The following is a 72,089-nucleotide window of genomic DNA, read 5'->3' on the forward strand; positions in this document are numbered from 1 at the left end:
TATTGGATAAAAAAACAGGTCTATTTAAGTGCATAGATACTCAGATGAAAGAGGGCAAATCTCAGATTGTTTTTTCTCCTCCTACCCTGCATCCGGTCCATCTGGGCCATTTGCCTTACTAGTTGCAGAAATCAGCAGTACAGACATCAGTGTGTTCTTTTGAAAGCTAGGAAAATGGCTTGGCAAGCTTAATGTTACCTTCTGTTTAAACAATTTTATTTGTTCTTAGTTTTTTTTACCACCTTAAAAGTGTTAGTGAGTACTGGATCTTGTGAAAGGTCCTTTTAGAGTTGGACTACTCTATTTAACCTTCCATACTTTTTTTTTTTTTCCTTTGCCTCTATATTCTAGTCATCAAGAAGGTCTGTTTCCACACACTGACTGCCTCTCTGCTCAGTTCCTTTTTTTCTCTTTGTATTTTTATCTAGTCAGTTTTAGTTAATCTCTAACTTTTTCCACCATCTGTTACCATTCACATGCTCTCTTTTGACAATTTCTTTTAATGTCCTGTTTTGTCTGATTCTGCCATTTGCATTTGTAGTTTCTTTAGGCTTTCCTTTCGCTTTTGGATTTGTGTTGATAACACAAAAATGGGAAAAAAGTATTTGTTAATTATATGTAGAAAAATGAGAGATGTTAAATATTGTATGTCATTAGAAATAGTCTCATTTCATAAATGTCTTTCACGATGATGCTTTGTTGCTAGAAAGTACCTCATGCTCTTTTTCTTTGCATTGCTGTTGCCATAGTATTCCTATTGGTACTATGGCACAAATCACAGACAACGTACAGCTATTGCTATAGAAATAGGTTGCTTTAAGAATAACACTTTCCCCATGGCATAAGATGTTCCACTGTATATCTAAGCAGGAAACTTGAGTCATGTTGGATTTTTTTTTCTCAAAGGTCTATCTATGGCTCTAGAACAGTTTTCAAAGGTTGAAAACTGTTCCTAGAATTGTTTAGAAAACCAGGCAAAGACCATTTAAAAATAGTGTGTTCTACAGAAGTTCAAGAATTGTAAGTCATTGTTGGTTGTTATTTCTACTTTGAGACCAGTTAAAACTCCTAACTCTACCTATTATGTGTCTTTACCCAGGAAAATCTATTGCAGTAGAAGACATTACAAAAAGTCATGTTAACAATTATCTAACATGGTTTATAATAATAGTGTTCTATTATTTCCAGGTTTTAATATCTTTTTTAATGGGACACAAAAATATTTTTAATAGAATGGTTCAAACTTTGTTACATTTAAAAAAAAAAAAAACCTAAATAAAAATGTGTGTAGTGATGTAATGCTAAGTTCCACCCTGCAGTTTTCCTGTCTAACCTCTTTGTGTTCTGCCCTTGTTATTTTATAATCCCTAGAAACTCCATTGCAATTATAACTGGGGTTATAGGAGTTTTTATCAGGTGTTTTTAATATAAGTTATCTACTGTTACTATCGCAATTTTCAGAATTGATTTGGAAAAGGTTTACATAAACTCTTTAGGCTATTCGATTTGTTTACTCATTCTCAAATTGCTTTGTAAAACTTGATAAATAAAACATACTTTTCTTTTGAGTGTGACTAAAATTCCTAGTTTATTCAAAACCAGAGAGAGGGGAGGGTCTAGCGTTAGTAACCTTGTTAATAATAAATAGATTTTTATAGTAAGATTATTTATTTGGAAGATATATGCATGACTATAGAATATTTTTATATTATAGGCAATCCTTACATCAATGTTGTTACAGAAGAATTTGGGATAGAGACTGGAATGTGTGTTATATTTATGGTAGGGGTTTTTTCTATTATTTCCTCTTGTCAGAAATGGAACTGTAAGTTTAAAAATATTACTCTGTAAACATCAGGATGTGAAGTTTTTTCCTGTTTTGTTATTTTTTCAGTTTAAGTTCTCTTAGTGAAGAAAAGGTGGTAGAATAGTGCTTTCTGGTATGCATGGAACATGCAACCATTTTGAAATTTTGTTTTGAGGTGAACACTTACATATAAACTCTTAATTGTAATTCATACATTTTTATTGTGGTTTTGCTTGGTAACAATGTAAATATATTTATTTTAATAATAATGGGTACAAAAATGTACTTTCCTGAAATAAGAGCTTTCTGAAGATTGAATGTACATGGGCAATTACTTTAGTGAGGTGACCGTTGCTGGAGATGTATTTACAGAAATTAAAGACAGTTGATAAATAAAATCATAGTAGTCAAACTAATATACTTATACAGTATCACCATGGTTCTTTGATTAAACTCGTGCTGCTACCGTAGTGTTACTGTTAGTGATAATCAGTATCTGCTGATGACTTCCTTGTTTACTTATTTAGAGTTTGGTTTTATAATGGACTGTGGCTGTTTATACTGTACTGTTTCTTCACTCCTGAATGTTGGTTTAGTCTTGTATTGTGCCTTATACTGAATTAGCAGAGTACTTCAAATAAATCAGTGAATTATGAAAATAGTGTAGTTAACTATGCCACATAAACTGCGTATCCAGTTCTTGCCCATGTCAGCAATTGCATTCAGGTTAATTGAATTACTCCAGTGAGAAATGCCTTTTTTCATAAGTGAAGACTTGCAGGATTGGATTTTTATTTCACGTTGCTCCTTTTGTATAACCATAAAGCCAGAAAAAGGTTTACAGTTAAATCATGCTGACGTGGAAAGATACATCTTGCAGATCTGGTTGGAATGTTCTTTATCTGTTACTTATTCTCAATCAAAAGCAGGTTGCAGAGTTGAAATGGAATAGCAGTATTAGGTGTTCCTAATCTGTTTCACTGCAAAGTCAAATATTTTAATTTAAAATGTCCTGAAAGTGGTACTTCCGAAAGGCAGTAACTAACGGGTGAAGACAATTAAACTCGGTCTGCAGGAGTGAATCAATCTGTGCTATGACAGGGAGAACAGAATCAGAAAAGGCAGGATAAAAGTACATTTTTACCTGCACAATGAAAAGAATGTAAATGAGTAGTACAGGTATATTTGAAACAGATGCTGAGTTGCTAGGAACTAAAACTTCATTAATTAACAAAATAATTTTAGGCGGAGCTCTTGAACATCTACCTTACAGAAATGCTATCCTAGTTTCTGCCCTTCCAGAATTTAGGATAATTATGTGAAGTTTAGACAAAGCAGCATATTCTATACAAGGAGTTCAATAGCGTGTTTTTTTTCTAAAAGTTCTCAGCTGAAGACTGTGGGTACGTAGATGCTTGCACGTACCTATAAGTCATCCCATTCTACTTCTGTCTTTCTTGAGGTTGTTAATAATCTCGAGAATATATTGTTATTCAAAATTAGGTTGAAAGCTGCAAAACTCTTTTTCTTCAGGCCAGAACAAACCTGTATATCACCTTAAAGGTATTGGTATCTCATAGTATTTAGTTCATATATGTACAGACATCACCAGATTTAAAATTACTTGAGATCTCTTATGGTTCATTCTCCAGGAGATGTATTAAATATTGTCACATACGAAATGGGAAATTATCGCTGCATAGTCTATCTCTTCTTCCCCCCCCCCCCCCCCCCCAAATCAAAGAGAGCAAAAGAAATCTCAACTGTCTTAGAAACTAATGGCAGGATTTCAAATGGAGAGAGATTATCTGGCAATATGCTGGGCATTTGGGGAACTAAGAGTTACAATTTTACCTTTCCTGCCAGGAAAAATCTTTCTGCTTTAGTTATACATCGAAAACTTCTGATGTTTTGCTGTTCTCCTTTTGTGTTGGGATTTGTGTGATCCTCTTTAGACACATAGCCCAAATTTCAGTGAATTGAATACTAGTGTTTATGTTTACTTCCAAAGATCAAATCAGATCTGATCTTGGAAAAAAAAAAAGGGACTGCTGTATTACTGTCCCTGTGTGAAACAACTTTCCACCTGTTGTTGACTGAAGTTCACCAGACTCCATCTAGATAATAGACATCACACCTAGGGAGGAATAAACCCATACACTGGTACAGGTTAGGGGATTGACCTGCTGGAAAGCAGTTCTGCAGAGAAGGACCTGGGAGTCTGGAGGACAAGTTGGCCATGAACCGGCAATGTGCCCTTGTGTTCAAGAAAACCACTGTTATCCTGGGGTGCATTAAAAAGAGCATGGCCAGCAGGTCAAGGGAAGTCATCGCCCCCCTCTACTCTGCCCTAGTGAGGCCACATCTGGAGTACAGTGTCCAGTTCTGGACTTCTCAGTTGAAGAAAGAGAAGGAACTACTGGAGGGATTCCAGCAGAGGGCTACAAAGATAATCAAGAGAATGCAGCACCTCTTTTATGAGGAAAGGCTGAGACACCTGGATTTGTTTAGCTTGGAGAAGACTGAGAGGCGATCTTATCAATGCTTATAAATAGCTAAGGGGTGGGTGTCAAGAAAATGGGGCCAGATTGTTTTCAGTGGTGCCCGGTGACAGGACAAGGGGTAACAGACACTGACTAGAACACAAGAAATTCCATTTGAACATGAGGAAAAACTTATTTACTTTGAGGATGACAGAGCACTGGAACAGGCTGCCTAGAGAAGTTGTGGAGTCTCCTTCTCTGGAGATACTCAAAACCCGCCGAGGATGCAATCCTGTGCAACTGGCTGTGGGGCAGGGAGGTTGGATTAGATGGTCTCCAGAGGTCCATTCCAACCCCTACCATTCTGTGATTCGGTGATAACACTTTCTTGGCAGTTCAAGTTCCTGTATTAAAGATAGCCAGATGTCTTTGCTGTTAAATGTTATACAATTTTGTCAGTGCAAAACTTAGGGGGAAATTAAGACAAGTGTTGTTGGTTTCCCATCTCCGAGCAAGAGGTATAAAAAGATGTGGTTCTCAGCAGATGGTTACTTTCTAACTTCTTATTTTTTTATTTGGAAACAAAAAAAAAAATAGGGACAATGTGGCAGAGGGTTCAAAGGAAGTGGTTTTCTTAAGGAGCAAAGGAAACTTGTGCTGGAAATAGGTATTTTTGTATTTATTTGTTGATTCACTGATTCAGTTATAAGATTCTTACCGTGGTGTTTAGTAAACAGTTTAAAGTAAAAAATTGTGCAAGAAATTTTACATATTTTATTAAGGATTAAGTCAAATATTACTTTACTAATCAGGTTTTCAAACAGTTCAGTTTATTTGCTATAGGAAGGCACTCTTTTCATGTCTCCATCACTTTAAGAACACAACATTCTGTAAATTCTTAAGAATTTTTCTTTCTCTCTCTTCCTTTTTCCAGCTACTATTGGTGTTCTACACGAATATCCGTAAGTCATTCTGGAGATGGACTTGCTGTCTGGAACCTACCTCTTGGCAGTCTTATTAGCCTGTATTGTATTTCAATCTGGCGCACAGGAGAAGAATTACACCGTGCGGGAAGAACTGCCTGAAAATGTCCTCATTGGCAATTTGCTCAAGGATCTTAACCTAACGCTCCACCCAGATGTGCCCCTTTCCTCACCGCTACAGTTCAAGCTTGTGTATAAGACTGGTGATGTACCATTAGTACGGGTGGAGGAGAACACTGGTGAGATATTCACAACCGCAAACCGCATAGACCGAGAGAAACTGTGCTCTGGCATCTTTAGTGAGAATCGCTGCTTTTATGAGGTGGAGGTTGCTGTTTTGCCTGATGAAGTTTTCAGACTGGTCAAGATCAGATTCCTAATAGAGGATATTAATGACAATGCCCCCCTCTTCCCTTCAACAGTTATTAACATCTCTATCCCTGAAAACACGGCAATTAATTCTCGCTATTCTGTCCCATCTGCCATCGATCCAGACATCGGTGTGAATGGTATTCAACATTATGAACTCCTTAAGGTGGGTTTTGTCCATTCTTCTATGTTATTGTCTATCTTACTGTTTTCCCACAAATGTTGCCAGTCCTCATCAACCCATTAGAAATACAAAGCTGCATACCACAGTAGTAGTACACTGCAGATACCTGTCTGGAAAAGTTAATCTATCCCTGTGAGTGTATTCTAGTGGATCATATCTTCGCTTTGTGGAAAGCCGTTTATGTATGTGTATGTCTATCTGTGTAACAGTATGATGAAACGTGTGTCTTTGTGAACACCAGTACTCAAGACTGTTTGTACACTTTCGCTAGCAGTCTTCTTGGACCATTAAAGGTGTGCTCTTAGTGCCATCAACGTGACAGCGCCAAATGCAACAATATTTTGCATTGGGTTTATGTCTCCCACTTGCATGACTGCTAGATTTGAGCAGCAGAACTTAGCCCAGAAGCTTACGTGATGTGATGCTCATCTCTATGAGCTGTTCCAGAATGCAAAAGAGTTTATTTGTCAAAGCAGCTTTGTAATGTTTGGGTGGGCATAATGTCTAGGCAGGAGAAAGTCCCAGATATGCATGAATATAAGTCCCAGGGGCCTTGTAAGAGCAGATAATTCATTTTCTTGTTTGTTTCACCTTTTCCAGCAAATGACAGGAGAACTGCAATTGGGGAACAAAAGAATAACATGTAAACATGTGGTGTGTAAGAGCGTGATTGCTAAATAAAGGATTGCTTTCATTTGAGTTTACTTAAGTAGAGAGTTTAGAGCAAGAAGGGAACTTATCCTAGAACTGTTGTGTTTTTATGTGTGAAGCTGAAAATGTCTTCACTTTCCTGGATTTGGAATAGGGAACTATTGGGTAGTTTGTACTCAGCAACCAAGCTGACACTCTTATTACTGACTGGAAGAGTATAAATTATATAGGCCATACTTGATTGGCTCAACAGCTAATACTCACTGATATCAATACTTAATAGCAATTTAACAAAAACAAAGCACTGCTATATTTTTGCTTTTTACAATTGTTTACAACCTGAAGTAGTTATGGCAGTGTGGGTACTAATTAGGGACAAAGACATAAAAATGTCTTTCAGAAAACACTTCTGGTTAGTGGTTTAAAAAAACCAAAACAAACAAACAACAACAACAAAAAAAAAAACACAGCAAAACCAAAACAAAACGCATAGGTCTCTGTGTAGCCTAGGAATTTATTTAAAACTTTTCAAGAACTTACTACAAAGTTTGAGGTCTTTGTAGTAAGCTCTTTGAAACTTTTAAATTCCTATGTTATACTGAGAGCAGACAAATCTATGTGTGTAGTTGTGTGGTTTTTTTTTTTTCAGATCGCTAACCAGAAGCATATAGAAGGATGCAGTCTTTCATTTGGCATTTTAAATGAGTATCTGGGGAATGAATAACAGTATATTAAATAAGCGTGCTTAAAAAAAAAATAAAATCCAGTGCTACAGACAAAATGTGGCAAAATAGAATAGAGAAATGTTGAAATGTTAGTTAATATATCTGAGAGAAATGTGCTGTTATTCTAGAAAAAGAACAAAAATAGAAACCGGCAAAATCTGGAGTCCCTGGAATTGAGTGAGCAACAGTTCAGATCACCACAATAGCAGTCTTGTTTTGTGAGTTTATTTTTGGACTGTGTGTTCAGAAACAGAATGTAACAGATCAGCAGAATGATTGCATATTTGTATCACGCAAGTGGGAGCTCATTTAAAATACAAGCTACAGCTCTGTACCAAAAGTAGTACAGGGCATAAGGCCTTGTCTAAAGATCTAATGTGAGATGGCATGGTCTGCCGTAGAGCCAGGTTTCACCAAGAGAAGTGCAAATAAGTTAAAAAATAAAATAATTGGTATTTGAAGTAGGGGAAACAAAAAAGAAAACCAGCTTTCATGTTCATTCAAGTGTCTCTGAATACTTCCTTTTGCCACATAAGGGACAGAAAAGTGATGCAAATGAACATACATTGATATGGACTGAAAGTTCTGAATTCTTGTGGTATACATGGCTGCAACCAGAATAACTGGTAAAATCATTGCACTGTGAGTAGGTCTCCTGAATGAATTAATTGCATTTTGCTGTTGCATGCTGCTTGTTCAGGCATGCAAGAGAGATACTTTTTGAGTTATGGATCCACTGCCTTTAAATAAGCCAGCAATTTCTCATACCTTGGAAAGTATCTGTAAAACCAAGATACAGTTTATGACAGCCAGACACTGCTTGGAATAGTAATGTCCAGATGTTATTCCATTGGTAGTTTTTACAATGTTAATACCAAAAGTGATTGTGTAAGAAGAGGGAGAAAAAAGTAGTAGAAATAAAGGATTCTGGTGAGCAGGGAATGTAGCATATACAAAGATCCATCTGTCACTGGGGAATAATGGGGAGATGAAAAAGGAAGGAAGAGTGATGGTGCCTGAGAAGTCTTTTCTGGGTGACACTGAAATACTAGGAGGGAGGGTAACAGGCACACAAGGGTGATGTTGCTTGCCTTGTCTCCCAAAATGCTCTTCTCATGTGCTTTATCCTGTGCTGGGTTTTGGCGTATGCTTTGAATATACTTATGTATTCTGGCTTCTGATGCATGTTGACCTTTTCTTTCCTTTTATAACCAGTATACAGGAAAGTGTGGAAACAGCAGCACATAGAACTGTCTTGCCTTCTGAACAGGATGAGTCTAGCAGGGCTGAAATGACAGTGTTGTGGGGAATTTTTGGAAGCACCAGAAATGAAGATGATGGGCAGGGCAGTATATTTGGAGGATGGCAAAGGAGTGGGAGATAAGATATTCAAGTCATTTTGTAGAAGCACAAAGGCTGATGCTTTAGTACAAATGCAGCAACAGTGAAATGTGTTGCTCTATATTTTAGAGAAAGTAATAGCAAATTGACAAGCTGTGCAATGAAGAGGCAGTTCTTCAGTTACATTTCATGTTTTAAAAAAGTTTAGCTAAAATGTGCTTATTGTCTGTGTGAAGCCAGGCTTATTTTGCCAGAAGATTGATTAGATTTTTATTCTAAAAAAGAATCAGCTTCTCACTACAAAGTCAGCTGAAGGTTTTAAACACATTTTCAGCAACTCTGTATCTAATTTGGAGAGGTAACATTCATATGTTAAACTATTTCCTCACTTTGTTACACTTAGCTTACTGCCCCTCTCAAAGTATGGGAAAAAATTTCCTTGTAATTGTTCTATTCAGTTTCTTTTGCAAAGGAGATAATTAATGATAAAGTCTTTTAAATATATGGCAGACTTTCATGTTACTTTAATCTCCTGCCTCTTTCTAAAAATCGTTTTAAAATAGAAGAAAACAAAATATCATAAAGGTATTCTTGTGTTTTGGCTTCAGCACTTCTTGGAGGTTTCATAACACGGGATTTGATTTCTTTAATACAAGAGAGTGCTCTAATTAACACACAAATTAGCATTTGGGTATTTTTTGTCTGCCTGCTTTTTCTCAAAATGTACCTTAATAGAAAATAACTTCTTTATATGTAGGTGATTCATGGTACTGTAACTTCAAAACTTTCTGTGTGTCTGTGATTCAATTATATGCTGTCTGAAATGCATGAACTCTAAAAAGACAACAATTTTATGTCACCTCTGCATTGCTTCTTGTAAGACTTACTTAGAAGTTATGTGGAGGATAAGTTTGAAGAGACATTCTAAGGAGTTGCAACAGCCAATGTAATAGCAGTAATAATTGACCAAGAGTTGCTCTGATAGAAGTTTACAACTACAGAGTTACTTAAAACTAGTGATGCTTTGACATTACGTGAAGTTCTTCCCTCTTCCCCCTGCCAAAAATGGGTTTCCAGGAAACGGTAATACAAGGCATCTTGTTGTTTCCCATATAAATTGTGCATAGCATTATAAAAGATCGTGTTTCTCTGCTGAGATGCCCAAAGCTGACCATGGGTAGGACGACAATACGGATTCAAATGGCAAACGGTAATCGGTGTTAATTATGAACAAGGCTAGGGAGGACACCTTAAGTAGATATGATTAAAAAATAAAAGAAAAAGCATTTAAAATGAGAAATAGCTCCAAATCCGGATTAGGCAGAAAGATGGCATGACACTGATAGTAGGAGGTGGTAGAAGGGGCAGGTAAGGCAGATAATGAAGTAGTTCAGAGGAAGAAATGGCCGTATGGAAAAACAATGGTTTTGTCTCATTTGACATAGCTGCTTAAAGTATAAACTGGGAATGGTAGGGAAAAAGAGAGATGGGCATTCATGAAAAGAAGTAGTGTGTTAAAACAGCAGAATGCAAGAGCAAATTTTAAATTGAAATGTTAATAGGCACCAATTTCTCATTTAGGATTAATCTCCAAACACTGCTGTTGGGGTTTAACCCTGGTAGGCTACAGGTCTTTGTTCACATCTTCAGGGCATTCACATTGCTTCTATACTGATGTAAAATGCACGTTGTATCTGGCAATACCATCACAGTGTTAAAAATAGTTACATGCTGTTGTTGATTATGCTATTTCTGTACATTTACATTTGAATTAAAGGCAAGCTAATATTTAGTATAATCTGATTAATATTCTTGGAATTCACAGGTATCACAGGTTTTGGCTTTGAGTTAGTGTGGTGCATTTTTGTTCACTTAGATGTTAAAAAGGGGAGCTGTTTCAGAGCAGGATTTGAATAGAATTCCAGCTTGGAGCACTGTAATGGAGAGTCACATGCATACTTCCAAAAGGATTCATATAAGTGCATGTCTTAAATCAAATTCTTATTGAGTACTTAGTATTTCTTGTCAACTTCGTATACCATATACAGGAGATGTTGCATAGGTGCAGCAATACCGTTAGCACTGGACTAGAATGAAAGCGTAACTCTGCTCTTACAGGAGCAGAGCATTTTTTTTTTTACTGTGAGCTAATCCTGTGTGCTAATAAATTGCTGTTTTAATTTGTTGCGGTTTGGGGGGAAATTGGATTGGTGTTACTGTTATAGTTCCATTACTGTTACCTATTACAGTATTTTTCTTGTATTTACTTATCAGAAGTAGCTGGTGCATTTCTTCTAGAGTAATATAATAATCTTTTTGTAGCTGTCAGTTCATACCTCTGTAATCTGACAAAATACATTCTTACTTAGTCTCACAACACGTCAGTCTTGGCTCTGATGAGGAGAGTTACCTCTTGCTACTGTAGATCATCTCTGTGAAGTCTTTCAGTAGAAGCTTTTCTGTTCTTTCTGATACAGTTTATCATTTCTGTGACCAATGGAGATCACAGATCTTCATCATATTTCAAGCCTGCTCTTGCGATTTTTCTTGTGAAAATCAAGAATGGAAGGAGATGTGTATTATATAAAATTAAAGGTAGGAAGGTAGTTAAATCAAAACTATAGAGTGAGACTAAATTTGTAGTTAAATCAGAACCAGAAAGATTAATGAAATCCATTGTTGATAATTGTATCATAAGCAGTGATACAAATTTGATAGTCAAACACACTAACAGTGGAGGAGGACAAATGAAACTTTTATATGGCCTGTTTGTGTTTTAATGTTGCACCAATACTGAGGGGTTCAGTACATAGAGAGAAAGGACAAAAGCATGGTTAGCATCCCTGCATACTCAGTACACCATGACACAGACATACATTTTCTTAATGCAGGTGTTCACCAGATCATCTTCACTGTCCCAAGCATCAGCTGCTTGAACCTCTCATTTTTATCCTTTTTTATGCAGATACCCTCATTTTACTCTCAAACCATGCTTGAATTGAGGGAGCATCCCACAGCTAATCATATTGAAATGAATGTGAATGATTCTTCTGTGTGTAGGCTTCAGCAGCATGAGGGGACAATGAAGTGGTATATTGGACCTATTTAAATAGGTCACAGAAAACAGAAAGCCGGGGGTGGTTGTTAGCAACATCTGCCTTTTGTGAAAGAACTGCCAAAATAGAGCTTTTCCTATGTGTAAAAAGGCACTTATTATTATTGTCAGGTCTTACTGAATATTGCAGTTAGACACTAATAAAATTAGGTAAATTCCAACATAATTACTCTGTTGTTAGCAAAAATCCTTTGTAAATTTATGGTAACCTACTAGTAGCAAATTATTTTTGCTCTTTATAATTTTTTATTAACAACTCTTTCTAGTAATTGTGCAAGGGACATATGACGGAATTGTAAAAGATGGCTATTCAAGATCCCAAGAATTTTCATTTTGCAAACTTAAATATAGTCAGGAAAAGACTTTCAGATAGGATTTTTTTTTTTTTACTTCCTGATAAGACAATGACAATAACTTTTCAGAATTTCTTTCTTGTCATTGGGGAAAAAAAAAGAAGATAATTCGAGTTTCACTGACACTAAAACAAAAATCCATTATATGCATATTGATGTCCCAGGTAATAACAGTACTTAGGTACTTGAACCCAAAATTGAGAAATAACGGTTTTGTTAAAACAAGTCCTAGAGTTGACAGTGCTTTTATGTACAAGGTAAGAATAATATGCGTGTTAAAGTTTTTCAGTGTTGGTTTTTTTTTCATTGCTTTTTTTTCCCCTTTCGCTGACATGTAGCTTATACTAAGATTTTGAGTTTCTACTTGGATGGGGAGGTGGCTTGTTTTGCTTACTTCACAGTTCCTTAATTGAATTAGCATAGGGATTTCATTCAGCATAACTTTGCAGGACAGGTTAACTTCCATTTTCATTGTCATAGCTCATATGGATTATACTTCATATATTTGTGGAACTGTACTGTGTCTTCTTTCCCATTTCATGTGCCAGCAAAAATGGGGAAGGTAATGGATTTAGGGAGGTCAAAAATAGATTTAGGTATTTTTTTTTGCCCTGGAGTTGCACTCCAGTCAAGCTCTAAGGTCATTCTCTAGTGCCTGTAATTAAATAAATATGGAGAGTTGGACATGTTGCCTTTCTAAGGTAACTTTTAGCTGCCCTTTAAAGAGAGAGGTTTTCTAGGACAGACAGGCTGCCTTCTGAATGGTGCCAAGTGCTTTTTTCCTAAGTCCACAGTGGCAGTGGGGAATTGGTCAGGACTGAAACATCTTTCCTTTTCTCTGTTACTGTTAGAAGTTCAGTGCTTAATGTTATAGCTTCAGTTTTTTCATGTGGGTAGTTCCCTCTCCTTATTTTTTCCACTGAGATGTGGATAATTACCATCGGAAGTGACAAGAAATTCAACAGTCCCTTGAAGATTTACAAATAACGACTTGTTGAGATGGCCAGCTTCATAAAAGGATGTTGTTCATGAAATGTATCTTATTTCCTTGAATATATGTTTGTAGAGGTTGAAGTGCCAGTGCTGATTTCTGTTAAATCTTGATGCATCTACCTTCTAAGTAATTTAGGATTTTATTTGTTCTGTTTTATTCTGATGAAGTAGTAATGTGCTGCACAACAGGCCTGGATTTAAAAGTTAATATTCAGCTGTAGGGAGGTTTAGCTGTTGGTAAAAAGGCTAAATTCTTTGAAAGATTGAGCCTTGCAGAGTCTAAAACTATTTCAGGAATACATAGGACTTCCCACTGAAGATGTAGTTTAGTTGATGTTGTCCATAGTACCTTTGTGTAGAGTTTCTGATGCTGCCTCTGTAAAGCTCTGGTTGGGGAAAGAGACTTTTTGTTCCAGAAACCTGAGATGAGTTGGTTTCAGGTAAAGTAATAACTTTGACACAACAGTTTGAGTTAACTTCATAAGTAAGTGTCCTTTCCTCTAGAAATCAGTTATTGAAAAGTAGATATATTTTCAGAAGTTAATGATTTTCCTTTTACTCAGGCTTTTACTCACCTTTTACTCAGGTGCAATTAGGCCTGTTAATAGCTTTGTTTCTGAACTTGTTTTATGCAACAGTCCCCTCCACCTACTTTTCTGTCTTGTTTTTAAATGTGCGTGTGCCAACCTAACTTACTCTGCACAACTTTTACCCCAGTACCTTCCCATAAAAGAAACCTGTAGTGAGCCTATCCAATGAAGATCTAGGTGTATGAAATAAGTATTTGATAAATGCTTAACATGACTTGGGACCGGATATAGTTAGGAAACCCCTTATCTTGCTCTTGAAAGAAGAAAGGGAAAAAATTGTTAGTATTGCAAATTGTAAAAGTTCTTCATTAATTCTTGTTACCAGTTTCCTTATGATATAAGAGAGTTGTTGAAGTAGTAAGGAATAGTTCAAATGAATGGAATAGAGAGTTTACCCAGCTTTCAGTTTAGGTGAAGAGTAATTGGCTCCCTACTGCCATTTTTCTTGTCTAGATCAGGTGATTTTTGGGTCGTGGATAACATGACATGAGCTGAAATAAGCTATAAAATGAGATACAGAAACTACAGAGGTGCTTATGAGTTCTAAGTGAAATCCTAAAATCATGAGAAGATCCCCTGCAAATATATGAGAAGGGCAATAACTTCCATTTTGATCTTATTTTCTATTAGCAATTACAGGAGAAGTTGGAAGGTGGACTGGGAGAGAAATTATAAATATTTGTAGGTAGAATTGTTGTCCCTTACATTTGTTCCTTGGACATCTGATGAAATATATTTGTGTCTCGCTGGTTTTCAATTATTTCACTTCAAGAACATAAGGAATTAACCCAACTCTTTGCTTTACCCAGCTCCCTTACCTCAAAATCTTTTTACATCATCTTGGTATCATTTTCATTTTTTTATGATGTAGTTAAACATCCGCTTTCCTATGAAGTCCCCCTTTCCTTTTTTCTTACTATCTGAAATACCGAAGTATATAGTCCTAATGAGAAGGTTTTGTAGTAGAATAAAAGTATTGCTCAGCAGTAATTCGTCTGCAGAGATCTGGACAGATAAGTGGTCATCTATGAACATTGTTTTGAAAAAGTCACTGGGTCTTATTTTTAAAGGGGAAAATACTGATTTGCGTTCTTAAAGCTGTGAATTAGGTCTCTAAGTAGATAAAACTCTACTACTGACTGGTGGTAGTGAGTCAAGAGTCGAGGTAATTGCTTCTTGTTGGTTGATACAAGGCTCCTTTAGGGTGGTTTATGGCATTATTTCTGTGAAACTGTCAGGTTCCATTATCCTGACATCCCTTTGGGGGATTGACTGAAGACTGGAGGAGAAAGTCTTGCTTCCAGGCATGGTAAGTTCAGTGAGTTAGGGTGAGGGACAAGTTGGTGTATCTTTTTGCATTCAAGGCTGTGATTTTCACACTAGCTGTCATGAAACAGCAATATATAACTTAGCATGTCTCTGTGTGGGAAGGATGATAGACTCAAGCTGGCAGGCACAAAATCTGTCAAATGGTGATCTTCACTTCATCTCTCTCCTATGAATATTATCTTTTGCTGGTGTCCAGGCAGATCAGTATGCTAGTTAACATAGATGTGATAATGCTTTCTGAGCATAATAGACTAAGGATTTGTTTACATAGTCCTCTTGAAATATATAGACAACACTTTGAAATTAACATTTTCTGAATAAATGTATCAGTGCTTTTAAGGAGTAAATGCTTTTATCAATTATAAAAGCAGCTCCTGATTGCTGTTTAAGCCGTACGTACAGTTTTTAAAATCAGAAAAAATTGAGACCTTTATATAGAAATGAATGCCAGATTTCCCACTGAAGTGCTCAGGTGAAGAGGATGACATCAGTGCATGCTTTCCTAATGTATAAAGATGCTCTTGATGCCTTACAGTGTAATGAAAAGTGCAAGGATAGAGAAGAGTGACGAATTCAACAGATCTCCACTAAGTTTTCATGACTTGATGATGAAGATTTTCAGGCAACTCTCAAGAATTTCAGGGGCCTCAGATTTCATCATGTGTTCCTCTTTGCCATTGTTTTTATACTTCCTAACCTGTGTGTTCCAACACGGTAGCAGTTGTTTGCTCACTTGTAATTATGGAGCTCTAAGACAGTAAGTTGTTCACGATTTTTTAAAAATGGTAACACATTCATGTTGTGCCACATCGGGTCTGGGAATCCCATGCGGTCATCAGCTGCCATTTCATAGATGTCTTATCTGTCTTTCCTACTGCATTTACTAGTAGGTTCTTAAACAGATAAATGTTTAATACATTGTTGCTGGAATAGTATTTTTAACTGTTTCATCGATAGCAGGTTTTTTTCTTTTTGAGCTACCCAATACAGCTAGCAGGACACACACTGATCTTGCAGCCATCCAATGAGTGATGTATAAGCCTGTTCTTGACTCTGTGATAAGTCACCTGATTTGTCTCTTTCCTGTTCTGTTGAAAATGCATCTGTCCCACCTGCTTTGCATAAATTGGGTCCTCCCAAATACTTGGGGATCAAATAATGACCTCCAGCTTTCTGACTGTTATCTCTCCCCAGATCTGATAAGAGAGAACAGTGCCAAAAAATTACCTCTTCTGGGAAATTTCTCAGATGCAGTAGAAGAAATAATTGTGGCTTAGACTATATATATAAACAACAATTTTTTAATATATCTAAATTTTATATATATGGGACTTTTTGTTATCTGGCATGTTGCTAACAGTGCACTTAGAACAAATTATTCTGCACCCATAATCTTTACTTCTGTCTCAAAATCTACAATATTTTAAGGCCTTCATGGTTTGTATGTCTCAAAGGAAAGAGGTAGGAACCTTTTCAAAACACCCTGAGAATTTACTGCCATTGTGCTGGCATATTATTTTTATATGTTCAGTGCCAGTATCTATGAGTAAAGATGCTTCTCTTTGGCCCCTATTTAATCTTTAAATAATGACTTGAATTTCAAACCATTTATTTATTAATTATGCTAGTGAAACTGACTTGGGTTTTCATCACCAACGTATCTAGCAGGATTTCTAATTTTTTGTTTAGTTTTCTTAGTTAAAAAGTTTGTCACTAAACTTGTTTATTACTAAATAAGAACCTTTTTACTACAGGCAGCAAGAGCTGTCACTGTCCAAGCATGAAACATTACATTTAAAGACCATTACTTTTTTAGCCAAATTAAAAATAGTTATCACAAGTTCTAGAAGAATATTACTAATCGTACTCTGTATTCCTATATGGAATGTAAAAATTCTTTGGATCTATAGTAATTCCAGTTTCAGAAGAATTTTGTGAAGATTATTTTGTTTTGCTTCTTTTAGTTATTGTCACGTATGCAGCAATACAAATTTTACTTGTATTTTTGGTATCATGATAAACTTTGTATTTTGGCTATCTCTCTGAGAAACTTTGGACTAGTTTTCCAACAGACTTCATGCAAATCCTAAAATTATTCCAATTACTATTATTAAAAATTCCAAGTTATTAATGAATAGTTTTTTCACGTACGCGTATGGGACAAAAGAATTAATATTTTCAAGATGTTTGGAAAGGAAAAATAAGGGTGAATGATAATATTCACAAAACTTTCAGATTTTTCTTTTGTCTAACTTTTCTGTGACCTCTGTTTTTGGAAGGGGTGAAGATTTCCAATTTTTAAGATGTTTTTGAGAAACAGGAGAAGTAGTTTCAGTTTTTCCTGGTTTTAGTTGACATAAAATACACAATTAAAACATTAAAGAAACTTTCATAATAATAATGTGTTGATTTTAATTTTGCTCTTAGCTTTCTAATATTGGGTGTTATTGATAGATATTTAAATAATCCTACCTAGTTTTCAGCCAGATACAGTGTATGTAGTATTTTCCTTCATTTCAAAAGGAAGTACAGGGAGGAGAGAAGTCCAAAATTCTTTTCTTTTAGCTATCTTAAATTACATTTGAGTGTCAACCATGGATCGTGGTGCTTGACTGCATTAGGACGGTTATTTTCATTGCTGAAAGAAAGGTTTATTACTAAGTAATTTATATTCCCTAGCCCCGAAATATAATTGGTCTGAACATTGAAGTCCTGTAGAGCTTTTGAAGCTGGGACATGTAGCAAAGAGCGTTTCAGACAATTTTAAAGAAACAAAAAGAAACATTGGTAAAAGGAATGAATTCTGAGTCATCAGCTGTCAGTATTGAAATGCATTTTTCTCACATTGTGCTATAATTGCTGGCTCTATTAATGTGATGTGCATTATTGCTTTGGTTATTGCTGATGTTCCAAAGTCAAATAATTGCAATTTTTTCTCTTTGCTTTATCAAGCAAATTGACATTTTCTGGTTAGGTTTTTTTTCCACCCTTTCCTTTTTCTTTTGAGTCAGGATGTTCCTCTCTGCTTTTCAGAATGGGATATTATATGGCTTTTTCACTTTGAGATTACTTTTTCTTCTTCATTTTAACCCCAGCCTTACAATTTTTGTGCTCATTTCTGTTAGGGGCTTTTCAAGCCTGTTTGTTGTAGCACGTTTAAAGGTATAAACGAAATAGTAGCTTCTGTTTTGATCCCCATCCCATTTCCCATGTAATGTCGAAAATAGTTTTCTCACAGTTATGTATTAGTATTTTCCACTGATGAATTGACCTTTGTATGGAAAACCAACACAAAGTGTGAATTAGAAATAATTTGAAAGCCAGTCTTACAAATAGACCATAAAAGATTGATAGAACTTTCTTGCTTTCCATCAGTGTTGCACACCTTTTATTATTTCACATGAATGAAATATTCATCCAAGATACTTGATATGCTTGTAAAATATCAGAACATGGATCAATTCCTTGAAGTTTACAGATTACCTAGTTCTCTATAAGATTTATACACTAATTTTATGGGTTTTTTTAATTTCTAAGCTAGTCCAGTAGTTTGTTCTTACTCACAAAAAATTGTCATTTGACTAATTCAACTGCCAGCATCATCCAGAGTTCTTAAGTTGAATGCCTAACTGGACCTTTGGCAAAGTTAAAAGAAAAAAAAAATGTTAGTGTGTGTTTCAATGTCTGCCTCTGATGTGTTTATTTTTTTTTTGTATTCAGTTTTTGAAGTGCACCATCTTAAGACTTTACTACCTTTGCTGTACACCTTCACATACGAATCTTAGCTGGACTTTTGCCTTTTCAGTCTGTCTTGTGTCAATTTTTAGTCTCAAATAGTTATCTCTGCCAGCCCAATGACAGCAATAGACAGCACTGACAGCAACAGAATCTGTTTTGTTTCTGTGGTGGTTTTTGCTTTCAAGGTTACTTGTGGGGGTGGGGTCCATGAAGGCAAAAATGTGTGCATTTGAATCATAATGAAGGGAAAAATAAACATAAAATACTATTCAATGAATCTGAATAAAATAATAGAGAGGACACAAACATTCCAGTGGTCTGTCTTCTAGTAGTGTGGTATATGGGTGGCATGATGGTTATTTACAATGTTTATGACTTCTATAGATAGAAGACTGTTTTTATCATCATTCTTTCTACTAACTTTTGTAGAGAATAAATGAGCACCCCGATAAAACTTCCGTTATTTAGAGCAGTGCTGAATGAGAAATAGTGGTGGTGTCTTTCAAACTGCCTAAATGGTTTTCTAAAAGGGTACGATTGACTTGAAATCCTGTTCTCACTTTGTAATCACATCTAAACCAGTAGTATTTATGCTTTCATGTTGTTTTCTGTGTTCTAATGCTGTGATCTTTTGAGGGTCGCTGAACTGTGAAATATAGCTTGTTTTGTTTCTAGCCTGCAGACTAGTTGTGAATGAGTGACTTCTGCTTTCTGTGCCTCAGTTTCCTTAGAGCTAAGTGATGTGAATCATGCTGACTTGACCTGACAATGGCCTTGCTGGATCCAATTGAGTTTCATCTGATCTCCTATCCTGTCTGTAATGCTTGATATCAGATGCTTAGGAGAGACTGTAAGAACAGTACAAACATATGTTCCCAAGCTATGCCTGAGCTTCTACCAGTTTGAGGCTCACAGATTTCTTGTACGGAAGTGGTGGTTCTGATATTCTTACCTGGATTTTTTTGTATGTGCAATTTCTTCAGTTGGGTTTCGAACCTACTTTGTAAAAATCGTAAATTGTAAAATCTGAGCGTTCAGAATATGGGCAAAGATTTAGAAACTATATCATGTGATGAGCACTTACTTTAGTTTCTCCTTGCATCAGTCCACTGATGACGTTCTTAAACTATGAAAACAGCACTGTCTTTGAAATGTGTTTTGTGTTTGATGATGAAGGAATTAAACTATTATTTTACTTCAAAAGGTATGTAGTTTTTCATAGCCTCATGGAGGAGATCAGAAACTGTGCAAATACATTTTTCACAAATAAACATGCCCATTTTATTGGCTTAAATAGAAATAAAATTAATTCGGTTTGTATTTGAAATGCATATATGCTTGAGGTGTGACGAGAAGTGAAGGCCAAGAGATATAAGCAGATTTTATTCTACTGCGCAATGGCAGAAAACGTTGTACTAATCAAGGATAAGGTTTTCTCCCAAGTATTCCTGTGATAAGGAACTTAAAGAACAGTCAAGGCTCCTAAAGAAGTGAATTTGCTTTTGTGAAATTAAGACCTGGGGGTTTTAGATGCTTCCATATTAATGATTAGCTTTGATAATAACTTTAAAATTATTTGATGTATGAGCGTGTAATTCAATGTTCCATTTGGTTGAAAAATCTCACTCCCAGGCTTGAAACCTTTCACAGTTAAGTAATGTGTGTGTGGGGGGTTGTGTGTGTGTATAAATCATATGTAACACTCATAGTGCTAGAAGAAATGGTAAAACCACCAGTGTCCTCACTACTGTTTTAATGTTCAGATGATAATAGAAGAATTCTTATAAACAGGAGTGAAGTCTTTCAGAAACTATTTTGAGTATTGGTTTGAAGTTCAGCTACATAATTTGTCACAGCATAGCACATGCTACAGGCTACTGAGCTTCATGAGGAAGGTAACAAAGAAAATTGCTTTTTGTTACTCATTGCCTATAACAAAGACTTGACTAATTTAAGTTACATGCAGTGGATTTTTTCCCCCCTCATGTTTTCTTGGTTTTTTCTTTATATACTAGTGGGTGGAACTTGTTTATCCATCAGAAGAGGTTTTAAGGCATTAACTTACATTGTGATGATCAAGAATTTCTGATGTGGTTTGCATTTGATGTACTGAATATCACTATAAATCAAAAGATAAAAGCTCATGCTATAGTGCTGTGTGCTACCTGACTCTGAAATCACTGGAAACTGAAGAGATACGTTAATATGCGTATTACTGTGGAATGATTGGGTGGCTTTTCCTGCTGGGCAGCTGTTGGAACTAATCAGATTGTGCCTAAGAGCATAATAAGGAAAAACTTTAATAATGCTTAGCCCTCTTGGAAGCTCTTTCATTCCAGCTGTCATTCTCACTTTCACTAATTTAGGTTTTGCTGTTTTGTTAAACGCCATAATGCTGATTTTGGAAACATCTTTCATTTAATTTTATATTTTACAATGGGTTCTTCCACGTCTATCCACAGTAGGCCTCTTGTTAAGGTAACAGTAAAGTTAACTGAGGGTGGAAGTGGAGTTTTGACTCTGTAGGTAGAATGCGTAACAAATTTAGCAACTAATTTTATAGTGTCACCTTAGGATTTTGAAATGGTGCTCTAAATTGTGAATCCATCTAACAACTGAAATTTTTTTATTGTAGTGAGCAGTCCTGTAGATTTCTATGAACGAATTGAATCAATCATTTCTTCTTTTGCCTTATTTCCGTATCTGTGAATTTGATATCTAATGACAGATGTACTAGTTGGTAGAATGTCCTAGGTGTGTTTAAAAATAGTCATGTGCCTAACAAAAATTTTGATTTCAAAATCAACGGTTCATTTAACGCACTGCTTCAAATTGTAATAAATTGAATTCTTGTTTGTAGCTTAATACTGTAATATGCACAAATCCTAACAATACATTAAACTGTTTAAAATAAAGAAATAGACATTAAATAACTAAAAATCAAGGTATATGCTAAGTCTTTGTGTCTAAGTTGGAAATTGTTTAAGGAGTGTTTAAGTTAAATTGTTTGAGGTGTGTTTCCTTTTCTATGCTGATAGTTTCTCAGTTGATGGACATAAATTAACAAGTTTTTGTTGGATTTTAGGTTGATTTAATAGTTTAGGTTTGGTAGATTAGATTATTTACATTAAGTTTTTAGAATATGAATGCTAAACTTTGCATTGAATTAATCAAAGCATGTTATCATCCCCAGAGAGTGCTTTCTTACAACCATTTTCCTAGTTCTAACCTGTATGTAGCTGAGAGATGCTGTCTGTTAGCAAGTGTCTCAAAGCAGGATTCGTTCTATGGGCGTTGTGATGGCTCTCTAACCTGAGGTTGTTATCATAGTGGAGTAGTTACAAAGAATATAGGGAAAGTTCACTGGTTTAGTTTGCCACATGACACCTTGGTGTTGACATCATGTTGGTTGGCCAAAAGCTGTTGATATTTGCCACTAAGGAAGCTGCTGCAGATCCAGTTTCTGTGTGCATATTACAGGGTTTTATTGTACCACAAACAGCATGTGTACTGTTATTTGGAAACATCTGTTTTAGGACACTGAATTACCCTCAGGAAGGAACTTTGAGGGGATCTTGCTTGCTTTCTCTCTGACTTGGATTACACGAGTCATTACTGGGCAGAAATTACTTAAGCTATCTTTGCTTGATTTGCTTTTTCTGGAATAGAACAGTTTGTGTGGGTCAGTCATATGGCTAAACACTTCATTTATTTCGTTTATTCTGGTGTTAGCTTTCCTGTGGAGATACACCCCATCATTCACTTTATTACTAAGATTAACCAGTCTGTGCAGTTTTTCCCATGAATTGTGGGATAGCCTTGGAGGATAGATAGTTCACAGTTTATTGGAGGATACATGTTACCTGGTGGGACTTACCTAGATCTTTGCAACAGGAGATGGATATTCTATTTACCTTCTGAAGCTGGTATTCTTCATGCTTAAATGTTGGCTTATTGTGTTCTATGGTTCTATGGGGTTTTTTTCACATCTTTTTCTGTTGGAGGAAAAACCCCTGCCCATTAGCCAAAACTTAGAGTGTATATTCAAGACTGATCTGCTACTACAGAATGTAAACAGTAAACAATAACTGAGCAGAAAAGCTGGAATGGAATGATGGGTGTTTGGCATTTCCCCTGTAAACGTGCCGTTCTAATATTCTTAATTTTATTTCCTTTCTTGCAAATCAATTCCGTCAATTTTATCAGTGATTGTAAGTCTGCAAAATAGTACAAGTATATTCAATTACAGTAAAACTGGAATTTTATTTTTGTTTTTAGAAAGGAATATATTCTTGAGTATAACTACTTACAAAAGTATGTGTCAAATATGCTTTTGGATTTTTTTGATCACAACTCAAAGGGAAGCTGTTTTTAGGACTATAACTTGTTAACTAGGAAGTCACAACAGTTTATGTACTAGAATTTTCAATACAAACAGGTAGCATGAGATTTCTTTTCAAATTTGACTTTCAGAGTCATTACTGCCTTACAGTAGAGAAACGTTTTTTCATTTTTATCTTGCTTGGTTCTGCTGATTCAGATAAATAGGAGTCAGTAACACTGGAGGAGTAAGAAGATAAGTTGTCTTCCTAATAAATTCAGCACCAGAAAATACATTTTTGGTTTATCCCCTACATTCTGTGATCAATGTGGTGAAAAGACTTTTTATTTAATGAGTTTTAGAATTCGGTCTTCCTCGAACTATTTTTAGTACTTACTGTCACTCTGTACATCTTTTCAGCAACTCTCTCTGATTTATTACTTGAATTGCAGTGTTATTTATTATCTTCCACTGTGTATTCAAGTGGCATCTTGCACTTATGTATGTCACGTGCTTTTACAGTTTAATATGATAGTTCCACTGCTCTTTTCTCAGAATAATACAAAAAGGATAAGTTTTAATTATTTGGAAAAGCATAGCTTAATTTATTTCAAAAGCAAACATGTTACTGGAGTAGTTAAATGTCCCACATAAAACTCAGAAGAAGAGAAAGTTTAACAAAACCCCACAAAGAGTAGAGGCCTTGAGAAAAGCTTACTATTATGTTCATTTCAGCAGGCCTACAATTTGTAAAGCCTGTCTGTGGAAGCTGGGGGAAGTCCACTAAAAATTAAAAGAGTGTACTCTATTATATTAGGTTTTTTCTCATTCTCTTGTATTTTTTCCCTTAAGTTTTGAATTTTCTGCTTTTAGACTGTATATTTCTTATGTAAAAAATCATACAGCAGTGATACATGCACATTAAATTATGGTCTCTACATGGGAAAGAATGTCCTTGTGATGTAAATCCCAAGAACATGTTATCTTGCTCATTTATTTTCTTTGTGTTTCTGGATGCTAGTATCCCTGAAGAGAATGGGGTGTGTATGTGAGATACTCATGCCATGCAGATGCAAGCTTTGTCAGTGTTTTTTTTTTTTCTGAAAGTGTAAACATAAAGGGGTGGTACAGTGGTTTTGTTCACAGCTGAACTTTAGTTTAGAAGGACCTCAGATCAAATAAGGTAAACTTGCTAAACAACTTCTTGGAAAATCTACAGCATCAGAGGTTAGGATATGGATTTGTCTATGAAGATGCCATGTGTTTAAAAAAATCATGCACTTTAGCTGAAATTTTTTGGTTTTGTATAAGAGGGAATGAGATAATAAGAATACACCACTTCAATGAATGTAGGTTTACAAATATTTGTACTCGTTTTTAACAAAGGACAAAGGTTTTCTGTCTCTGATAACTTTTTTTGTTTTGTTTTCCCATTTGTTGTGAGCCAAATCCGTATGTGTCCATCACCTCCAGTTCCCACTGAAATTACTGGAAGCTGAGGATACTGGACAGTCTCTTCTTAGGGTAAAGGAATTTTCAGAAATGTCTCAGTTTACTCTATTTTCTTGTATACAAGTAGCTGTCAGTTTCAATCTCCTTCTGCCTGAAAGTAGTGATCTGGTTATATAGCAGGTAGTGAATAGGAGGGCATTACAGGTTCACACTGCACCAACACCCAGTCAGCATTCATCTGAGAGCTCTAAAATGTGCGATTAGGAGCCTAAGATACCTTGTTTGGCTGTCGAAGCAAAATGAGGTTGTGATTTAGGAGCTGTTCTGAACAGCAATACAGAACTGTTAGCTGTTAGCTCCAAGAGCACAGTAATGCATTAGAGAATTCCATCACTAAAACATCTCTAAAAAAGAAAATTAAATTAATAGATACTCTGTTCTGTTCATGTTGGTGTTCTCAACTGGGAAATTGAGCAAATATGTAATTGTCATGCATATATAATGTGACTATAAAAACTCATTTGTAGAATATATTGCTGCCTAATATAAATCCTAATTTTTTTCTTCAATATATATCTATAGTGTGACTCCAAAGACAGAGAACATGCTGAAGCACAAGTCAGCTCTGTGGAGCTTTATCTGACTGTGGAGACATGGAAATTGAGAGCAAAGTTCAAACATATTTAATACCCTAATCTGAACATGTTCAAGTGTATTGAAAATGTAGTTTCCTGTTTAATATGTCTGTGAATATTTCGGAACAACTATAGTGGAGAAGATTAAGGGGGGAGATTACTTCCCTAATTGCTGTATCTGCAGCTATTGACCTTTCTTCTTTTGGGAAGAGTTTGTCCAAACGAAAGAACTTTTGTTTATAAAGTTTAAAATTCTAAAGTTTAGTTTAAAACATGATTGGTAGTTCCGAAACGGCCAGCTCTTTCAGACAGGATACAAACCTTGGATGAATGATAAAATGTCTGTATACTTCAATTTCCCATCTTTAGGTAGTGGTATAATTGTTTATATAGCAGGAGTATTGTGAAGATAAATCCCTTAAGTTTTGTGTTGCACCGGCATATATTGCTGCAATATGTAATTGTATGTCTACAGTACATTGTGCAAGACACTTAAAGTGACAGCCCAGTTCCTGCTACCACTTTTTTGTAAATAATTATCTTGGTAATTTTATATCACGTTAATGCAGTAATGTGGATACACCATTACTCCTACTCTAGTTTGTAGAGGTATGTGAAATGAACTTTTATTAAAAGTTTGGGGGGTTAGCTTGGTTTTTTTTACATTTTAATTGTAATCCAGGATTCAAAAGGTTGAAACAGCATTTCACATACCAAAGATGTAATATGGGAAGACAGTTACTCTTGAAATCTGACGTGGTCTTGAAAATGTTTAGTGTGTGTATTGCTGCTTTCCAGCTCTCCATGTTCTCTCCCTTGTCAAACTTGCAGATTAATTATATTAGCACAATTTATGTATGGAGTTTCAGGCTTGCTTTAAGTGTAGACTGGAGAAATTAGGGCAGCAAAAAAGTAAATATATTAAAAATGTAGTATTTACTGTCTCTAATTAAATGATCTAATAATTAAGTTCTGAGAATTGGATGCCAAGAATTGAGGAGGATGCAAAAATATTCCATTTTAGGAAAAAAATTTATCTTAGAAAATAAAGTTGACAATGTTCAGAATATGACAAGATTGAAAGGAACTCTTTGTAGAAAGGAACAAATCATCCAAAAGGATTAAGGAGGCTCAAGCGATGTAATTGTTAGAATTGTTTTAGTCTTTTTGTAGTAACATTAAATTCGGATTTCAAAGGAGGTAATTACATGTTTCGGTATATCTCCTAGCCTTTTTTTTTTTCTTCAGAAAATCAGTATTAAATGTATTGATTGTTTTCTTCTTCTTTCCATATTATACCTTTTACTGTTCCTTTCCAGCATGAAATGGTTCTTTATTATCTTTACGTTCTATTGATCCCATCTACAGCATTTTGCTTTCTGTCTGCTTCACAGGCCGAGTAAGGCTTTGTGTGTGGTTGTATATATGGAGAGACAATCTTTGGCAGTGCTTTACACTTAGAGAAGCTATTTTATAATTGGAGGTGGAAAAATAGCAAATTATGATAGAGACATTGCTAATAATTTGCTCCATCCCTACATAAAAATTAAGGAGATAATTTAGGATCCTGAATGCACAAAATTCACTTCTGGTTCATACATGATTGGAAGCTTCCAAATCCTATTTTTACTGTGGATTGGAATCCGTAAGTTCAGTTTACTCAAACCTAAGCTTTGCCTTGCTTCAAAGGAAGCCATGTGAAACAGTGTGTGACACTGACAGAAAACCATAAAATGATCAAAATTCATAGGAATCTTGTCCTACAAATTAAAAGTCTGTAGTTGTTTTGACAAAGAGCTAGTGTTGCAAATATGTAGGCAACTCTGCATTTGCTGAGTTTTGCATTCTAAAAATATCTTACCTTTGTAATTTTTTCTCCTTTGAGGTACTGTCACTCAGTTCATAAGGTAACATGGGTATTAATAACACTTTTCAAGTAACTTTAGGCTGTAAGCTGTGTGATGTGATGAGGGCAGTGCCTGTGCAGTCTTTAAACGGGACAGCTGTCCAACAAATTGTAATCTTCTAGAATGCACGAACATGTGAATTGCACACTGTAAGCAATAGCAGACAAGGGACCTTTATTAGAGCTACAACACTTACAGTATTATAGATCTTGAGTGCACTAATATGCAGCTGTTATAGGAACTTATATCCATTATTGCTTATCATGCAGAATACTTTGTGTTTAAGGCTTTAGCTTGGCTTTGGGAATTCATTTTAACATTCTATCACCTTTGAAAGAAAAATCCAAGTTTAATTTTCAGCTTTTACTAAAAAAGCTGTCCACTGTATAACTGTTGTCCAGTTTTTTGCAATAGGAATTGAAATTGTGCTACTATACTCTTTTCTTTGCTAATATAACACTACGGTTATAGAGCAGTTCCCTGTGTCTTGGCAAAAACAAACAAGGAAACAGTGGCTGGACCTATGTTGTAATTTTGCAGGAGACCCGCAAAGGGTTTTCTATGTTGCTGTATCTGAAATAACTAGCAGTTAGCAAACATGCATTATTTTCTGGACTTCCTGAAAAGATTCTAGCGTCCTTTGGACTTAGGACTTAATGTTAGCTAAAGGCTTATTATTAAGTAGTTTCTTTAATGGATTACTGAATTACTTTCTAATGGGAAGCTGATTATTTTTTTTCTTCCTTTTTTCTTTTTTTTGCCTTTTTAACATTTTTGTTAATTTCCCAGTATTGCTGTATTTGGCCTGCTAGAATTTAGTCACTCAAAATCTGCTTATTTTAGATTTCAGACAGTAAGATTTTTAGAAATAATAAAAATAGCTGATTTTAAGGGGATTGTTGACATGTAATAAGTGTGCACTTCTAGCTTGTTGCAATATACCTTGAAATGAATTATTGTAGAACATCAGTAAAGTTTTATTATATGCATGCTGTCTAGCCCTTGACTTTTAAGATTCAGTTGAACTAAAGACCCATAATGTTTGTCATTTACAGTGCATGAAGTATTGAGAATAAGTATAGGGTGAAGTTGTAGACACAAAACAATGAGCTGTCTTTGGCTCACGTGCCTTTCTCTAAAGGTTCAGAATACTCTTCTTGAATGAAGATTGAGGGCAGTGTTAATCTGTTGTTTGTCAGTTGATGTATAGTTATTATGTGCAGTTAAATAATTTGTGGTGTTTTAAGAAATAATCACTAATAGACTGTCTTAATTTCAGGGTATTTTGTATTATAAGCAGTTGTTTTTACATGCTTATTTAGCACAATATTCTTTCCCTTCCCTATTTCTTTGAGAAATTACTACGTTCTATCAACTTACTGGTCTGTAAGTATAAGTTCCTAAGATGTTTTGAACACAACAGACTGTGCCACTGTTATAAGCAATAACCAGAAGCTGGTCTTTTTTCCCATTCCTCTCAACACTGAAGCCCACATTACAATTTTTAGCTTGAAAGAACATGCATTACAATGTTCAATATCCCATGGATTTAATACAACATAGTGGTGAGATACTGTGGTACTATAATATGTATGTCTAGAGGCAAGTTATATGAAGACTTTAGGTGCACTTTGCAGTCCTGTCCGTAATAATAGAAGCTCTTCTAGCTTATCACATTCTGTCCATGTATCATTGATTATGTATGTATTGATATACCTGTTATATTTTTTTAAAAAAACTCTCTAATTTTTTATTTACATGACAGCCCAAAACAGCCCCGAAAAGGACATTTGGATCCATTACAAATGAACAGGTAAATATACAGTAGGGAGTGTTCAACAAAAATCCTAGATTGATTGTTTCAGAGACTATTGTGTGCATGAATCCACTGAAAAGGATGCTATGAAAACTGAATAAAGTAAGAGTAGCATATTGCCCTGATAAAGAATCGTATGATCAGGGCCAGAGCCTCTTAAAGCTAATCCTGGCTCTGAGATGGACATAACCTTCTTTCGCCTCAAATAGTTAGGTTACATTGCTTAAACTGTCTTTTTAGATTAAAAAAAAAACCCAACCTTTTTTATTTCTCACTCACATTCTTCTGTAGTGGTGGAGATGATAATGTAGCAGATTATTTTTAACAGTCATTCTAATGGCAAAAGGTACTATATAAATATTAATTATCTATTATGCTTTTCCAATGGACTTGTATCCTTCCTATTGCGAATGAAAGCTTCAGATCACTGCTGTAATGTGGTGACTGAGGTACAGTTCAGTCCAAGTAACAGTCTGACCCTAATGGAAATGTTCACTTCACTGATGTTTTAATGATGATAGAGCCATTTACTTTGACATCAAGACTTTAATCCTGAGGAGTTTTCTTCATCTTTTTCTCAGGATTTTTAACACTCAATTTCTTTGCTCATAAGGGAGCGAATTAGATATTTATAATCTTAAAAATGTTTCTTGAATGCTTCATCATTTTTTGGAGTGTTTAGAATGGGAGAACTGTTATTAGAAAGTGCACTTGTTAAAACGCAGCATAATGGCACGCCTAACGTTATCCCTTAAACAATGTGAAATATAGCCTTCCTTGAATGAGGAGAGTATAATTTTGTGTAACTTTTTTTGTGGTTTAAAAAGATTAATTTTAAAATACAGTATTCTTCCACAGAAAATTACTCAGGTGTTAATAATTAACTTGGAAGAGGACTTCGCTTTCTTTTCTGTTTCTCCAGTAGTTTATTGCTAGTGATGGGGAACAGAAGCTCTATATTTTATATCAAACTTGTATGCTGTAATCAAAAATATCTTTCTCATACTTGTTAGTTAAAGGAAATCAGAAATGGATATGCATATGTATAGCTACATATACTCAAAGTCTATATGAAGTGTTTGTTGTAGTTGTGGGATCTAATGACAGAATAATCAGTGCCCATCTGTCAACTTGTGTACAAATAAATAAGTAAAAGATAGCTGACGGGTTTTTTTTCCCCTTGCTTTTGTTGTTGTTTTTTTTCCCTGGAAATCTATGTTAAAGCATAGAATATATGATTCATCACTTCTCAGTAATTATTGAAATTTCTTGCAAATAACTGCTAGCCAAAGTGAAAATGAAGAGGAAACTCGCACTCCGCCTGCATGAAGAGATCAACAGAGAATTACCATTCTAAAATTTAACCTAATTGCTTCAAAATGTATATCTTGATTTAGAAATTATTTACAAGGCTTTTATCTTCATCATATGACTTCTGCTAAAGAAGCCAAAGCTGTATTTGTTTTATTTGTTCAAAATGTGTTCCAGTTCACTTTAGACTGTCCCTAGTTGCAACTTAACATTGTCACAAGTACTGTGCAAGTGGTACAGTAATTTTTAAAATGTGGATGGATAATACTTTCCCACAAAATAAATGATTACTTATATAGGGTCAAATTCTGGCTGTGAGAAAACAAGTCAATGAAAAAGTACAGCCTTACATAGAATTAGACGTATAAATGTACTTACTTAATGATGGGTAGCAAGATACAGTGAATACAAGTCTTTTACAAGTAATGAGAAATAAGGAACCTTGTGCACTGGGAACACTTTCTTTCCCTTTGATCTGAAGTGTCTCAAATCAGTTTAGAGCACCCATACAATTACATGAGTAAAAGTGAGAGACAAGCACAATAAATAGAGAAAGAACCAGGCTGGACATTGTTGTTCGTTATTACAAGTATGACACACAAAAAGAAAATCCTAATTATTCAGCATCCTAATCGATGGCTTCTTTTTGTGGTCATCCTGTACATTCACCTTTAGTGATCTGTATTCTAGTTCTGCCCTTATAGAAGATATGGCTGGAGGACTGCCTTTCCTTCCTTTCTTCCTCTGAAGGATGAGACATGGGAGAAAAGAGGATAATTGTGATACTCTTAATCCCTGCTTGTCTGAAGAGACAGCAGAAAAGGCAATTTAGTTCTAGATTCCCATCTTTATTTTAGCAGACTATTTGTCAACACTAGTGTTTTAAAAGAAGCTCTTTGTGCAATGTATGTAGCCTTTCTTTGCAATTCCAGGGAAGTTAGATGTTCAACAAACCCCATGGAAAAAAAAAAAGTATTATTTTCAAATTGATCTCATAGTTCTGTGATACTTTTTTGAAATGAAATAGATCTTCTTTTCTCACTGGGATTGTAATTTTCACTAGAAATATAAAATATATAATCATGAAGAAAGGGATAGCTTTAATGAGTTTTTAAATAAATTTCTAATAAGCTGTTATGACTCAGTTTGGTCTGTAACACCTGAATTACGTAGTAAGCCCCTTTTCAATGATGGTGTTGGGTTTTTATGCTAATGCTTTCAGATCATGTCTGGATTTGCTCCATGAACAGAGAAACAGTCCTTGTATCTTTCTCGTTTTCCTTGAAATTGCATATTGGTTTAGGTCCTCCAGTGTAAGCATACTGTTTTGCCTTTGGATGTGGTTGAACTTTCTCTTCTCTACACTTTCTCATACAATAGAGAAACCAAATTGCATCTGTGTAGTAATTCAGTAACCTTTCTGTAGAAATAGAGAAGCTAGTTAAAAAAAAAGAAAACAAAATATGCCACCACCCACTCCAAACCCACCTCTCTGTTTTTCTAAAGTATCCATTTCTTCACATTTGCTCTGAAGGTTCTTAAGGCACTAGAGCTTAAAGCAAATTTGGATATTGCAAAATAAAGGTAAATCTTTAAATGTGTATTCCTGTGTACAGTACATATAAAAATATATATTCCATGAGAATTTCAGAACATCAATGAGATGTTTGTATATTTAAGTATACTGTCATGCTAAAGTATGTTCTTTCTGTGTCTTGTAGGGTCAAAATGTATTTGGTCTTGATATAATTGAGACACCTGAAGGAGATAAGTGGCCTCAACTGATTGTCCAACAGATCCTGGATAGGGAACAGAAGGATACCTATGTGATGAAAATTAAAGTTGAAGATGGTGGAAGCCCTCCAAGATCTAGCACTGCCATCCTGCAAGTCACAGTGACTGATGTGAATGATAATCGCCCAGTCTTCAAAGAGAATGACATTGAAGTTAGCATTCCAGAAAATGCTCCAGTGGGCACCTCTGTTTCTCAGCTCCATGCCACTGATGCAGACCTGGGCTCAAATGCACAAATCCACTTCTATTTCAGCAATCAGATCTCCAGTTTGGCCAAAAGGCTGTTTGCCATTGACAACACCACTGGCCTCATCACTATACGAGAACCACTAGACAGGGAGGAATCTCCTGTACACAAACTAACTGTTTTGGCAAGTGATGGCAGTTCTACTCCATCAAGAGCAACAGTGACTGTTAATGTCACAGATATTAATGACAATGTCCCATCAATAGACACGAGGTACATCATCAATCCAGTGAACGGGACAGTACTTTTGTCTGAGAAGGCTCCCCTTAATACAAAAATTGCGTTGATAACAGTAATGGACAAGGATGCTGATCTGAATGGAAAAGTTACTTGTTTTACAGATCATGATGTCCCTTTTAGGCTAAAGCCAGTGTTTGATAACCAGTTTCTTCTGGAGACAGCCACGTTTCTAGATTACGAAGCCACAAGGGAATATGCCATTAAAATAGTAGCTTCGGATTCAGGGAAACCTCCCTTAAACCAGTCTGCAATGCTGCTGATCAAAATTAAAGATGAGAATGACAATGCCCCAGTTTTTACACAGCCTATCATAGGTCTTTCCATCCCTGAAAACAATGCTCCTGGTACTCAGCTAACCAAGATAAGTGCTACGGATGCTGACAGTGGGCGCAATGCTGAGATCAGCTATATCCTGGGTTCTGATGCACCCCCTATTTTCAACCTTGACCGCCGTACAGGCATTCTGACGGCAGTGAGAAAGCTGGACAGGGAAAAGCAAGACAGATACTCCTTCACTGTGCTGGCTAAGGATAATGGGATGCCACCGTTGCAGACCAATGCCACTGTGACAGTGTCTGTCCTGGACCAGAATGACAACAGCCCGGCTTTCACGCATAATGAATATAATTTCTATGTGCCAGAAAACTTGCCTATGTATGGCACAGTGGGGCTTATCACAGTTACAGATGCTGACTCTGGAGAGAATGCTGCGGTCAGTCTCTCGATACTAAATGGTAGAGATAATTTCATTATAGATCCACTTACTGGTGTAATAAGACCTAATATTACCTTTGATAGGGAACAGCAGGGGTCATATACTTTCCAGGTGAAAGCTGTGGATGGAGGAAGACTGCAGCGTTCCTCAACTGCCAAAGTGACCATTAATGTTGTTGATGTGAATGATAACAGGCCCGTTTTTGTTATTCCTTCATCTAATTATTCGTATGAGTTGGTTCCGACATCAGCCAGTCCAGGGTCCGTAGTTACTAGAGTCTTTGCAGTTGATAATGACACAGGAATGAATGCAGAGCTCCGCTATAGCATCATAGGTGGGAACTCGAGGGGCTTGTTTACAATTGACCAATTAACAGGCAATATTACTTTGAAAGAGAAGGTAATTACATCAGATCATGGCTTGCACAGACTAGTGATAAAAGTCAATGACCTAGGACAGCCGGAGTCTCTTTATACTATAGCTCTTGTGCATTTGTTTGTGAATGAGACAGTCACCAACAGTTCCTACGTCCAAGAGCTAGTGCGCAGGAACATGGAAACTCCAATTGGCCAGAATGTTGGGGATGGTGAGATAACCCCACAGACCAATGATTATGTCAAGATCATCATTGCCATTATTGCAGGCACTATGACAGTTATTCTGGTAATTTTTGTAACTGCTTTAGTACGGTGCCGCCAGACACCTAGGCACAAGGTTGTCCAAAAAAACAAGCAGAGTGGTGAATGGGTTTCCCCAAACCAAGAGAATAGGCAGATAAAGAAAAAGAAGAAGAAGAAGAAGCGCTCTCCAAAAAGTCTTCTCCTCAACTTTGTGACTATTGAAGAATCTAAACCTGATGATCCTGGCCATGAGCACATAAATGGCACTTTAGACATTCCTGTAGAACTAGAAGAACAGACTATGGGAAAATATAACTGGGCCACTACACCAACCACATTTAAGCCTGATAGCCCAGATTTAGCAAAGCACTACAAGTCTGCTTCTCCTCAGCCTACCTTTCAAATTAAACCTGAGACTCCTGTACCCCCCAAGAAGCACCATGTCATTCAGGAACTGCCTTTAGATAACACCTTTGTGGTGGGCTGTGACTCGCTTTCCAAGTGCTCATCAAGCAGCTCGGACCCTTACAGTGTTTCTGAATGCAGCTGTCAAGGAGGCTTCAAGACCCCAGGCCCCATACATACCAGACAGGTAATGGAAGTTTTAAGTGCTCTCTTTCTCCTTCCCTTCTTACTTTGCCATTCCTATAACTCTAGCGCTAAGCACTGCAAAATAACTTCTGATGCAAGGATTAAAAGTTTCAAAGGTCATGTTTGATCGAGGCATTGAAAAGTAAACAATGTGTGATTCATCAGTGTTAAGGGAGAAAATTAAAATAATATGACAGTTGGCTGTAGGGATGTTGAATGATTACACTGGTGGGTATTCCTGACTGCAGATGGCAGTACGGCACTTCCTGCATTACTGCAGTACGGAGTGTAGCTCCCTGAGGCAGAGAGAGGTTATGGTACTGTATTCTGTAGTATTGTATGCTCAAGAATTGATGTAGTCTAGGCCAGGTGGAAAGCAATATAGCTTTACAGATTCTGGTAAGTGGTTCTTAATATTAATGATATCTCGAATTGCAGCCTTCTTTTGGGCATAGCATTACTTCAAGGTCTCTCAAAAGCAGGCAAGGATTTTCCTCTTGAGAGTTTCAGTGCCATTTTCAGACTAGAAACATACTGGACTACTTAAATCTGGTGAAATGTCACAGTCAACAGGCAAAGTTAGGGGGAAACTAGAAGCATCAGTATTAATTACTCTCACTTATTTGCTGCTGTGCCTGATAAACCAGGTATTAGCTTCCCAGAAATTCAGTACAGCAAGGGAAATGTCTAAAGAGTCATCACTTAAAATGAGAACCAAAGTATCTTTTATTCTTCAAGACTACAGAAAGGCATTAAGTCACTGGAAATGGAATCTAATGTCCGTCCGTATTCTGAAAAGTTTCACTAATAATAAAGCTTTGCTGTTTGCCTGTTTAATTCTCTTTTTTCACAAATATCACAAAGTTTTAAATGAAAGTAGTTTGCTAGTTAAGCTTTAATTGGTCAAGGAATTAATCATTAAAGAAACATTTCAGGAGAGTTTATTATACTATTGATAATGTATTTTAATATTGTTGCTTGGGAACAAATCCTCAGCATGACTGTTAGACTTCTTGCTCCAGCAGAGGTTTTGAATTTTTTTCTGTGGGCTTTGTTTTATTACCACTATAGCGATAACAAAATGTACCTAAAAAAAGCTCTTCACTCAAAGTAGGCGTCCTATTTTTGAAAATTGCAGGATAGGTTCTTTATTCCGTTTTATTTCCTTTACCTACACAAATCTGTGCAGTAGTCCATATCACTATGCTGTATAAAACTTTCATCTTTCCAAGACACACTAACAGAAAAATTGAAGGGATTTTTTGTTATTATTTCTAAGACATGACAGCAATGAAAAATGCATAGCTTTTTGAGATTTGAGTATTTTCTATTTAAAATACTTGAATATGTTAATTTAAATTGCACATTAGAAAAGCTGCTTGCTAATTTGTTTCTCTGTTTGAACTCTCATAAGTCCAAGGAGGGTGATGCTGTTTTCAGCATTTCTGTACGCCTGATCTAAGTGATTTTTCAATTGAGTTCTGGTATAGTTCCTCTGAGCCAAAAAGGTCCTTCATTGTCTGCTCAAATGCACTTTATTGTGCAGTAATGCTGCTAACAAAGAAAGGAAGCTCATGACTCTCTAGGTTTATACTAAGGTGGTTCTTCCATCAGAAAGGGCTTTTAAAGTAGAATGGAAAGCAGTTCTCTTATGCAGAAGTTGGCTGGGGAAAAGAGCATTTCCTTTTATCTGTACCTTAAAGATCAATGACAGGGGCTTCCTATCTGGAAGAGCAGAATAAAACTGGGTTTTTTCAAATACTCATGACCTGATATTAGCTTATCTTCATATGTACCTGAAATTGTATTAGTATGATGCGTTGAATATATCAAAAAGATTAACATGACTTTTTGTATTCATTGTGTTAATTCTACAGTATCCTTTATTTAGGTTTGTTTTTCCTGTATGAAAGCGATCACATTGTTGGAGAAAGTGTAACTACTTGCTATCAATGGCCTTTTACACTAACTTGAAAACAACATTTACCTTTAAACATGGAATTAACATTTTTATTATTTATTTAAATAAAACTAAGTAATTTCATAAATGCATTTATTTACATAAATGGGGCAAGAAAGACCACTAGAAATAAATCCTTTGTGTTGGACCGTGGTCATAAAGGCAGAATTGTATTTCATTATAAGTAAAGTCAAGCAAAGTATTTCTTAAATTTCAGTGGATTTTTTAAAAGTCAGTCTTAATCCTAAACTGGTTTTGTTTATTATAGTCTGTATAGTTTTATCTTCTGTGGGGCTATAGAAGGTGGCTCAGGACAAACTAACTTAGAGTTGTCACTATTAGCCAGTAAAGAAAAGAAACAACCGAAAACAAGTTTGTGCCACAGTGCTTCAGATGTCATGCTGCCCTACCATCCTCCAGCCTCGGACACTAACGGGGTGTTTGTGGTTAATGATACATTTGTTTTGTGCACTCTCTGACACTTCAGAAAACTGTAGGACAGCCTGGAGAATTGAAGGATACTAAGTTCAGTTAAAAAGGGAGATGTGCTTGTTTGAAAAATGAAAATAATGTCTAATGTGAGAAAAAATATTTTACTTCACTAACAATTACTGTAAGGCATCCCTTTTACAAGACCAAAGCTTTCTGAAGGAGATTAAAGAAGACTACATTCACTGTGAAGAGATCTGTGCAGTTTCTTAAGGGTCCTGATATTAATAGTCCACACATCTCAACTGCTCTTAGTTTTGTTCATGTAAGACTTTCTGTTAAGATATTTGAAATAATATTGAGTTAAAGCTAAAAATATATGTTTTCTTTTGAAGCTCTAAATTTTGTGTATGTCTGAATGGTATTGATTCCCGTCTTTAAAGAAAGGAAGTTATGTCTTTGCTTTACTGCTAAATTTGTCTAAGTGATCTATAAAATGACAGAAAGTCATTATAACAGTTGTATTCAAAAGTATGCAAGGAGGATTGAAAGTTTTTTCTGCTAAAAAATCAGAATATTTTTTTAGTGGTCATGTGGGCAAATAAAGCAATGGAACAGCTGAAATTTTTATGGAGAAGGAATCAGAGACTCCTGAAGCAGCTTGAGGACACATTGAATCATGAAGCTACAGGAAGCTGAAGAGGGAAAAGTATGGTCCTAATGTAATTAATCTCCCATAAGAGAGAGATCAAGCTTCTGTTTTATGTGAGAAAGGGCAAGGGAGGGAGATATTAATATTATTTTGAATTTACACAGTAGGAATTAATAAATACTAGTGACAGTAGACCTTCAGAATAGCATGCTTTCTTTGGGCATGTAGTAGAGAGAATTCTTTTAAAGTTTTACCAAATGATAAATTGTGAAAGGACTTCTTATTCATGATAGAGTTTTTCAAACCAGGGTATTTGAAGGCTCATAAAATCAAACTCACTTCCACTCAGATTTTCATTGTTTTGGTAGTCTTGGGCCTCATAGAAAGACGCATGTCTTTGGTAGAATAGCATACAGCACCTTTAAAGTTTATCTATCTGCAAGCTTTGTAAAAACTCTATTGCTTTTGACATTTACCTTAATGAGAGCAGGCTATGTGAAGTATTCCATACTGACACAAATCTACTAACTCTTTTTGCCTTTGCGTTGGAATGATAGAAAGAAAAAAGAGGTTCTTCCAGTGTAGTTTTCATGTAGTACGTAACACAATTTTAAAATCCACAATCTTTGCTCTAGTATTTAAACAACATTCAGACAATTCAAATGCCTGTCTTGGTATCAACCTGTGTATTGAAAACATGCATTATGACACAGTACAATGTTGTCTCTGGTAGCTTGGTTCAAAGAAGCTACTGCCGCAAAGGTTCATTAGAACTTCCCATGCATCCTCCTTCTTGTCAGTTTCTTTTAATTAATGCTATTTCAGACAGTATTTTCATTTGAAAATAACATAATTTATACTATAAGAACAGTAGAAATCTTTCAAAATAAACACCTGGTCTATCAGTAAGGGTATTGTGACCTTTTGTATTGTCATTTTAAGCTTTAACTTAAAAACAAATTTTACCTGACTTAGTGCAGAAACATGAGTGTTCACGAAAGCAGCACTGGAGGAGTTGGTTCAGTTTCAGTCCACCTCTTCCACTGATAGAGCTGGAAGGTGCAATCATGCCCTGGAACTATGATTACATGCTTTTTAGTGTTTCTCCCTGCTTCACAGTGGACTCTGGTCTGTATGTTAATTTAGCTCCACTCCTAGTATGCTATACCATCTTTGGGAAGCTGAGGGAGTGAGCAGGCACGTGGATTGATTTTTCTTATATTTACTAATGCAAATCTTCATTAGCTGATTTTAGTTGCCGGGATTCTATGATCTGTGAACATATCCATACTTAGGAATCAAAATTTCAGATGACACAGCGATCTCTGCTGCACTTGTTTGTTAGAAACTGAATGGAGATAGACATTATATTCCTTACAGAAATCTGAATGGGAAGTAGACCTCGTTTAAAATACATAGCCTTTTTAGGGCCCTACTGTCTCAATAGCAACTGCTTAGACTTGCTTACAGTTATGATATATTTTCTGATGCTTTTTTTATTCTGATTTGAAATGTGGTAAAAAGTCGTTATAACTTCCCATTCACTATGAGAACAGTGTGCTTAGGATGTGAACTGAAAGAATATTGCATTCTTCCTGAAACTAGTAGCTCTGAAAACTCACCTGTTAGGTAAATCTTTAGCAGGATTTATTGTTTTGTTTGATAACAGTGAGACTAGTGAGTTTAGTATACTATAATCATCAGTAGGCAGTGCTGACGCTTTTGGTATGTAAAATGGTACAGAGATAACGCTGGCACGTTGCATTGGCAGATACAGAATAAATTATACTCAAAGAACATTTTCTTATAAATATCGACTAAACAGCTGTTGGTATAAGCCCTTCCTAAAAGCCATTTCAAAATCAATTGATATGATTCTAAATATTCATGTTATTTTATCTTAAATTTCTGGCTCCTAATTTTGCTGATAGTTCTGATATGCTGCTGAAATGTATATACATTTCAGAAAATAATTGAAATTCACATCTGGAGAAGAGATCTCTAACTGAAGGATAAGTGAAAGTCTGCAACTCAGAAGTTAGTGAGCAGTCACTTAAATGTGCAGTGCTACTGAAGTAAAGCTGTTCAAGAAAATTACTTTCCTCTGTGGAATACTTTGAAGAAAAACTTCTTCAGAATTGTTCTTTTAATATGTATTTTTCACTGGAAAAGCATGCGGGAAGTTATCAGGACAGTACCCCCGTTGCCTCATAGTAAAAGATAAAACCAGCACAAATGGAAAGAAAAGAAAAAAAGAAGTGAATGTTTTGTGTGAGGAAAAAAAAGATTTTTAATTTGACACTTAAGTAAAAAGTAATTCAGAGAAAACAAAGGCTTTTATTCCAGCGAGACCTTGTTGACTGAGTTTATACTGAAGTTGGTAGATGAAGTTCCAGCATTAATAATTGGGTGTTTTTTTGCAAGCTAGAATGATACGCAACTATCTCTGCAATAGTAGTTTGCCTTGGGATAGTAGCATCATAAATCCTCCTAAATGTTAGGTGCATTTCACCTTCATTTTTCAGTGGATAACTGAAAAGTTTACTCTTTTCTCCTTGTGACCCAATTTTGTTGTTGTTTTTTTTTTTTTTTTAAATGACCTATAGCTATAAACCATTGTCAACAATGAAGTCTGATTTAACTGTCGTTTAATTTTGACACGTCTTTCTTGTCCTATTTTCTCCCAGAAGGTATTGCACTCAATAATCTGCAGTTGAAAGCAATTTCCTGACCAGTGAGTGGTTAGTGTCTTGGTGACTGCGGTATTGATAGTACTTTCTTTCCTGTGGAAATAATTGATCTGAATGGCTTAATTTCTGTGAATTTTTAGGACTCTAACTCTGCTGATGATAAATATAGATTAAAGATGCAAAAGAACTCTTCAGATCAAAATATTTTATGCTCTTAGGAATGATGCTCTTGAATGAAGTCTGTCAAAATCCTGTAGAACATGTTCTAGGCAGTATAGTAGTCTTCTGATAGCTATAGCCTTTCAGCAGCACTTTGTGTGTTGAGCTGGTAGAGCAAAAAAGAAAAAAAGAAACTTAGCATACATAGAAGCTATTTTTGTGGCTCCTTCTGTTTCAGCATTTTTGCTTTACATATATAGATGTGTGCTAATCTTTGCTTGTATATAGAAACCTGAAAAGACACACACATAAAAAAAATAGTTTGTTACTTAGAACCACAATAGTTCGGTACTTCTCAAACCATACAGTGATTGAGATGGTAGAAATTTGGAAACAAATTTTACAGTATATGGGGAAAATGATGCAGGAAAGGGCTTTTCTCATGCTGTTTCTCTGTTTGCCAGCTCTGAACGTCATCGCATCTGATGTTATATACTGAAGTCGTACGTGTACACAATGATGTTAAGCCAGCAAACATGAAAACAAGGAAATAGCACGAGAAAGCCCTTTGTCCTGTCTCTGATTGCCGAAGAAATTTATCGTCTGATCTCCAGAGGGGTTTGGAAGTGACGATGAACTGTTCAAGCTGCCCTACTCAAAGGTATCAAGGGCAAGAATTTTTTAAAAAGAAAAGACAAAGAAATTTTAGTACATTGTGCTATAGTGTTCTATAACGTAGTTTTGCTAAGAAAAAAGTAATGTGACCCATCCTTCTTCACAGTTGGTGACTATGGTAAATCTATTTTGCTTGTAATCATCTTTTTGTCCCAGACTTTTTTCTTATTTATTTTAGTTGAAACAATTAGGAATTTTATTTCTATAAATATATTGAAAGGGAGCAATAAATTTTATTCATACATTAAAAAGAGAATGTAAAGTTCTTTATACTCCCTGCATTTAAAAGAAAAATTAATTGTTGTCACAGCACCATTATACATGTTAAGAATTAAGTGTTATTTATATCTATTCCATAATATTTTTAATGATGTTATTGCTGCTATGGATCATTCATAGAATTGCTCAAATCACTGCTTTCTCATTTTATAGGCACAATAGTAGTAGTGAAAAATGAGCGTTACCTGCTTTCTTATCCACAACTTTTTGTAACAAATGATGACCTCTTAAATAACTGGAAAGTATTCACTTAACGTCTAAAAATAAAATTTAATTTGCATTTTGCTTGCTGGAATCTAGATAATGTCTGTGTAACAGGAGCCGTACATTTAACCTTTTGAAGTACTTTTATTTAAAAAAAAGTCATAAATACAGTGGCTTGCTTTTCAGTGTGATAAAATAGGAAATAGCATACATAATTTTTTCACTATTAGCCAGCAACATGGTTTTTTTCCCACATTATTTCTCTATATAGTTAACTTTTTAAAAAAAATATTTTTTTTTATATTATAATTTGTTATTTAGTGCAGGACATCTAAGAAATAAAATTTGACCATCACAGCTTCGTTTGCAGGTTGGTTGCAAGTTCTTGTATATTGCCTCACATTTTAGGGAATAATGCTTAATATGTATCATCTATAATATTAGAATTTAATATGCAATGCAAACTTTCTTAGGAAGCAAAGGAGTATAAAGAACCTTGTTTTCTGCACTTACGTGAAGACATAATATTAGTTTGCTAGAATAAAATGAAATACAGACACTGCTTTTAACTGGGATGTATACAGTATATATAATTTTATTTTAAAGAAAAAGTTATTCATGATTCATGAATTAGGCTACAACATGAAATTCTTACACATTACTGTATGTTTGATGTAAAGGTATTTATAGGCTTGTACTTAATATTCACATTGCCTCAGTTCTTGGACTGCAGAATGTCTACCATGACTGTTGCCTATAGTTTCCTTCACGTTTGCTATCTGGCTCTTTTAAAAATGTGTATTTGGCTATTTGATCTGTAAAATAAATTCTATTAATAATGAAGTACATATTGTAATTTAGCATATTGTATTGCATAATTATAGCTATGACTGTTACAGAAATTTTTTCATTTCTGTTAATCAAATAATTTTCTTGCGAAGAAGTTTGTATCTGTAAGACAGTTTTCCTATTCCTGTTTATCATACCCTTGCAGCATTGATGCTTCAAAGTAAAAACCCAATACTTTAAGCGGTTAGACGTACAGTAATGATATTTATTGACTCAATGCCACAATTCAGCCAGTTGCTTTGGGTTGAAAGTTAATTCCTAGGGTGGTAAGGAATTTATTCAAGAAGTCTTGTTTAGTGTAATGTAAATTAGTCCTTCCTATTGTTGTTACAATTGTTTGCTGAAATGCTTTGCAGGTGGGTGATGGGAAGCACTGAAAGATACTTGTTAAGAGTAGTAACCCTTTGGCCTAGTAGAGTTGTTTGTCAGGAAGATGGTAGGATTTCAAAGACTTTCAGTTTTTGGTTTTTCTTTGTTTTTTTGAATCTTTCGATTTCTTTTCTTAGGTTAATTAGATTGTATTTCCTTGATGAGAAAAGTCATACATGTCAATGTTTGATTAAGGAAAGCACCAAATAATTTGCATACTTACATTGATTTTTTATTTTATTTTATTTTTAAATTTTCTGGAATCAAGAGAGTGAGTTGAGATACTGGACTAGGTTAATCTAATCTAACTTCAAGCATGTAATTTAGTTGTCTCAAGTGGACATATAGTTGCCCTTGTTTTTTATTTCTGGTAGTGAAAAGGCATAGATACATTATAGCAAGTTATTTTGATGTTAAGACTGCATGCCCTCTAGAAGCAGCTACGTTGTTACGCTGAGTATGAAGAGAACCTTTGATAAGTATCTTTCTCATTTAAATATGCCACTTATATGCTTGTAGAGAAAAATATTTTTCATGAGAGACCTAGTTCTTTTGCTTTTAACCTAGCCAAAGGTTTACCTCTTTCCTAGTATTTCACTGGTCATATCATTCTTGTCTATCAGTAAGTAATTCTAGAAGAATTTAGGATGATTTTAAACTTTTAAAAAGTTACATGTATGAAATAAAAGGTACATCAAGTGGTTGGATTATTGGTCCAGATCAGTAATCTCTCTCTTCTAGTTCTCTCATGAGTCAGCACAACCAAATAAAATAACCCTCCAAATACACTAAGGGAAAAGCCAGCAACCTCCTATGTGGTTCAGTTTCATGTGTTTCATCTGTTTTGATTTTTGTTTTCTTACCTCTACGTATCACTTTTTAAAAAGTCATTTTTTCATAGGCTGGTATAAGACTTGTTCAGAGACCTCATTTCCTTCTGATGGTTAAATAGGTTCATGAAAGTCTCATGAAAGCCTAATGTGTACTGACCAAATGTGTATGTGTGCTGAATATAAATTTCTACGCTTTTCAATGATGTGGAGGCTGAATGGAGACCAGTCAAAAACTTCTATATTTAGTTTTTTTGCTGTTTTCTTTTTTTTCTTTTTTAAAATGCATATTAGTATCCTGAGTCAAAGCTAGGTGTTTGTGTCTCAAAGCCAACTCTTTCTCAAATGTTTTCACCAACAGAAATGCTGTTTTCTGACTGCAGAGAAGTCAGAGTAAACTAAGGCCAAAAATCATTGAGTTGACCAAATACTGATTTTGAAGTTGAAAACTCATTATCTTTTCTTTGGAATGTCAGTCATACTTTTAAAGTTACTTTATTGTACTTTAGACTGTAATTATTGTTACTCACAGTTATCTCAAAAGAGTCATCCTTACATCTGGTGCACATTGCCACCCCTGTCACCAGTGCAGAGAGGTCTGTATCTGTAGATAAAGTCCTAGAGTTTTGTTTTGGTTAGTTACAGTGCTATGTGTGGCTCAGCAAAAAGAATAGTTCTTTAATTGTTGCCAGTTTTACAGAGTAAATTAATCACATTGCTGCTTTTAACCCTACAATGCCGGCAGCCAAAGATGGCTCTCAGATTTGCTGTTCTGCATCTTGTGTCATGTTGTCAATGTCTGGATTTCATATGGATCTGTGTCTGCCAAAGCTCAATGCTACTCGATCTCAAACATGCCCTGGTGTCAAGTGAGTCACTCCAAGGAAAAGCTATGGCACACAATCTGCAGTGTGTATGAAAGCTGCCTATAGTATCAGAAAATATATTGGGCTTTGGAGGATGTCTTTAAATCCTTCTGAATTTGAGTGGAGGACTGCTAAAGGACAGTAGGGTTCTGTCGGAACAAAGCTGGTTTGTGATGTAAATAGAATTATTTTTTTAACGTAAACTGTAATGCTGCGGGGTTTTTCTTTTACACATTTTGCATGATTTCCCATTTTACCATAAAACATATTTATGGTATATCCTGGTCTTAAGTATTATTTGTAAAATCTTTTTAACAAATATTTTTTGATATATATTTTTGCTTTCATACTGAACTACTGAGCACTGTTCCTTTATGTCTTACTTTTCTATTTCTAAAATAAATTTTATTTGAAGATTATATTTCTATACCTTCTGGAGAAACTCTTTTTAAGTACACCTCTGGTCTGTTTGTTTAGTGCATGCACACCATCAGATCGATACATATACTGATATTTTTTACAGTGATTAGGAGCTCTAATTATTAAAATAACTTTATCATATGTAATTTAAAGAAATATGCTTCTTTCAAAACCTCATACTCATCAGTACATTTCTTTTGTCTACGTTTTCTTCAAAGCAATCTGGCCTGAGCAGGAATTCCAAGAGTTGTACATCTTCTAACAACATTTACATGTATGTGTGAGTGTTTATACAGTGTTCAGAACTAGAGAGAAATAGTGCTTATATCTATGTATCCGTGTATGTATGTTTGTATTTTGTGTGCATGCATATATAAAGAAAGCATGAGGGTATATATTTGCATTTATCACATATTCAATTAGCAAAGACAGTATATATTACATAAAATTTAACTGTAGATACGTGCCTATCTCAGTACCTAATGTATCTTGCTATGAAAGATAGCCAAGCGTTAAGGTTTTCACTTGACTGCATTGGTTGGAGATCTGTAAAGGTCGGTCTTCCTTTCTGAGAGTGTACTGAGCTCTCACTGTATTATAAAGTGGCTCTTGACAACTTGAAGGTAAGGGTGCAATATGATAAGTACAGATTTTGAATTTTAGTTCTTTCTCTTTCACTATTTCACTTTTATTCATTCCAATACTGTTTCCAGCTATTCTAAAATACTTTTTTTTCCATTATATAGACTCGTTCTCTTAAGTCTTGTTACTGGAAATGTCATGAAAATGACGTTTCTGTATTTCCTCCAAATTGTGGGCCGCCTCTTATTTTATAAATAGACAAATGTAAATCAAATTCAGTTATTTATATTCACACAGGTATTAAGTAAGTGTGTTATCACTTAATTTTTCAGGGGTACCACTGACTTTCTGCAGTCTTCTAAATAGGTTTTATTTGTTTGTATTTACTGTGTTTTTTTGGAAGGTGTTCATTAAAGGTCATATAACTTCCAATAAAAAAAAATGGAATGATGATATCAAAGATTCAAAGTTTCGTTTCCCATCACTGAATTGTAGCTAACTACGAATTACGAGCTGAACTCCTGTCTGAGTACAGTTTTCATCCTTTCTCTGCTAAGAGATGATGTCCGTGGCTGTCAGATGGATGAACTGCCCTCTGCTTATGTTCCCTGTTTCCATGTGGGCTGTGATGTTGTCTTTGCTCTTGATGTGATCAGCAAAAATACGAATCTAAGACCTCTACTCAAAAGAATTTCCTCCTTTTTATTGTCTAGGCAGTATGAAAACTTGCCTTTTATCTGCGTGCATCAAACAAGCTGCAGGGTTATAGACACACTGACAGTAATGTGGATCTGAAAGACTTCAATGATAGACTTTTCCTCACAAAAATACTTTTCCTATATCCATATTTAAACCATCGTCAATGGGCTGATAATCTCCTCACCCTCTTTCCTCCAAGGAGAACAATGGGGTAAATTCTGGTCTTATCCAGACACTAGTGCACGTGTGTTTCAGATAAGCAAATGACCCACAGACAGAAGTACTTCAAACAGGTGAATGGAACTTGGAACCTCCTCTCCTTTGAACTTTTAGAATATTTGAGTAATTGGAAATATTCAGGAAACCACATGCTATGAAAGCATAAGCATTTTTTACCTTCTATCTTCTGTTTTCAAAAGCATCTGTTTTTGTGGGGTAAACATGAAACGATCTGTAGCAAACATACCAATGAATCAAACTGAAGCTGGGAAAGTGCTTTCCTATTTTGAATAAGCATATTTGTAAACAAAACTTCTAGAGAGGAGGAAAGCATTGGATTATGTTTTCAAGCTTAGCAGAAAGGAGGCAGTAACTTCTACAGCCTGCTGAGATTTTGATTGCTATTGATTTCAAAGTTAGACGCCAAAACCACTACAATTTGTAGAAAAATGTTTTTCCCAATTCGTGTTAAACTTGGAACTCGGTGAGAACTGCAACTAAGAGCTGCTGCCACTTGTAAAGGTATGTCCGATATTGTTATTAGCAGCAGTGATCAGCATTGTTGTATTCACTGTTCTACAGTCCATGCTGAGTCAGCTTGATCTGTAATATTTTTTAGAACTGAGAGGGAACAATGGATTTACCAGAAATCCTATGAGAAAATCCTTTTTTCCTCCCTCAAAATAGCAGTAAGCTACTCTTCCAAATACAGGTATCTAATACTTTTTAGAAGTATGCCCTGTTAGACACATTGAAGTAAGATAATACTTAATGTGAAGAATAAAGATCCACATAGAAGCTATTTACCTCTTTAACACTTATTTTATACATTATAGGGCTGTAGAAACCTATATGTATATATATACACAAAAAGAAGGTAATTTTCTAATACTTTTCAAATGCTTATTTTCTGTATAAGAGGGGATTCTAAGATACTTCTTGCTGTTTAGTAGTGTGGCTGAACGCATTTTGTAATGGCCCAAAGTTTTTATTTTAATCTAGTAAAATGACATTGTGACTAAGAAACATAGATAAAAAGATTGGTGTTTACTTGCACATGGGGCAATTGTCAAACCTACTAATTCTGAGAACTTTAGGCTTAAGGATTCCTTCAGACTTACTTACAAGTTGTTCTTTGAGTTAATGTGATGAATACATTTTAAGAAACTAGTAACTTTCTTTGGCTGCTGTATGGCCAAAGTTATGAAGTGATAGCTGATTAGTGATCTTTGCTGATTCAGTTCCCTTTTTTCATCATACCTTTTTAGTTAAGACTGCTTCTACGGATTATTCCTTTGGCCAGCTTCCTAACTCAAGTTACTTTGTATCCTGTTCATCAAATTTTATCTTTGTTCTTTCGTGATTTAAAAGAATACTTATATGGTCTAACATCATGAGGTTCTAGTTTTCTGGTCTCTATTAAGGGGTTTAGGATTGTCTTATTTGTTTCCCTATTTTTATGTTAATATATTGAAACTGTTGTCAGATTTTTTGTGTAACGCTCTGGACGTAGCTAAGTCCTTGCAGTTGACACTGTGTCAACTTGATGTTTGACAAAGGCACTGTGATAATAACCAAAGGATTTAATATCAGATGTATAAATCCCCTTTGACAATATATTATAACCATTTAGGATATGTTGGTGAGTCACAGAATATACATCTGTTTGTTATATTGGAGTTCTTAAAGATTACAAATCATGGAATTGTAGAATAATTCAGGTCCAGAGGGACCTGTGGAAGTCGCCTAGTCTAATCACGGTGCTCTAACTAGACTGCCTAAATTTAGATCAGCTTGTTCTGGACCTTGTTCAGTTGACTTCTGAGTGTTTCTAAGGGTGGGGATTCCAAAACCTTTCTGAAATGCTAGTTCCTGTTTGACAACCTCCACAGTGAGAAGTTTTTCCTTGTCTTAATTGGAATTTCCCTTGCTGTGTTCAATTTCTATTGAAAGGCCATGTGTACACTTTAGAGATTGATATGAAGTGCTTGAGTGAAACCTTTTCTGGAGCCCTAGAGAAAATCCAAGAGAGTCTGTTTTGAACAGAAGTCATTAAAGCAGATCAGTCATTCACTTTATTTCAGTCATACCTCTTTGTTTCTTTGACAAAGGTGTGCATTGTATCCCAGACAGCATTCATGCTCAGTCATACTTAAGAGTGATTGTATTGTGAGCTCTCAAACAAGAAGCTTGTTCCCTTGCTTCCCAGTTGAAATAGTCATGATGGGATAAGGTGAAAATTTCCATTCTGCTCTAGTGAGGCCCTCGTGTTCAAGTGGTCTTCCTTCATTCTTTCCTTCTTATGTTGAAAATGGCTTCATTTTGCATGAGAAACCTGAACTGCTTTACATGAGGAAGCTGCAGGATAGTTCTTTCCTTACTCACAGACTCACTTTTGTCTGTGTCTCCATCTTTGTCTTTGCTTGTAGATATTGAACAGTCTTCAGCTCTCTCATCATGCTTCACTAAGGAAGTCTTAATCTTTTTCAGTCTTGATGTCTTTTGAACTCTTTCTGTTTTAATTCATATGGTATTTTGTTGCATCATCACGTTATTTCTTTTGTGTTGCTCCATATTATTGCTAATACAGAATCTGTGCATATTCACACAAATGAATTTGAACTAATGCTGAAAACCAAGTGTATTTGGGAGAGTTTGACTCTTTGCTTTGTCAATACTTTCAAGAAAGTACTTTTTTTCTATTCAGCCTATTACTGGGATTCTTGCATCCTCTGGGATCCTCTCCGAATTCTCTGAGATTAAGACATTTCTATGTCAGTACAAATATTTAATATTTCTGGATCCTCGAGTATATGTAGGTGTGTCAGTGGAAAACAGAATATTAATTGTTTTTATGGATCCACTACTTATATGTGCAAATATCCACAAATTCAATTTACTCATAAATGTAAATATTTTAAATATATCTATTCAGTTGCATTTTCATGGTAGAGTCCAAAAGTGCGCTGTTTTCTGTGCACTTGTATGCTCATCAACTTATGCATTTGTCTTTATTTTATAAACATATTGTGAGTTTTCATTTGGATTCTATCTAGTTCTGCTAGTGAAAACACCAATAAGTGGATGTAGTCATAATTGTTTTACTGACAAAGTAATGAGTGAATAAAACCTTTTCAGAAACTTATTTTGAAGGTTGGATATTAAAAGCAGAGAGAAATGGTAGAATAATGCTGTCAATAGCAATTAAAAAAGGGAAATGTAATTGGAGGGAAAAATATTCTTTTGATGTTTTCTGTATACAAGATATACAATGGTGCAATTATCTATTCACTTTCAGCTACCAAGCATGATTTATTAGTTACAGTATTTTGGCTTTGAAACACTGAACATGGATAAAACAGCACGTGCTCAGTTGTGTAAGGGTTCCAACATCTGTCCTGACAATCCTCTTACAGAAAGTCTTTTTGGAATTAGGAAATGGCAACATAAGTTCTGAAATGGATATGAAAGAAACAGAGTAAATGGGGTGGGGGAGTGGGGGGATTGGAAGAGAATATTTTATTATTTCATTGCTCCTTTTTAACACATTAACTGCTCGAACTGTTTGTTTTTATGATTCCAGATGGTAGCGAGATGCATATAAATGAATAAAATGAAATAGAACAAATCAAATGCTTGGCTGCTGTTCAAGAGCAGCTAAGGCTAAGCTTTATTAAATTCACATGAGGATATGATAACTGTGGAATTTCACAGAATGAACTGCAATAATCTTACTCATGAAGAATATCATTCTTCTTGAGATAGATGGGAGAATCTAAAATTTTATCATGGGAAAAACAAAGCCCCTTTGGAGCTTTTATTTTCAGAAGGCATTCACTACTTGAGTGGTATCTGTTCATGTACCACAAACAGAATCAACATGGACAATCCATTTTTACACATCAAAAGTTTTAAAGGTTTGTTCTTTCTTAGAGGCAAAGTAGAGAATACTTCAAAAAAAGTTAGTATGTTCTATGTCAAAACTTTTGCCTGGGTCTTATAATGTCCCTTTAGGAATAAGCATATTAAAATTTAAAAAAGGAGGGAAGAGTTACATTTTAAAATCATATTAGACATTTAATTTATATTTAGATAGGAAAAAATGTAAACCTGAGAAACCCAAATATTTTAAAAATTATTTTTACAGGATATAATTCACATTGTTGATGCCTTTTTTTGTGACTGTGGATCATTTTTTATGCTTGTGTAGTTAAATGATTGTCTCTAACAGAATGTTTTTCAGATGTCTTAAATGTCACTTAATGAAATAACCTTCAAGCAAATTTTTTTTTTAATATGCTGTTTTTCTCTTATTTCTTTTCACTGAAACCCCAAAATTACTGTTTAAAATTTCTGATGAAAGAGTAAAATGTTTTCCTCAAAAACCCCGAAATATATTTCCTGCCAATACTTACAGGGTATGTTTTGTTAAATTTTGTTACATGTAGTTCATCCATAAAACTGCATCCCTGTATCTAAAATGAAGGAAAGAGAAAATGCTGAAAGTCAGGGTTAAATGACTCTGAGCACCCAAATCTATTGAGGAGCTGGTCAGGGAAAGCAAAGGGAGGGAATAAATCCAAAGCTGGTTTTATATTCTCTTTATATTTCCTCAACTCTTAGTCCATTATGGTCCCCGTGTAATGCCTTCTATACTAGATGAAAAGAAGGTCATAGCATGGATGGAGATGGGTGAATGGAGAAACCTATCCAGCACTTCATGGTATCTGCAGATCCTCAGAGGAAGTTTTCTTCAGTGGACAGCTAACATAATCTATTGGGCTTTATACCAATAGAATAGTGTGTAGCCTGGCTCAATGCTGACTTAGATTCTAGCTGTATATTCATAAGGTATTTACACTCTGTAATGACTTACTGTTTTTCCCATTTACCTGCATAGAAAAGTGAAGCCAATAAGCAATAGCGTATGGGTCTCTGAAGGTATATCCCATGCAAAAATAATTGTCACAACCAGAATAGTCTCTTGAGTAAAAGTTTCAAAATGCAAAAGTGAAAAAGCCAAAAAAAAAGAAATTGAGTCACCTCTTTGTGTTGACTCAGTTGATTGCAAGGCTTTCTCATAAATGAAAACTATTTGTGAAGCCTGTGCAGGGAAAATCACTTCTAGGTATGCTGCCCATTGGATTGGGACCATCTACTATGACTACTAAATTTTACAGGTTTTACTCAATTTCATAGTCATAGGTAGAGAAATTCAGTAACAAGTGACATAATTTGTCAAGTCCTGGAAATCCTGGTATTTACACATAACTAATGGCTCATGTAAATAATTTTATTCCTTCTGAGTGGAGTTACTACATGTATCCAGGAGAAGAGGTGAAATGAAATTCCATTAAGGAAGGCTTCACAAACATGGGAGAGGGTGCAGTTCTTGCTTGCAAATACGCCTTGATAAAAGTTTGTTTGAAAGGTCAAGAAGATTTTGAAGCATTATAACTCTGTAAAATGTAACTCTGATATTACAACTTGAATGGTTGCAAATGGAAACTTTTTTTTTCCTCTTTTGCTTGGGATTCTTTTTTTTTTAATGCTTGAGGGTTTTTCCCAAGTACAGAATTTATGTGGTAGCCTAGAATATATTTTTTTTATTTTTACTGCACACTATACCTATACCTCTTTTCAGCTCTTTGGCCATTTGATGGAAGCTGTGAAGTAAGCTAAATCCTCAAATTCGGCATAATATTTTGAAATGATTCAGAGCTGGGTACAGAACCAGTGCAAATACATGTTCTATATATTGGAATTGTTGGTAACAAAAATACTTGGACAGGTGCTTGTAACCTGTTCTGTGACTTGCAAGTCAATTTAAAAAGATTAGACTAGTGATATCTTTTCATCTTACCTTTAAGTTACTTCAGTGGTTTTTAATTCTGCATTGAAATGATTCAAAATTAACATTTTAGAACAAAGAAGGGGAAAACTATTAAGAGAGAGCACTGTACTATTTTGAATATTATATGAATGTAAAGTCCAAAATATAAACATTAGCTGTAACAGAAACTTTGTCCTATTATTATTACTTATGAGTGATACTTGTCTTTACTGTACATTATATGTGTTTATACTAAAAATCTTGAACAAAACACAAACCCAGAGCGTAGTTTGCAATAATACAGGGAAATATTGGAGTATAGTAATGACTGATTTTTATGTAAGTGCAACTGATTGACATTTATCCATTATGTAACAGAAAAAAAATGTCTAAAGAGCATGGGGAATTTTTATAGGAACTGATTAATTATATCTAACTTTTGGAAAGTAAGGATTCGAGTGGATATCACATGGAAATAAAATCATAAACAATAGAAAGCAACTGCTTAGTGTTTTGATGAAATCCCGTGTTGTTGTTTTGGGTAATGTCAAACACGTGACAACTTTGTTTTGGTGGTTTTGAATAACTTTTTCACTGTTGTCTCCTTTGAAAATGAAGTGAAAGACAGAATGTGGCTGATTGATAAACTAAAGGTATTCTTCAAAGCCAAAAAATGCAGAACTTGCTTGAAGGCTACCTACACTTACTGCTGAAAATTATAGTCCAATGGTCTATATAAAAAATAATAGCCAGAAAAAGTCTGATGTATGTCATAACAGATAGATAACCTTTTCTCCTTGTGAAACCAGCCCAAATAAAAACTCTCAGATTTGATCAGAACTATTTTGCCTTTCCCTATGTCAGTCAAACCTTTCCTATTGATAATCTGAACAAAATAGGATTGAGAAAACAAAGTCTACGTTTGCATTATTAAGATGAAAAGATTCTGCCAAGGTTTGATAACATTTCAGGTGCAGAGGCTGTTACAGGAACATAATGAATATCAAATATATCTGTAAAAAGGACTTTATCAAGACAAAATCCTGATAAAAAATGCCACTTACTCTTTATTTTCCATCAGGCAGGTTTAAAGACTGCAAGTCAAGAATGTAGATCTATATTTAATGGAGGTATTTAGTTTAGTACTCTATGTGCTGAAATGTGAACCTTGAATTCAGTCACTTCTCATCTGATCAAAAAAATAATTTAAAAATTACTCAGTTCTTTTGTATTCAGATACAGAACATTCTATTAATAAAAGAGAATTTGCCACTGGGTGTCGCAACCTTATGGGTAAATCTGTATAGCCTGTTATTCCAGAGGAGTTCTGTAGTATTTGGACTGGTTTCAATGTAACTGTTTATTTTGGTGAATTATTTCCGGAGGAAAAAAGTATCTCACTAGTCACTTCTGATTTATAGACCTCAGAAGTACTAGGTTCCATGAGTGAAGAAATCAGATTGAGTACAATGAACCAGAAGTTGCTATTTGCTAATTTGATATAGTAGTTCATTACTGTCTTTTTTTTTTTTTAAGATAGAAGTGTGTTATTAATTTCTTGTTAATTGTTTAAGTTGGTTTCTGTTTATTTCTGGTTTTATCTGGCAGTACAACACAACTTTGTTCAGGGTATTACTCAGGACAGGGAGTCAGGAGCTGGAACAGGATGTTCCACTACTGGTCAAAAATTGGTATGTGATGAGAATTCACAAGTGAATGTATTGTAATCTTACTTGGGGACTGTGGAAGACTGTCTTATGCTTTTTCTGTTCCATGACTTGTGTGTGGTTGTAGGTTTGTATGGATTTTCTTTTTTGTAATTGTTTTTGCTCCAGCTGGTTAGTGGCTGGAGAGCGGAAGAAAAAGAAAAAAGGTCAGAAAAGCTTAATAGCAATTCTGTTTTAGAAAGGGAGAAACTGGTTGATCCAGCTTAAATGGTTACACCTGGATCAACCAATAACTGTTGAATTACAGAGACAATTGCAAACTGGAAAACATTACAGGTCAGCACTACAGCTGTAACCGGGAGAGGATGGTGAGAAGGAAAGGTGAATGGATAGGACACATTTTAATAAAATTTTGAGAGGATATTGAAAAAGCAGATGGATGGAAATGGAACATCCCTTCTTTACTAAGTAAATGACAGAGAAAATCAAAGAAAACTGAATTTCATAGCCCTACTGTTTGGAGTGTCTTTGATTGGGGTTTTCTTAATGAAAGGCAGGGTTCTAATTCATGACTGCATTGCTTGTACACCGTGGTGTGTATGTAAAGTACATGGACCATATTCAGGTGTAGGTATGATCTCACTGAGGCAATGATCATTCATTACCTTAGACTGATACAAGTAAACATTTTGTACCTATTTTAGTAGGAGAAATACTGAAAAGTGATGAGGTAATGTTTTACTTTTCTTTTTACTATCTTTGAGTTACTTAATTCTCGTTCGCATATTTAGAACAGATTGGCTGACATACTGGGTCAGTAAATCTGTTGTATCAGGCCTAGATACTCAACCGTCACTGGGCTGAAGCACTAGCTGGGGAGGGAGAATAAGCAGAGCACATACAGCCTTATCAATTCACTTTATATTATGTAATGTTTGATGCTGAAGACACATCAGAATCCGTAGTAATTTCTTCCAAGTGATAATAGTTTCCATTTTGACAGACTATAAAGGTAGCAGAAATATTTTTATGAAGTAGTTAGGTTGGAATTAATTCCTTCTGTAGGAGGTGAAGGAAGAGAGACACCCCTAGAGAATCATGCGCTATAGCTGTCTTCAGTACCTGGCATAAGCTGGAATGGGTCACTCTCTGTAACCGTCTCTCCTCTATGTACTGTAGGAGGAAACTATATGAACGCGTAGCTTTTAGATAGCTAAAGCTGAGTAAGATGTTTTCTGAATCCTAATACAAAAGTAATCTTAAAAACTAGGGCTCCCAAAGCTGTGAACATTTTGAAGGTATGACCTTCAGTACTATAGGTGTATGTTATCTTAGAGCTGAGGTAATTAAATGATAGATAATGCAATTGGGAGTTTTCAAAGTGAGTAGAAGTATTGTACTTGGATGTTTTTGCCTCCATTGACTCTAATGTTAGGGTACTTATCCCATGTATGTTAGTTGTTTGAAATATTAGTAATTTTTACTGTATAAAGAGAAATTAAAATATCTGTTTTCCCTTATTTTTGTAGAAGAAACTTTTTACGTGCTATGTTATAATAATCTTATTTCTTACCTTTGAAGTAATTTCTCTTTGTTACGTTACTTTTATATGTGTATTTCCATTAGTCTGATTCACCTCCTTTACTCTTTGCCATAAGCTGATAAAGATTCAAATGCATCTGTTCTGCTTGTTTATTTGGGCATGTAATTAATTTTCAGTATATTTACAAAGGAAAAAAGAACAAGAGTTTTGGAGAACATGTATTTAGTATATCAGCACATGTCTCCATGTTGCCAGCAGACAACCTGCGGTGGATCCTGGTCCATTCCAATAATCCAAAAACTACGCCAGGGGAGAAAGCGAGAAATGTCTTCAGGCAGTGCGGATGGTGTAATTGCTTGCTTGTTTGCAAAGTTCACGGGTGTCAACATGCATGTTTTTGTTTCCTTTAGTAACACCTAACCTTTGAAGAAAATGCTATTCACTTTGCATTCTGAGGGTAGTCACTATTGAGGTCAGTCAATGAAGCACTGGTCAGTTTAGTGAGTCTTGTTGTCAACACATCATTACAAGATAAAGTTCATGTCGTGTTGTAAGAGAAGTCAGAGTCCGCAGTTCCTTGAGCTAGATTCCTGCACTGCTACTTTGTAGCTTGCAGCAAAACATTTTGGGCGAAGCAGCCCAATAGTGAGCTTGTTTTCAGAAAACACTATAGGTATTTTGCTATGTAAGTGCTAACCAAAGCCTGAATTGAATTAATGGTTTTAAAGAGTTCCTGTCCTTTGGATAATACCACCAGGACTACTTTTGGAAAAACTGGACTAAGAGTGATAATTCATCAGTATAATAATTCTGAGATGGGGTGTAAATGGAGAATGTTGTATTCAGTTACCTATTTCCTCTTCCCAGAAGCCTTTGGAAGGCCGAGCAGCACAGTTAAATCTTTATGCAGAAGTGTAGGAGCAGAAGTTGGAAGTAGGGTGATAGGACGGGAAGTGGACACTTTGAGGGGGAGGATTTTATCCAAACTAAATCTAGAAGTGCTTTAAATGTCACAGAAATTTTCGAAGCAGAATAAACTTGTTGCTTTGCACAGCTTTTGGTGAAGTCCAAGAATATTTATGTGTGTTAAGCAGTTTTTACTTTATCCTTCCTTTGGAAGGAGTACTGTGTGGGGTGAAAAGAACCCTGTGGTGTGGGGAAAACTGAAATTAAACTCCACTGTAATACAATTCTGCCTTTTATCAAAGTAGTCTATTGCTCTTTTACTGTTGTCAGAAATAGACATCCCAAATCTCATAAACTGCCATCCCATGTGATATTAATTAACACGTTTATTGTGATGTCTAGAAGGATTTCAAAGTCTAATTAGCATCTGACAGCTGAACTATATTTTCAGTGTAAGTGCAGCTCCTGTCATGTCAGGGTTTACATGTGTTAGAGTGGTGTCGTAAAGCTGCTCTTACGCTGTGATACATATTCAGACTGGAGAAGTTTCAAACCTGAACCTTCCTGAGTAGTCCTGATACTCGCATGCAAGGTTTAAGGAGCAGGAAAAAAAAAAACCCAAACTATATTTTAATCTAGTTTCTATTAAGATAATTTGACAAAAAAATTACTTCTGATGGCTGCATTTTGGTAAACCTTAAAAAAGAAAATCTATTATTACTGTTTATTATTTGGCTAATTTTCAAGGCCACATCTTGAATTTATTTTAATGGAAAATCAAAGGTACAGTTATTACGTGATGCTTCATCTCATTGCTTTCTTCTGGTTTGGAGAAATAATAGGCTTTTATTGTATGAATAAAAAACTCAAGGAAATGTAATAATGAAGAAGTAGAATTAGATTCTATAAGACATCTTTGCAATACTTATACCTTGTATTGCATTGTATTTGTTCACTGCTTTGCACAGTGAGAAAACTACAAGGGGATGAAAACTCAGCAGGAAAAGCCCTATGAAATGAGAACAAACAATATCAGAGCAGAAGGTGTCTTGCTAACCTCTAAAAATGCAATGCAGTCCCACACAATTTTCTTTGTTCAGAAGCGATCTGCAGCTCTTAGCATCAAACCAGTCAGTTGAGTTCTCATTCACTTTGTATGAGTTGAAATTTAATACAAAAAAAAAAAATCTCTTGGAAAATCGCAATAATGGAGGTGCATTTTCATTATGTCCGGTTTTCTTTCATGATTGGATAGTTACAGGGATATCTCTTCCCCCCCAGTGCCTTTCTTTAGATTATTTTTGTGTATGTGTTTCTTCACATGTCTTGAAATCAGTGTGGTAGTCTCTGCTACCAGTTTCTTCCATCCTATCTCGCTATATTAATTTTGGCTGCAAAATTTTATAGGTTAAAATTGGGCCACTCACTACAAGAAAGATGCTGAGGTGCTGGAGCGTGTCCAGAGAAGGGCAATGGCACTGGTGAGGGGTCTGGAGCACAAGTCTTGTGAGGAGCGTCTGAGGGAGAAAAGGAGGCTGATGAGAGACCTTAACTCTCTCTGCAACTCCCTGGAAGGAGACTGTAGCCAGGTGGGGGTCGGTCTCTTCTCCCAGGTAACAGGTGATAGAAGATGACAAAATGACCTGAAGTTGTGCCAGGAGATGTTTAGCAGTGCTGGGTTAACAGTTGGACTTGATGATCTTAAAGGTCTTTTCCAACCTAAACAATTCCATGATTCAATGATTTTAGAGTCATCTGTCCTTCACTGTGCTTTGACATCTTTTGTTTTATTTCTTTTTTCAGTGGGAAAAGTTTGGTATTGCTTTATTGGAAATGATTTGTTTGGAGTTTTATATGAAACCAAGTATCTTTGCGTGATCTCAGGTACTGACCAGCAAAAAAAAGTGAACAGTAATGGAAGTGTTTCAGTAACTTGTTCTGCATCAAGGGTCATTATCTCCTTTTAGCTCACTCTATTAAAAGTGCTAGAAGTTGATTATCATAGTGAATGAGTACTCATATTTTACTGGGAATTCAGAGGAGACTGCATTTGTTGAGGAGCTGAAGCTGCTGAGCGTCACTGGTAGAGCGTGAGATTATTCCTGTTCTTCAGAAATCTTCACTTTTGTACATGGTTAAGATGGGCTTTTCAAAGCTATACAGACTAACTCCACTTTCAATACAGAAGCGTAACCATTGACTCCTGGGGAGGCAGAGTAAGGTCAATGCACAAAGCTTTACAAAACCCCATTTATCTCGTTTTCATTCCAGGTTATCATTAAAAAGTAGCCAATATGGAATAGGGAGGTTAATGTGAATTCAGGTGTCGCTGAAATGGCTGGAGTTACAGATGACTCCATTACTGTCACTCTTTTATCTAATATCATATTGATTTATTTTAAAGCACTTAATTTTTCATTGTTCTGTACAGTTTAGAGATTCATCTTTTTAGCCACGTGCCAAACTGCAAATTTTACCATTTCTGACATATGAAATCAGATAATTCTCTGTCTGTATAGAGAAACATTACATTAAACTAAACTTAGCATTACGTTAAATTAAACTGTAGTTTCATTCTCAAATTTGAAGCAGAAATTACTTTGGTTTTCAGTAATCAGAGGGATGTGTGTGTACACAAATGTCTTTCCCTGGTTGTTTGCAGATGTCTACAGGAAATTTTTTAAAAAATAATTAGAATTGAAACATTCAAGAGCAAAGAAGGCCTGTGCCTACAGCCATTAAAATCAAAATTTCTCTTTGTTAATCTGCTGCTACTTACATCTATTTACTGGGGTTTCTTTCTTACCGACACATTAAATTAGGACTGGATGAATCTAAGTTTGAACAAGACCTCTCTGTTTCATAGGAATAGGACAGTGGATTGATCCAAGTGAGGTGTAACAGATCAATTACCTTGCTACTTGGAGAGGGAGGGAATTGTCAGCACAGGAATGGGAAATCTTACATTTAACTAAAACAAAATGTTGCTCAAGCAAACAAAAAGAGCAAGGATTCACTCAACATGGTGTTTGTGATTGTACATACTGGAAAAATGTGAGAGCAAGATTTAGACAGTATGGATGATGGGAGACTTTTAAATATGAGATTTCTTGATCTGTTTTTTAAAGAGAACTTGTGTGTTGCATTCCTGAAGAAGTATGTTGCTGGACACTGTCCTATGCCCCTGTTCACTGTGGAGGTCTAAATGTAAGGACATGCTTGAATCAGAGATGCAAGAAGAAACTTGTACTGGCCAGCTAATCTGTTTATCTGCAATATTGTAGATAAATGTAGAGCAACAGTCACTTGCAGCACTATCTGCTCAGTCTCATCCCAAAATTTGTTGAAAAAAGAGATTTGGTTTTTTTTTATCGTGAATGTTCACTGACTTATTCACAGTAGAACCTAGTGACAGTTTATTTGGAGCAGCGTGGATCCCTACAGCCTGATAAATACGTTCATAGATTTTCTTAGTTCGGATGGCATAGGAACTCACCATTTGGAAACCATTGGTATAGTCGGACTACATTTAGAACAGATGTTGTGGCTGAATAGTTTTCAGTCTCCTTTAGCAATATTTCATTATCAGGGGCACTGCAAGCTTTTTGAAAAAAATTTCATAGTAATTACTTATTGCGAATTATCAATCACTTGTTCCACACGGTAGGGACTAACCTTACTTGTTATCCATTATTTAAAGAAACTATATAACTTCAGAAAATTGAGTATTCTTAGGTGGCCAGCAAAAAGATTTTATTAAGTTGAAACAATTTAATTATCCTTCAGCAATTCACAGTTCAAGAAAAAATACCCTTTTGACAAAATGGATATAATGAACCACTCCAGAGAACTCAAGTATGTACTGTATAGGATAAAAAATCTCCCCAAATAAAACATCTTTAAAACTTCTCTTTTAAGGATTTTTTTTTTTTTTTAATGTTGTAAAACAGTTACTAAAACCATGTAAACCCAGCCTAGCACTGTGTGATGGAACCTCTTAAAGAGAGGAACATTGATTGATGGGTGTTGGTATTAAGTAGCGGGAGAATTTTCCCAGCAGATGGGACCCATTAATTAGAGGGAAACCAAGAGCAAAACCTAGAAAGGATCTGAGGCTGGGTTAGATATGTACTGATTCACTATGCCTAAAGAGAATCTTGTCAATTAACTGTATAGTGTAAATTACGCTCCATGAGATGATGGATTTCACTGAGGATCTCAGTTTTGGTTTGACTTGGAAGAAGTAACGGTAGCTAGGGAGTGGTGGGTAAGATATCTTTGTGCAGGATGTTTTCTGATATAGACATTTATAAACAGACTTTATCTCCCTGGAAAGAAAAGGTTATAATCTTTGGAAATATGACTGATTTTACTTGGTCTTACAGCTGTACTAATAACCCATTATATTCAGCTTTAGCCTTATCTGGAAGAAAATAGGATGAAAAACTGCATTGAAATTTATCTCGGGTAGTTTGGACTAGGAGTTAACATATCATACTAACAAGGTTATCGCCCTTAACTGTTGTTACATACCTCGTGAAGCTCCACCCAGCTAAATAAATGAAGTTTAAAAAGTTTGAAGGTGTCTGTTACAGTGGAAGCTGCTTCACTTACATTCTGCTTCTGATACATCTGTATTCCCTCATTTCCATATTATAGTCCTCTGCATCAAAATGCCTATAAAGTAAGAACTTGGAGAATCCTGCAGTTCCGTATTCTTTAAAGTTTTGTGTGAATAATGATTAGGCTAACCTGGCTTAGGCTAGAAAGAGCCCTCTTAAAATTGTTCTATCCTTAAATGCCTTACAAATGAATCCTGATAAAGGATAAGCTAGAGAACATGAAACTTCCTGCGTACAAGCCCTTTGACACAACCATCTAGAAGCCAAATTAAGTGCCTTCTCTTTGTTGCAAAATATTTCTTGCTTGAATTAACTTACATACAGAAGCTGTCCTGAGGTGAAAGCACAGTAAAAGGGCATATTAGTTTCACTACAATGAAAGTGAGGTGAGGTAAGCCACCTGCTGAGGCACGTTGCTGACTAGGCCTCGTTTATCTCACAGTAACATGGAAGAGTGTTGTCATCTCACCTGTGTTATTTTTTTGTTGTTACATTGTGTTGTTAGGTTTTTTCCTTAGAGCTGGAATTTCTCACGCAAATTAACCACTCAGCAGTAATAACTTTTTTTAGGAATAAAATAACTTTCAAAGTGTACCTTCATTTCATGATTACTCCAATTTATCATCAGGAAGAAGGTTTTGCTAAACAGGTTGCTTGACTTCATTGGTCAATTCCAATCAAACAGATACATTCTGAAATTTTTAAGTTTTAAAAGAGTATAACGTTAATAAGTTCAGTAATGGTTAATCATACACATTTCGCTCACCTTCATAACAGGATCAAATGTACCAATTGTTTGTTATCTGGCAAGAATCTTCATAACTCTTCTAATTTTCTTAACTCTCATTCATACTCATGATAAGGATTTTATGTGGTACATTTTTCCTTTTACATCAGTCAAAATAGAGAGCTGTAAGAAGTAAATCCATTTCAGTATTTTACAGATTATTTAGGCAGTTGAGTAGCCTAAGTTTAGTAAAATGCAAAAGCAGTTTCCACAATTATTTCTGATACTCATCTAAAATACTCTAAACTTAGATACTAATTTTTGTGTTTGTATGCCAGGGTTCTTCATTCCTTCTCCTTTCATTTCTCGTTGGAAACAATGCTGATTTGACAACTTCAGGACATGAAAGACCATTGTCCATCTGTGAAACTGCAGACAATAGCGTAATAATATAAAAGTAGCAAATTATTTAATATGTAAAATATTACTGAAGTATAAAAAAATTGAACATAATGCTTATTTCTAATTTGAGAACCGACTCTGTGAAAAGTATTTGCTATATAACAGCCTTTTGCACTAGACGGAGGCAGCTGGGGCTTATTCGGTGAACAGAGTAGGAAAAAAACTCATCTGTCAAAGTAAGAATGAGTTTTAATTTTATGGCTTGAAGAACCTATGATAAACGCCGTTCCAAAAGAAGGGGACAGAATTTTGACATGTGATAATCAAAAATCACACTCAAATCCTGCTGAGTATATTAATTATAATTTATTTTTTCACCCACAAATGTTTAGGATTGGTATTTATTGAAGTCTTCCATTATTTAGCATGAAACAGCAACCAAAAAGAACAGAATCTGAATCTGTTCGCCTTCCCATTTTCTAAATATTTCATGTTCCTACGATAATAGAAATGCATGTGAAGCAGTAATGTAAAATTTGGCTGTCTGACTATGAAAGATGCCAGATGAAAGTCTGAGACTTCATTCAGAGAAGTCCATCACTTGCATTTCCAGTCTAACTTGCACTTATTGTCAGATAGTATCTGTCAAATTTTCGTAATTAAGATAAATCTAAAGGGTTCAATCTCAGCTGAGTGATATTCTCTAAATTCTGGTTTTCTCTACCTGCTTATAAAATAAAGATGATGAATAGATGCCATCCACGTATTTATAAGGTATACACCGAGGCAGCTGGATAGATTTATCTTCTTCGTTTTTATTTCATGAAGTTAATCCACTCTTGTTTTGATAGTACAGTATAGCATGTATAGTATTCCTGCAATTTGGTTTGAGGTTTTGTAATCTAGGAAAGCTGCTGATACATAGAGAATTAAAAACATTTAATCAAAAGTTGGAAAAAACCTTTTTCTTTGTACGTTTTTGTACAAATGGTCACACAAAATCAAGCATATCAGACAAATCTTTCAAATTCGCATCTCAGTGATGATGTCAGATACACTAATTGTTGAAAGTGCACTCTGTGAATGTTAAAGCATGACAGAAGGCTGTTTGTGAGCCTTTAGTCATGAACTTCAGAACCATACTATATGCAGAAAATACTGAATTTCACCAGAAGACATACTCTGTTTCTACTGTCTCACGATCCCAGCCTTTCACATAGCTTGATACCTGAAGCAGAGGCCTACTGTTACACTTTGGATGTGAAGCGAAGGATGGTTTGACGTTGTAGCAGATACGTTAAGGTGCTTGAGGGTCCTGGCTTATATATTCTCTATACTCATATAGGCAAGGAGTTTTGTTGTTATTCCATGTCTTAAAATACACTTAATGTAGGGGGGGGGGAAAAGTAATTGCACAACTATTTTTTCATAGCATTCAGAACAGGCTACACAATTGCAGCTGTTCCTGAAGACAGATGAGAAGATCAAATCTATGTCTGATCCACTTGTACAATGGTTACTGCAAGTTTCTTTCTCTGCGTTTAGCAGAACCTAGGGAATGCATGATTGGAATGATGGACTGAAATGATCCACCAGCATAAATTAACACAGCTGAACAGTTATTTTAATTCAAAGTGAGTAGCAGTGTAGTGACATTACACAGTGATTACAAAAGCGGGAACATCTCTTAAACTGGCCTTGCATTCTGCCAACCCAGGAAAATATGTCTCAACCACTCAAGTGAGAAATCTCTAGATCAGTTTTTTCAGCTACAAAGAAAAGAACAGTTCAGCTGTATACAATGAGCAAATTCCCCTCTCCCTCTCCATGACTCACATGCAGATGAGACAGCCATACACTGGAGTTGTTCAGGGGAACCGATCTCTGTCTCGTAGTGGACAGTGTAGCTGAGGCCTTATAGTACTTGCAGGAGTGTTGCTGGGTTAGGAAATGTGATAAGTTCTTTACCACCATATGTTCTTCAAAAGAGGAGCTATACTCAATATCTGATTAGGTCATTTATTAGGATGCTCTCTAGGCTTATGTGATGCAAAGAGCATGGCTGTGACTGGACCAACAGTCCTTGCCCAAATTCCTAAGAATTTTTGAGGCTTTGTTAATTTTCATACATCATCTTAAAGATGAAGCATGATAGCTAATATCATCTAATACCGTCATTGATATGGAGAAATATATTCTGTTTATTAGACAGAAATCACCCGACAAGATTCAAAATGCTAATGTGCATATATATTATATAAACATAGGGGTAACTTGGCATAATGCTAACAAACCAAAATGTCACCAATTTTACAGTGCAATTGAGCTATATTCAGAAATGAGTAACATACTTGGTCATGATATCTATAGTCTAGAAAATATACTTGGGAATTTAGCCCCTGATGGCAGGAAAGTAATAAAGGAAGTGATTATATTCCGTACCAATGTTAAAAATAACCTACTGGAGTTTTAATGATCTTACTAAAACTGGAAAGCAACTGCTAGTTTTTCTGTCAAACTGGGTCATTTAACCAAAACTTGATTGGGTAAAGGAATTAACCATATATTTTCTGACTTTAAAACTTGTTTACAAATCAGTTTTATTTTGTTTAGCTGTGTGAATGTTGTGAACATGTTTTCCCTTAATGATCGTTGAAGCATCCTTAATTAAGCATGTAAGTGTAATGTGTATGTCATACAGCAGTCAAGAAAGAAAGGAAGGGAGGAGAAATTTTTGGCACCATAAATCAATATGCTAAAAGATGCTGACGCTATATATTCTGGTGTAAATTCTCCCTCTGCTTTCCTGTTACCACTGGCTGTTGCCACTGCTTAAACAATGAATGGAGCTCAATTCTCATCATGAGGAAGATTAAAAATAGTTGCTTGTTCCAAAAGCAGGAATCAGAATCCCCGTTGCAGGTTGTCTTCATGGCCAGAAATGAAGCTTGTGTACAGTGTGGTTTCGTATTTTAGATGTGGCAAGCATGCATTGCAATGAGCTAATTCAAATTAGATGCATATAAAAATGGAAATTACATGACCACAAGAGTGATAGTAGAGGTGAATTACAGAGTAAAGCTTTTGTTTATAGAAATAAAGCACATTTTCAGTCAAGCATGTAGCATATTAGGTTGCTTATAAGGAATAAGTTTTCTTATCTGTAAAACGTTGACTGTAACAGGACTGAGTTATAAACTGTAGTATGGCATAATGATATGTATTTCTACCACTCTTCAGAACAGTGGACCACACTCCAAATTTACTTTAACTGAAAAAATTCTCTCAGTACAACTATACTGCTAAGCTTCAGTTAAAAATCTTGCTCAGATTGTTTTTTAATGTTTTGTTCCTAATTAACAGAACCATTTTCTTAAGAACATAGTGTCTCAGCATAATCTACGTTTAAAACTTTCTTTAAACGTAAAGACAAAAAAATTTTAGGTTTTCTTGTATTTCCCCAGCAAGGAATTGCAGTAATCACCTTGGCTTACCCTGCATTCGTTCCTCAGGCTAAGTTCCCATGGAAGCATGACTTTGATGGAAGTTGTGAGTAAAGAGTGCTGAACAGGACCCATTGTGATTAGACACATATTTTGAAAAAGCTTTAGGAATGATAAACTGCACAGTTGCAGTATTGCTATTTTATTTTATATTTAAGAAGGACCAATGAGATTTGGGGTCTTCTAAAAGAGCAAAACGGATAAGAAGTATGTTCTCTTGGAGTTTTCCTGAAGGCACTTTCTCGTCTACTTCTGTCATGCTCCAAGAAGTGTAAAATATATTGTTAGAAACTAAATGAAAACTACTACAAGGACAAGCTTTTTTGTCAGTGTAACGTAGGATGAGGTCTTCTGAGAATTCACAGGAAATACAATGGATTAAAGATTAAAAAACTGGCTATGTTACAAACAAGTAAAAGGTTAAATGGGGCCATCACGCTCACAGACATTGAATAATTCAGGGTTTTGCTGTGCATGTCACCTCCAGAGCTTAAATAGTTGAAAAAGTGCAGAGTCATGGCTTGCTGAACCATGGTAATGGCACAGATTATGAAAGACTAATATTGCCACTGTGTTAATTAACTAGCATCAACTAAATGAGCTCAGTGCTTATGACTTTTGTAGAAGTTAAGCTGGTAGAAGGAAGAATGAAATAAGTGGTTTGGTGCACCATGTGGCAGTCCAGCCTTAGCTATACATCCTGCCTTGGAGTGCATTTATAAACCTAAATCAGACACTTAAAACTTTTGTTTTACTTTGTTTGTATGATAATTGGTTTTCTCTGTGGAGCATGAGAAAGAGGACATTAAATAGCAGTTGGGAGTGAAACCTAGCACTAGGCAGCTACTGGATAAGTAGTTAGGAGTGACAGTGATTCTCTCTAGGGAATCATGTACAGGGTGTCACCTGCTGGCTGCAGCACAAAGGAGCTCCACAAGGAGACTGATAGGAAATAAAAAGCATACAATTAGGAAATACAAAAGCGAAAATTACTTTGCAACTCAGTAGGGGTGCACAGCAATCCACTGCTCAGCAGCAGATGAAAACTACCTAGGTCAGAATCGAGTCGTCCCAGTTCCACATAGCACTACAGATAATGAGTCCTTTGCCAGTGAATCAGTCCCTGCAAAACCAACTAGTTAAAGTGTCAGAACTGTCAAGGACAGTTTGACTCATCTGATGACAGTGTTGAACACATGTCACTTGGAGGCAATGAACAAATTAAGTTTAAAATCTCAAGAAGATTATTTCAGTTTATAAAGAGACGATGTTTGAATCAATACGCTTTTGGATCTTCTAGTAAAAGAGGGATGTGCGTTGATTCAAGTTTACAAGCTGTAGACAATGGTCTGTTAAAGCAATTATAGTCACACATCAGGCTGGTTGGAAATCAATATCTGCAAATGTGAGATATTTGCATTCTTTTTCTACACAGGCCTATTTAAAATAAACTAATCATTTTTCCTCTCCAGGCTTTGAGTTACTGCTGTTTAAAATGCACTTTATATTCTACATGCAGAATTCTTAGGATCAGGTAATATTATTAAAAATAGTCTCAGAAAAAATGAATGCCAGAGCTTGATTAAAATTACTGTCATGTACACCATGGGAAAGAGCTTGAATTTTCTGTGAAATGAACTTGATTTACTGTCACTTGTCTTTACTTAGCTTTCACGTAGATTTCAAGCGCATCAGTACAGTGATGCTAGCTTATTGTAGATTTACTTACCTACACTTTCAACAATCTTGATGGACTATTTTGATTCTTTTAGTCCTTTCTCGGAGTAATTTTAAAGAAACACTAATTAAAGCTTTTCTATTGAATAATGCATGTGCTTCACCCTCCAAAGTTTAGCTTAAGGGACTCACATTGACAAAAATACGTTATATTCCTTTCACTTAATTTCATTAGTGGGACTTCTCTGACTTTGTGGGAACATACAGATTTTCCTCCAGAGCATGTTAGAGCACAGAACGATTAGCAGAGCATTAGAAGTAACCACAGCCCAGGAATAATGTCAGTTAGCCCTATGGCAGTGTGCAAGTTCCAGGGCAATTTGTAGATGTTCTGTTCAATGGTGTATAAAATAGGGATGTACTGCATTGTACTTGAGGCACTTTCTCTCGAACTCCAGCCAAGTCTGATACACTAAATAATTCAGACTTATATTTTCCCATTTACCAAGTAGTATACTTTATGTACTGTATTGACAACAGAAGAATGTCAACTTAAAGCAATTTTTTGGGGGTATGCAAACCTAAAAAAGATGATCTGATTCTTGTTTTTATGCTACTGAAAATCAAAAGAAGTTGTACTGAAATCAAGAGGTTTTTACTGGTGTAAAATTAGGTTAAGAAAGAGGAGAATAATGCCCTCATGAAACACTAAGAGGCAAGGGGTGACAGTAGAAAAGCATTGGTATTCTACTGTGAAGCTAAGCTTCCTGCAATAATGAGTGCATAGCAGAGGCCAAACAGAAAGCAATACATTTGGGTTCAACATCACATTCACCTTTTGTGGTCTGAGAGCACATGGGAACAAAAAGAAATACGAGCAGTGATTTCCAATATTTCTTGTTATCCTTTTATTTCTTTACTGCTTTCTGTTCCTTTCTGTCAGTTATCAGTGATCATCTTTCTAAAACCACTTGTAGTTCTGGGAACAGTTCGTACTCCTTTGTTGAAGCATTTATGATTGTCAGTAAAACTTTGCAGGCTATCATTTCATTTAATATAAGCCAGTGTTATTCTCTTTCAGGCTACTAGAAGCATTTTCCTATTTCATCAGCCAGTCAGGTTGCATTGTTCTGCTCTGTGTGTGAGGTTTTGAATTAATGTTCTGAATTACATTGCACTCATTTTAGAGTGGGTCTTGCGCAACCTTGGTGTGGTGTATCTACTCACTATATGCAGGCAAATTTGCCAACGTTGATAGGAGCTTATAGATATGTGCTATTATTAATACAGTATTTTTTTTTTTAAGTGCTATGTCTAATAAAGTGAACAAACACAAAAAACCCATTCAGGACTACCAATTTTAACGTTTGTTCTATCTGGTGCAATTGACAAAATTCACGTTACACAGATATGAGCTCAAAATAATGCAGATTCTTTTCAAGCAACAAGGACTATCTTGCTAAATATTTTTTCAGTTTAAAATGTTAGCACAAATTAGCTGATAAAATGCAAAATTGACTAAATTCTGCCACTACTGAGTTAATTCACTGAATATCTGCAGTTACAACTGCTATTTTACAGATTTGAAAATACAGCTTCACAACTTCTGCAGTAGTGTCATGACTTTCCTCACTAGGTCACCCACTCATCCTCCTCCTGGTTCTCTGATCATTTCTTTATTGTGTTATCCAACAGAATATCATCTCCTCTTCTATCCTCTACTACTCTTTAAGCCCATTTTCATCATTGGCCTGTCCTTACTCCCTTTTCTGTCTCCCTCTAGATAATATATCTGAATACGATGAGTTTAAAGGCCATCATGGTACTGATGATTCACAATTCTACATCCTTACTCTACATCAGATACCTCCTGTAGACATTGAACTGAGTTTTTTCTAGCCTTGATTGCTAGCTTTTGCTGTGTTGCATCCAAATTAACAAGCTTTGAGGATGGGATACCAGACTAAGCACAAAAAAAGCTAATGTTTTCTCTTTAAAGTAAACAAAAAACTTGAATTTGAGAGATCTCTTCTTCATATCTTAATGTGAAATAAGACAGCAACAGAACTAATGTGTGGTTTTTGTTTTTTTTTTTTTTGTTTTATGCTTGCATGCAAAATGTAAAGATGAGGCTACCTGTGTTCTTTAGTTGTGACATGAGGAGTTGAGCATGAGACCCCTATACAACAGCGAGTCAGTGTTTCACAACAAGTTCCTTTTTTTCTTGCCATCCTTCAAGATGACAAATTTCTCCACTAGGAGAATTTTGTTTTTACCAATACACTTTAGAATACAGATTTCTGATAGCATAACTAATGGCTTCATTAACAGAGTGAAGCCACACACACAACGTTTTTTTTGTCGTTTCTTCTGTTATGACCTGTTATTTCTGCTCTGAAAGAAAACAAGTTTCTTTCCAGGTTGCTCCGTGTTTATCCACAGTGGTCATCTACATTTACATTTCTGTGGCGTCTGGTTTCATCCTGTGGCTGCATCTTTAAAGCTTCTGCTTTCAGCCTGGGGTGCATTCAATATGCAGTATTATTAAAGAGTCATTGATGGTTCATTCTTCAAAATAAAGTTTCTAAAAAGCATATATATAGTATGAATGTAATACTTTTTCAGGAATTTAATCTTTGATCCCTAATTATAGCAGTTACTCATAGTTTTCAAATGTGTTTTCTTTAGATTTGTTTGGTTCTCTTAAGGTTACAGCACCTATAAACAAACTGCTTCCCACCTGATGCTCCATTCAGAAACATTTTATACTTGACTTTTCCTACTATGCTTTGGTGCCCACATATTTACTGGTTGCTAGATTGTTACCGTGAGTTTCTTAGATTTTGCTGCATCTTGGATATTACACTTGTCCATTTGGTTCAAATCTGAAAATATCCTGAAAGGGATGGATGACCTCTCACTTTTGAAATGGGGAATTATTAGCATTTACCATGTAGCAGATACGGCATTTTAAAAGCACATCACTATAAATAATGGGTAGTACAATTTTGATAAAATTTGTTTCTTTTTGTGCATACCAACTTGAACACACGGAATACTGGAGACAACAAAACTATTCCATCTCTTATAAAGTTATTCTCACTTTTTGCTCAAATTATTCAAATTGGCAAAAACTAATTAGGAGGTGACTACATATAAGCACAAGAAACATTTTACATTATCTTGCTTTCAGACAAGTTCTCACTTAAAATGTAAGGTTGATAATAAAACATACAGTCCAGAAGTAATGCTAACCTGTTTATTTCACTTCTGTGTTGAACAGTGAAAGCTTTTTGAGTTTGTTACTGAACCACAGATACCTCTTTTTTTTTATTTTGCAATGTCATATTTAGACAGTGAATCTGCACACCATAGTTTGACTTCAAATGATTGATTTTTTCTGCACATCTCTTCCATGTGCACTGCTTTAACCTACTACACATATATAGCCTATATACTTTGTGGGCGTGACCTCAACAAGGGGATTTCCATTTCTTTTCTCATTTTGAATGTGGGATTGTAAATAGACATTTTATCAGTTTATTTTATTCCCTGAAGTTTCTTGTGGTGCACAGCACCATATCTCCTCAGACTCTTGCTTCATTTGCAGTCAAGTGCGTTTTTTTGTTTGTTTGTTTTTAATTACCTTCTTGTTTAGCGTTCACTGAAACTGCAGAATAATATTCTGACTTTTTAAAATCACAGGCTCAAAGTAAAAGGATGCTTACACAGACACTGTCCAAATTTGAATGACAGCAGCGTGAGACTATAGAAGATATTACAGCTTTGCAAGAAAAATAAGATACAGTATTTAAAAAAAAACCTTAATATTATTGATATACAAGTGTATTACATATTTTGTCTTATAAAATCTGTACAGCTTTTTGAAGTTGCTGTATTGTTTGTAGTCAGGGAAATAGGATTAGCCTCTATGTATTTGAACAAGAAATGCGCTGATTGCCTGATAATATAATTTAGCATATTTAGCCTGCCTACCCTCAGTGATTTTTCCCCGTGGTTTGGCGCAGTTCTTCTCCCAGATCCTGTCTGTGTGATCTGCAGAGCAATATTCGTGACAGAAAATACAGTTCGGGTAGATTCAGAGACAATGCAGTAAGAAGAGTTTGGATTTTCAGTAGCACTGCTGGTTGATGTAATATTGATGAGAGTTATGGAAACCCACTTGATTGATTATTTTAGCCAAAATTAGCAAGGAGGACAGTTTGAGGAAGCAGTTATCTGAGTGAAATTTGAGAACCAACAATGTTGATGAAAGTTTCAATAGGAATATGTAAGTGAATTGTAAGATGATAATGTATCCAAACTTGCAACTACTCTATTACTAGTGTCATAACAGAATTTCTGTTACTCTGTGATCTTTCTTTTTGATGGTTATAGGCTAGTCAGAAGACTTAATCTAAGCTTTCTTACCTGGAAAAACAACTAAAAAGGAGATTTTTCCCATCCAGTCTGTCTAGTAGGTATCTCCCCCTCCCTCTCCCTGAAATCTACTCATATAAAACTGCAAAATCTCTTTAATCACTCTCTTAATCATAGTAAACTTGGCTGAAATGTCTTTGTTTACTTGCCACAAAAGAAACTGTTAGACATGCCATTGTCCATTCTTTTCATCTTCATCCAAGTCCATTCTCCTGTTGAAACAAATATAAAATAAACCAACCCCAAAACAGATGTCTCAAGATAAGAATCCTGATTTTCTTTTTTTTGCTTTATTTCTTGATTTTAAAAAAAGAACAGTAGATTATAATCAACATTGTTTATTTCACTGCTTGACTTCCTAAATACTAGCGACTGGATTATGAGCTTGTCTGTGGATAATCAGAAAAGGCCAAGAATTGCCTATTTTGAAAATCCTTTCTAACCAGGGGTAGGAATCTGTATCTAGCAAAGCTGATGGCAGCTTTTAATTCCTGATTAGTGCCAGTTGAAGAGATGCAGAAATTAACTGACCAGACAGTAATCAGAAAGTGGAGACAGACAGAGGCGGGGAATGCTC

At 35.4% G+C, this 72,089-nt stretch overlaps 1 protein-coding gene across 1 annotated transcript; it reads left to right on the top strand.

The window, feature by feature from the left end:
* Positions 1–5,268: 5,268 nt before the first annotated feature.
* Positions 5,269–37,100, top strand: PCDH11X (protocadherin 11 X-linked). Its single transcript, XM_074147529.1, has 3 exons — positions 5,269–5,808; positions 31,825–34,311; positions 37,095–37,100. The coding sequence occupies exons 1-3, from the start codon at positions 5,269–5,271 to the stop codon at positions 37,098–37,100; spliced, it is 3,033 nt and encodes a 1,010-aa protein (XP_074003630.1).
* Positions 37,101–72,089: the final 34,989 nt, after the last annotated feature.

The sequence above is a fragment of the Numenius arquata genome, chromosome 5 (genome assembly GCF_964106895.1).
Source record: "Numenius arquata chromosome 5, bNumArq3.hap1.1, whole genome shotgun sequence".
NCBI classification, from domain to species: Eukaryota; Metazoa; Chordata; class Aves; order Charadriiformes; family Scolopacidae; genus Numenius; species Numenius arquata.

Coding starts and splice junctions, on each gene's coding strand:
- PCDH11X (XM_074147529.1), top strand. CDS start 5,269: ATGGACTTGCTGTCTGGAACCTACCTCTTGGCAGTCTTATTAGCCTGT. Junction 5,809..31,824: donor AACATTATGAACTCCTTAAG/GTGGGTTTTGTC, acceptor TGTGTCTTGTAG/GGTCAAAATGTATTTGGTCT.